General features: G+C 41.7%; 7 protein-coding genes across 10 annotated transcripts in view; 2 read left to right on the forward strand and 5 right to left on the reverse strand.

The window, feature by feature from the left end:
- Positions 1–2,042, reverse strand: part of lmo2 (LIM domain only 2 (rhombotin-like 1)) — a 4,313-nt gene extending 2,271 nt beyond the window's left edge. The window contains exons 1-2 of the mRNA XM_086108804.1: positions 1,709–2,042; positions 701–916 (exon numbers count right to left, since the gene is read on the reverse strand). Coding sequence (XP_085964930.1) covers positions 701–916; positions 1,709–1,749 — 257 coding nt within the window. The 5' untranslated portion in view covers positions 1,750–2,042. The remainder of the gene's footprint in view (positions 1–700; positions 917–1,708) is intronic.
- Positions 2,043–8,135: 6,093 nt separating this feature from the next.
- On the forward strand, positions 8,136–17,254 carry caprin1b (cell cycle associated protein 1b). Its single transcript, XM_086108803.1, has 18 exons — positions 8,136–8,300; positions 9,004–9,168; positions 9,828–9,890; positions 9,968–10,054; positions 10,167–10,396; positions 10,482–10,564; positions 12,782–12,997; positions 13,091–13,143; positions 13,231–13,314; positions 13,906–14,073; positions 14,337–14,445; positions 14,527–14,588; positions 14,670–14,759; positions 15,223–15,369; positions 15,870–16,023; positions 16,118–16,294; positions 16,522–16,625; positions 16,724–17,254. Exons 2-18 carry the CDS (start codon positions 9,004–9,006, stop codon positions 16,808–16,810), a joined length of 2,079 nt encoding a protein of 692 aa, XP_085964929.1. The 5' UTR covers positions 8,136–8,300; the 3' UTR covers positions 16,811–17,254.
- A 900-nt stretch (positions 17,255–18,154) lies between these two features.
- On the forward strand, positions 18,155–27,806 carry nat10 (N-acetyltransferase 10). The gene is made up of 29 exons (XM_086108320.1): positions 18,155–18,254; positions 18,430–18,550; positions 18,630–18,721; positions 18,797–18,968; positions 19,057–19,179; positions 19,342–19,403; positions 19,470–19,584; positions 19,670–19,777; positions 20,461–20,594; positions 20,742–20,835; positions 20,905–21,003; positions 21,081–21,217; positions 21,811–21,935; positions 22,004–22,154; positions 22,285–22,381; positions 22,459–22,575; positions 22,845–22,946; positions 23,014–23,088; positions 23,237–23,353; positions 23,429–23,562; positions 23,659–23,707; positions 24,533–24,623; positions 24,701–24,808; positions 24,882–25,054; positions 25,198–25,317; positions 26,163–26,261; positions 27,076–27,149; positions 27,228–27,308; positions 27,624–27,806. Exons 2-29 carry the CDS (start codon positions 18,437–18,439, stop codon positions 27,763–27,765), a joined length of 3,105 nt encoding a protein of 1,034 aa, XP_085964446.1. The 5' UTR covers positions 18,155–18,254; positions 18,430–18,436; the 3' UTR covers positions 27,766–27,806.
- Positions 27,807–27,811: 5 nt separating this feature from the next.
- Positions 27,812–39,971, reverse strand: mapda (N6-Methyl-AMP deaminase). Of its 3 annotated transcripts, XM_086108325.1 has the most exons (13): positions 39,611–39,971; positions 39,013–39,067; positions 38,631–38,777; positions 37,710–38,520; positions 37,475–37,605; positions 37,336–37,396; positions 37,175–37,262; positions 37,015–37,096; positions 36,822–36,948; positions 36,255–36,335; positions 35,813–35,951; positions 28,808–28,908; positions 27,812–28,250 (listed from the first exon to the last, which is right to left on the reverse strand). In XM_086108325.1, exons 4-13 carry the CDS (start codon positions 37,755–37,757, stop codon positions 28,059–28,061), a joined length of 1,050 nt encoding a protein of 349 aa, XP_085964451.1. In that variant the 5' UTR covers positions 37,758–38,520; positions 38,631–38,777; positions 39,013–39,067; positions 39,611–39,971; the 3' UTR covers positions 27,812–28,058. The 3 variants fall into 3 exon arrangements, with proteins under 3 accessions (XP_085964451.1, XP_085964450.1, XP_085964452.1); XM_086108324.1 differs by having other exon boundaries at positions 38,631–39,067; XM_086108326.1 differs by having other exon boundaries at positions 38,353–38,520; positions 38,631–39,067; positions 39,611–39,969.
- Positions 39,972–40,638: 667 nt separating this feature from the next.
- Positions 40,639–51,818, reverse strand: LOC147206253 (tyrosine-protein kinase CSK-like). Of its 2 annotated transcripts, none has more exons than XM_086108323.1 (13): positions 51,502–51,818; positions 46,913–46,989; positions 46,642–46,755; positions 46,401–46,525; positions 45,805–46,024; positions 44,415–44,508; positions 44,260–44,325; positions 44,058–44,157; positions 43,347–43,437; positions 43,208–43,281; positions 42,281–42,492; positions 42,116–42,202; positions 40,639–41,592 (listed from the first exon to the last, which is right to left on the reverse strand). In XM_086108323.1, exons 2-13 carry the CDS (start codon positions 46,919–46,921, stop codon positions 41,525–41,527), a joined length of 1,260 nt encoding a protein of 419 aa, XP_085964449.1. In that variant the 5' UTR covers positions 46,922–46,989; positions 51,502–51,818; the 3' UTR covers positions 40,639–41,524. The 2 variants fall into 2 exon arrangements, with proteins under 2 accessions (XP_085964449.1, XP_085964448.1); XM_086108322.1 differs by having other exon boundaries at positions 42,297–42,492; positions 51,502–51,816.
- Positions 51,819–52,958: 1,140 nt separating this feature from the next.
- On the reverse strand, positions 52,959–58,703 carry edc3 (enhancer of mRNA decapping 3 homolog (S. cerevisiae)). The gene is made up of 7 exons (XM_086110106.1): positions 58,564–58,703; positions 58,113–58,300; positions 57,181–57,398; positions 56,758–57,102; positions 56,533–56,686; positions 55,499–55,716; positions 52,959–54,612 (listed from the first exon to the last, which is right to left on the reverse strand). Exons 2-7 carry the CDS (start codon positions 58,274–58,276, stop codon positions 54,278–54,280), a joined length of 1,434 nt encoding a protein of 477 aa, XP_085966232.1. The 5' UTR covers positions 58,277–58,300; positions 58,564–58,703; the 3' UTR covers positions 52,959–54,277.
- A 2,500-nt stretch (positions 58,704–61,203) lies between these two features.
- Positions 61,204–61,262, reverse strand: part of LOC147206255 (uncharacterized) — a 4,900-nt gene continuing 4,841 nt past the window's right edge. The window contains exon 5 of the mRNA XM_086109343.1: positions 61,204–61,262. This exon is cut by the window's right edge and continues 631 nt beyond it. The gene's annotated coding sequence lies outside the window, so the exon portion shown is untranslated.

The raw sequence follows: 61,262 nt of genomic DNA on the forward strand, positions 1-61,262 counted from the left end.
TTAAAATGAAAATATGAAAAATAATCTGAGAAGATGCGAAACAGCGAGTGCCGAACCCCAAGTGTGCGGGGGTCCACTGCACACCTCTCGTCAGATGCCTTTTTTCTCCCCACAATCAGCATCTGTGAGCCAGCTATTCAGAATGCTAATCACAACAAGGCAAATTTACATCATATCCACCCCACACTGAATTTCTCCACCCTTGATACGCCACTTTGAAGGGGGAGGCGATCTCTGAAGCACAATGTCAAAACCAAAGGTAAAAAGAGCTGGATTGGGTTTAGGGTGGGAAATGCACATATTAGCATTAGCTAATCTTGTTTTTGAATGAAGAGCATTTACTAGATTGCTTGGTGAAGTTATTGAAGCGGGACTATTTTCTTTGCCGATAGGTGCGCTGCATGTGCCACATGCACTGATCTCCACACTAATTGTGGGGTATAATCAGTACTGCATCCACAAGTGAAAACACAAAAACACATTGAAATTGTCTTGATGGCTGTCTTCATGGATGCCTGTTTTTCTTTTTCTTCCAGATTCTCCACTCTGCTATCGTTCATCCTGCATAAACATTTAGCACCGCCCCTGTTGTTATGGTAAATACAACCTAACTCACCATTGGCCCAGTATGAAATAAGGCGGGGCAACACGTCATGTTATTTAGGCAAATCAAAACAGTTTCAAATAAAAGCAGTCTAACCTTAGGTAGTCTCGACGACACAGTTTCCTTCCCAACTTGTAGTAGAGGCGGCGGCCAACCTCTCCGAGGCGGCAGCCACACAAGTCGCAGCTGAGGCAGTCCTCGTGCCAGTACTGCTCGATGGCCTTTAGGAAAAAGCGGTCGCCGATGCTCTGCTGGCAGCCGCCACACATCAGCAGAGAAGGAGGCATCTGCAGGACCTCGTCCACTGGCTCCCTGCGCCCGATAATCACAGCACACATAAGTCAGAATATTGACGTGTTGGTTATGTGACGGCTTCCTAATCAAATGTTCATGAAATAGTAACTCACTTTAAACCACGGTAGACAATATGGAAATTTCGAATGCATTTAGATTCAGATGTATTTATTCAGTGATTTTAAATTTGAAATATAGTCATCATAATGTTATAGTAATTACAATCAGGGCATTGAGAGCAAGACTCAAATGTAAAATGTCAACTTCTTTCATGACAGGGTGCGCGTGAGCAAGGCAGTGTGAGTGTGAGCCGAATTCCCCTTTGACGATGAGTAAAATTCCAAAATTAAAATCGTGCACAATGTAGTTTTAATACCGTCCACAGCAGGGAGCTATTTCTCATTTGGCTTTTACCACAGCGGTTATGTAGAGTAAATATATGTATGGAAAAACACTTCTTGGTCATGAGGAAAAAAAAGCAATTACAGTACATTAAAAAACCGAGCGCGTCTTCTCGTGCTGCATGACGACAAATTCAAGCGCATACACTCGTCGTTCGTAACATCAAACGGCCTTCTGTTATAAACCGAACACAAAGAGGAACACTGTACTTTTCAGTACATTACCATTTGCGAAAGTAAAAGTTAGACGTATTTTTATATTTCACCCTTCCCACTTTTGCTATTGCAAAGTGAATTTCAGCGCCACATTAAACTTGGTCAGCTCTGCAAAGCTAACCAAGAATGTATTATTGTACCGTACGGGAATATTTCTCATTTGAAGGCTCGTCTTGAAATGTGTCACACTCACTCGTTGGCTTCCAGCGTCTTCCTTTCGATGGTGGACGACATTCCTCCACAAATGACTGGATCCGGGTAGGGGGCGAAGCACCTGCTCCCCCAGCCTCCCCCCCGCCCAAAAAAAAAAAAAAACTCGACGAGCCTTCGTTTATGTTTTCAGTTGCTTTTAGACGACAGAGAAGCGACACTGTAGACCGCGGTCATCAATTTCCGAAGGGGCATCAAACGCGTTTCTGCACAGCTTCAGTAACACAAGGTCAGCTTGCTCGACGGATCTTTGTGAACGTGCCGTACGCCCTCTTCCAGAGCATCTTGTTTAAATACGAGGTGGGCAGCATACATAAGCGCATCCCGCCCCCCCCCTCCCCGAAAAACCCCGCAGGTCTGCCTCTTCCTGCTCACGACTATGTGACAATGGCAGGAAATGAGCATTAAAACGGCGGTTTGAGCCTTGTCCTGTCCTGTCAGGCGAGGAGCTGCGTCGTGACTGACACTAATGAGTCCCCACTCGGTGCCAACGTGTGCGTGAGTGTCAATGTGAGTGCGTGCTTTCAGTAATTAGATTTTGCCCCTCACTTTTCATAATGAGACATGGAAATGGGCTTGCATGAAACATGCGGTGAACCCGAGACAACCCAGTACAGTACAGTACAGGCCTTCTCGGTTTACGACGATCCGACCTGACATACGACATCGTGTGATTAATGGTGTGCGCTGTCACGAGGTCCGTACGGTCAATTACGGCCGTAGTTATTATTTTTCGTTTATTTCATGTTTATAGTGTTTAAAGTTTTTTTTTCACACAAGTATTTGGGTCAAGGGTCGGCAACATGGCACCAGGTACCCCCAAAGAGCAAATAAGTTCCCTGTGGACCTGTTCTAAAATTAGGTCATCGTGGGACATTGTGATTTACTCGGAATGTTGTTCAAGTGATGATTTGAAAATGTAATCCCTTGCAGAGACTATAGAAGTCGTGGAGCATGTTGATATTTATCTTTTTCACGCTGTTGGTAAATATTGTGAGTACCTCTTAAAGGGTACTTACATGCACTACATACAGAAGAGCCAGGTAATTGCTTAGGTTAAAAAAACTATTTAAAATATGCAAGATAGTTAATTGTATTGGTAAAATAATATTATATATTATAATAATTCTATGTTAAAAAACAAAAATAATTGAGTTAAGTGAATGCAAATATACTGCGATCTGCTGAAAACCAGTTCAGAGTGTACCCCACCTACTACCCCAAAATGGCTAGGATAGGCTCCAGCACGCCCGCGACCCTCGTGAGGATAAACAGTTCACATAACGAATGAATTAATGAGTACATAGATAAATGTAAACCCAAAAAAAGTACATTTTGACTCAACAATTTTAGAAAAAAGGGACAGTAAAATTAAATTAGTAAATATATACTGCAGCGGGGATAATATATAAATGCTCAGTGGGCCGGAAGTAAGAAAGGAGCAGGCCGTGTGGTCAGCTATGCCATACTTTGCTCACTTTTGTTCAGTATATAAATTGTAGTTTTGTTTTGTTTTTGTACTCCACCGCAGTGACGTGCGTATCTTCACAGTTGTTGTCTTAGCTGATGGCTGCTCTTATCTGCTGCCAACAGGACGAGGGTGCCTGCAGGAGGGATGGACGTGCACAGCAGTTGGACTGGACCACCAGATAAAGTACCTCAGAACGGCAGCCGGCCAGAGTCAGCCCCAATGTAGGCTGAATGTATCCTTGGGCTTGACAGTTGTTGGACACCATACTGTAGACTTTCTGGATAAAGCTGTACACCAGGCAGGGAAAGCCCAGCGGGAATGCGACACTCGCAGAGCTTCTTGATGGAGATAAAATGGCACTTTTCAAATGAAAAACAATCTTGGTCTTCACTCACTTGCATCACAATTCTGAGGTTCGAATCTTGGCTCTTGGCTTCCTGATGTTTGGACTTTGCATGTTCTCCCTCTGTCAGGTTATAAGACTAAACTTGTCCATCGATGAGAATGTGAGTGCAAGCGGTTGTCTGTCTTGACATAGTGGGCCACATTCAGTTTGGATAGGTTTCAGCTCACCTGTGACCCAAATGAGGACAAGAATAAAAGATGGAAGGATGGCTCTAACTCGGATGTAAGAATTATTAACTATGACCGACAGTGGTTCTCAAACCTTTGAAGAAAGTACCATCATACTGACCCACATTAAACTATAGTAGCGTACCCCGGTCTTCTTCAAATATAAGAGAGATAGTTTTATTCTTAAAAGTTATCCATCCATTCATCCTTTTTCCGATCCGCTTATCCTCACAAGGGCCGCGAGGGGTGCAGGAGCCTATCCCAGCTTTCTTTGGGCAGTAGGCAGGGGACACCCTGAACCGGTTGCCAGCCAATCGCAGGGCACACACAGATGAACAACCATCCATGCCGACACTCACACCTAAGGACAATTTAGACTGTTCAATCAGCCTGCCTCCCAGCCTTTTTGGAACGTGAGAGGAAACCAGAGTATCCGGAGAAAACACATGCAGGCCCGGGGAGAACATGCAAACTCCACACAGGAAGGCCGGAGTTGGAATTGAAGCCGGAAACGCTGCACTGTGAGGTTTATGAGCTAACCACTCGCCCACCGGGCCGCCCTCTTAAAAGTTATACTGAATGAAATCTTATCACCATGTTGAGCTAATTGACAGCTAATGACAAATTGAAAAATGTATACCTTGTTTCTCGACGAAATGACATGACACCGCTCAGCTTTTAATTTTCATTTGCGAAAATAATGATAGTTTTGAGATAAATGAGCAGTTTCTGTCCATGGAATCTCTTAAGCTTACCCTGTCATTCAGGGGAGAAGACCTGTATGATAGCGTGTCGTGGGTCATAAGAAGGCGTAAGCTCAGGTCTGTTCTGACAATTGCCACAACAAATTTAACACCTTTGACATAAATAAGGGCGAGCAACAACACTGTTCCTACTAAAAGTGCATGCACGTATTAACAAAGACGTCTGCATATGGTATTGCTGCCCCGGCTCCCTTGTCAAATTTTGAAAATTGTATTTGTTTTCATGAAGGAACAAGAAAAAAAAATACAAGTAAATGTCAACTACTTCCTGTGAAGCCAGGCCAGAAAAGCCAGAGGATGTGCAAGTGGCACATAAAGCCTTCCCGGGGGGTGTTAACTTCCTCCCTTCCACATGCATGATGGCTTCTTCCCATTTAGGACACTTCAAGTCCAGATGCAAGTGCATGATAGCAAGATGAGGCCCCCCAGCATAGTAATAAAACTAGCTCGTTGGCACTGGATTACTTAGCAACACTTCCCATATGGTGAAAAAGCAAATGCTGCTCTTTTTTTTCCACTGAGGCCATTTTTACAAATACTGTACATTTTTAAGTGTAAATGGAGCTGAAGGGGACATATGATTGAAAATATACTTTTTAATTTCTCATATCCTAATAGCTGGGTTTCTGGTGCTGGTGTGCCTGCCCACCTATCAAAAAAAAAAGGAGAACCAAGTACAGATTGACATTGGCAAATAGCGTTAGCTTCTGATAAACTAATGTGAAATTACCAACAGGGTGGAGGTGGGCTTTTGTGTTGAGTGATCTGCCTATGTGCCACGTGCTCTCTAACAAAAAATTGGCAGTAAAACGGGAAGGAACGGTCAGTTGGTGGGCATTATTTTCTTTGCAAATTTTGAAAAAAATGCAACCAAAAAAAGCATGTTCCTGTTTTTATTAGGTCATTCTTACGGAAACGTATCATGTCGATCGTTCTTCACAACACAAATACAAATTAATGTTGTGCATCACCCTGATGTCACTCTTCCTTGTTACAATGTGACTTGTAATGTTGGGGACTAACAAATAGTTAAGACAAGCTTTCGGAAAGCCATGTTCATCATGTCAAGAAGAGAGGATTGAAAAAGATGAGGAACAAATGATGCTGAAACACTCCATTCCCCCACCCACCCATTCCACCCGAAATGAAACCAGGAGATTTTTTTGTAATAATTTCCTGTTGCTGAAGGATGTGTTACTGCCACTGCAACATACCTCTTGTAATAACATTGCTGTAAATGTCCTTGATTAGTGGAGAATTAAAGATGGTTGGGACAAAGTACACTCTGGTCAAAGTGTTAATGCGTAATAATGAAAACAACCACTTCCTGCTTCATCAAGAGCAGTCACAATGGCTTTTGTGCTTACGCAGTGTATGTTGTGGAAGTCTAAAGTGGTTTCATTTCAAACCTCAAGAGCTAAAACGTCCAAGGGAATGTGAGGTGCCACCCTCGGGCCCCTTTAAAAATGTTCACTGAGGTGTGGTATAGTCTGATTGAAATACAACAGGCTGCGGAAATGAGTCATTGGATGAAATGGAATCTTTACTTACACTCACAATCCTCCAATAATCAGCATTTTCCCCGAAAAGGAAACACTGTCAGTGGAACATTGCAATCAAAAGGCTGTACAGCCATGCTAACTGCTTCCTGTGTTTGGGCAAAACAAAAGAAAGACCACTTGCAACATTCTTTGCTCACCTCATAGATTTTGGTTTGTTGCAAAAATGGATTCTTGTGAGAGAACAGTTTACTGTGAGTATTGTGGACTTTGTGGACTGGTGCCAGCAGAATCTCCTCCAGATCAACCCTAGGAAAACTAAGGAGTTGGTTGTGGATTTCTGCAGGAAACAGTCCTCACCGGCACCGATGAACATCCAGGGTATGGACATAGAGAGGGTGACCTCCTACAAGTACCTAGGTGTTCTTCTGAACAACAAACTGGACTGGTCTACAAACACGGACAACCTGATTAGGAAAGGACAGAGCCGACTCTTCCTACTCAGGAAACTGAGGTCTTTTGGGGTTCAGGGGTCGCTCCTTAAGACTTTCTATAACTCGGTGGTGGCCTCGGCCATCCATTATGGCATTGTCTGCTGGTCAGGCAGCATCTCAGCCCGGGACAGAAAGAGACTGGAGCGACTGGTCAGGAAGGCCAGTTCTGTCCTGGGTTGCTCCCTTGACACTCTGGAGGAGGTGGGCAACAGAAGGATGCTAACTAAGCTAAAAGCTATGATGGACAGTCCCTCCCACCCTCTCCAGCCCGCCCTGACAGCACTAGGTAGCTCCTTCAGCCAGAGACTGTTACACCCGCGCTGCAAGAAGGAGAGATACAGACGCTCGTTCCTACCAACTGCTGTCAGGCTGCTGAATAAAAAATAGCAACAATAATATTTAATAATTGAATGATGTGGAAAAAAACTGTAAATAGCACTGCGATTTATCCATTTTGTATTTATATTGCACTTAATTGGACGGTGTTTGTTTGTTTTTTCTTCTTTCTGCCTACATTCTTGCTGCTGGAGGCTGTAAATTTCCCCAGTGTGGGACTAATAAAGGATATCTTATCTTATCTTATCTTATCTTATTGATGATGGTGATTAAGTCCAAATCTCTGAAGTGCATGCACCTGTAGTGTATTTTCTATCACTTTAAAATGTACAGTATCAGTAACGTATTACCAGTACAGTAGTTTGCTGCCAAGAACAGTGCTGAGCTTGACTGCCCTCTATTGGTATAACTAAGGGCCCAATGTGGGACAACAAGCTGTCAGTCTTTTTATAACGCATTATTATTATTATAAGATACATACATGCACCCTCGTCACGTCTGTCAATTTGTGCATGGCACAAGAAATTTGTGGAGACAAGGTGCTGGATAAAGGGAGGATTGGACGATGAAAAAATTGACCAAACCAATATTTATTTTTCATTTTGTAATAATATTCCACTCACTATTTTAAATAAATGATTTTAATTGTAGACACTTCAAGGAAAGTCTGTGTTTACTTGTAATATTGGCAAAATAGACATCCATAACTACTGCAAATCACAATTATTGCACTCTACCTTTGGCGATGTCTTCCAAATGAATGTTCGCAGAACAGCGAGATATAAATTTGGGTTGGTTTAATGACAAATGACATGAAAGCAATAATGCTTTACAATGTGATTGATTGATGGTATTTGCATTTCAATGGAAAGTGCATATCCATTCTTCAAAAATAATGTATTTTATTGCGGAGAAATATCCATCCATTGTCGTCACGAGGTATTATAGACATATAGTCTCACGAAGAAATAAGTAATGTCTAGCATTTATTTGGATTCAAGCATACAGCTCCATCAAAGCTAATGATTGTGCAGATTTTCCTCCGGGAGGCCTGGGCTTAATTGCCTGATTAAAGTCAACAACAAGAACGTGTTTATTGTGACTAACATTATAATAAATGCGTGTGATTTATTTTTAGATTATATAGTTAGTGCTTTTGTTTTACAAATAATTACCATGTCAGTTTTAAATGCATATTTTCAAATTTACTTCGACAGGCATTTGTTGGACAGCACAAAACGGACATTCGCCTTCATAAAGCGTTTCTCCCATCTTCTAGCGGTCTCAGTTGTCGGTGAGGCCGACGGGGCGGATCCCACAAGGAGTCAAAAATAAACTAAAAGCAACAAAGAACACCCGGAACAGCTTGGACGTATTGTGCCTATTGCCATAAATCTCCCCGGTGGATATATATCTATACTTAAAAAAAAAAATAAAGGTGGGTAAAATTGCGTACTGAGGTTCGTGGAGGCAGCAAGCCCCCCGACCGGCTTGCTAAGCTAACACGCGCCGCGAGGCGTGTAAGCGGTGGGCGACGAGGCTAATGGCTAACGGGCTAGGCTAACGGTGGTGCGGACATTTTGGCAAACCTCACCGTTCACCGGGCAACTCGCCACAGTGGGGCAAAGATCCGAATAAACCCATTTTATTTTTATATATTCTTGTTCAAACAGCCAGTATAAACCCAATCTATAAGAGTGCACGTTTTTTTCAGCAATACTTGACTCTTTTTAGCGGTTAAGGTAACGGTGGCTTATGTTAAAAGCTTGCCTGCTTGGTTGGTTAAGTTGATCACATTAAGAGTAGAACCCGATGTGTATTGCTCTGCCATTGAGAGCATTTTGCACACCAAAGCGCTTGACGACGGCAACACAAGCCCACTGTAACCTTCTCGTGACAGCAGTCTTCCCCATCAATATGAAGTATCTTCTTCCATCCCTTCATTAATAAACGATAAAAGGCAAATATACACCTATTGTTAGTGTAACAACGTCAACAATCAATTTCTGGCATTGTTTTCAGTTTGTAACTTCTTTAACGTTTCGCAGTCGTGTTGCTTTTTCAATTTGGAAGGTTTCTTGGAAGTGTGAAGTCAGTGACGCATTTATTTATTTATTTTTTTAATTTCTGAACTTGGTTAGATGCCCTCTGCGATGAAGGCCAATGGTACAGCTCAATCTGCCAGCCCGGATGTGGGATCCGCTCCAGGAGTCGTGGGCAGCCACGCGCTCAGCGGGCCATCTGAAGTCCTGAAGCAAGTGCTTCAAGTCATTGATAAGAAAGCACGCAACATGGAGAAGAAAAAGGTAAATGACGTGTGATGAGGCAGACACCCATTCTGGGTGGTAGAGTGGTCGTCTCCTTAAGCAGAGGTTTTGGGTTCGATCCCTCTGCACTTGTGACTATGTCAAAGTTTCCTAGAGCAAAATACTGAACCTCCACTTGCTCCTGATGCTGTGCCTTCAGTTGTCAATGCATAGTCAGTGTGAACCGCTTGTAGTGCTTTAATAAGTGGGGAGGCACTACAAAAGTGAAAGATCCTTTACTTGTGATCCTGTGATTTAGGGTGGATCATAAGGAGGTATACATGTCTCTTCAGTTTATTACTTTAACAGGGTTTGATCCTGTGATCCTTTCCTTCCTGATCTCCTTCCTTTTTCCCTCAGTTTTTTTTCTTGTATCCTTACTTAAATCTTTCCTTCATTGACACCTGTTTCCCCCCTCCCTTTTGTTTCCTTTTCACCTCCCTTCTCCTCAGACTTGCTTTTCCCCTGGCATTTTTTCTCGACTGAATGCTTTCCTTTAAACCTACTTTTTCCCCTTCTTTCAGTAACACCTGGACACATTCATGCATTCATACATCCTTTGTTCTTTGCTTCCCTCTTTCGGTACCCGTGCAACGTAGCTTTAGAATCCACTTTGTTTTTGTCTTGACTTAATAAATTCGATTTTCTGACTTTCACAGACCAAACTGGATGATTATAGAGTCCGAAAGGATAAAGGCGAGAGCCTTAACCAGGACCAGCTGGTGAGAACATCAACATTCATACGCGTGTATAACATAACAGTAAGAATGACTCCTTTTTCTGTCCTTTCCCACATCAGGAGGCCCTATGCAAATACCAGGAAGTCGTCAATAACTTGGAATTTGCCCGAGAGCTGCAGAAGACGTTCGTTGCTCTTGGTCAAGATGTGAGTATGGGGTTACGGGTTCTAAGCATCCCAGGGTCTTTCTTCATCCCAGGAGTATGTTTTGTAGAGTAAATCCCCATGTTTCTTGTGAATTTGTCATTGTCGTCATCAGATCCAGAAGGCGGTGAAGAAATCTGCCCGGCGAGAGCAGCTCCAACGGGAGGAGGCGGGGCAGAGGAGGCTGAAGACGGTTCTGGAGCTGCAATTCCTCCTGGACCGGCTGGGAGATGATTTGGCGCGGGAGGACCTGAAGAAAGGCACCATGCCGCTCACAGATGTGGACCTGGCGGCCTTCGATGAGTTCTACAAGTTGGTGGGGCCAGACCGTGACCAAAAAATCAGGTCGGTAAACGTCTTACGACGATAGCATTCATTTTAGTTTTTTTTAACAAACTATTTCTTGAACCTAGTATTCTCATCCACTCAGGTTGGTTGACCAGTATGAGGAGGCGTCTGTCCACCTTTGGGACTTGCTGGAAGGCAAGGACAAGGCTGTGGTTGGCACAACATGTGAGTCCTCACTGCAAATTGAAAGCTGGGACAAAACGTAATCGTAAATAGTCATAATAGCACTTTTGTAAGATTTTAAATGAGCAACAACTGATGTATCTTGTTGGCAGGGGATACTGCATTATCAGGGGAGTTTAGTCCAGATTAGATTGGATAGAGTGTCTTGCAACAGCTGCTGCCACCATTGTGGTGGATTTTATGTCTGCGTTTACAACGTACAAATGAGCACCATGTCTTTGACAAATATCAGCGTGGTTGACTCCATACCTGCTTTCTTCCGGGCTCCTTTCTTATACACAAAACAATGTGATTATGATTGTGCACATGTACTCTGTTGCTTCGCAATCGTTTTCCATTCCTTTGTTGCTGTGAGTCTTCATTTCAACTTTATTTATATGTATACACACACGTATTAGCTACCTGCTAATATTTCCCACGATTCGAGGCGACGGTGGCTTGTTCAGCCCAAAAAGTCCCTTGTATCGTATAATTTGCCGCGGATCGGCAGTGGTTTGTATTCACACCTGCATAAAAGGTCCAGACCAGGGTGGGAAACACACCATGGTCCGTTTCAAGCGGACCAAACAGTGTAGGTGTGAATACACCTTAAGACCGAAGTGATCACCGTTTTTGTATTTTGATGTTAACACTGACGTTTTCAATGTTAGTGTTAACGTGTTACCGAAAATGTGCTTGCAGGGTTAATAACATTGTATGATGGTGCCACTTGGATTGACTTTTCTGTGTAGTGGGAAAAGTTGTTTTGCAAGGGACGTGCTCACCCGCAAAGGTTCCACTATTCTTGGAAGAGTAAGGGAAGTTGTTTACACCGTGATGTCATGTATGATAACTATTTGTCCTCTCGAGTCGCAATGTGGAGGGAACAGTTTGTCTTGACTAGTATGCGCTGTACCATGCCGTGAAATGATGAGGCGGGCTTTGGTATATTGGTGTCCTGCATTTTCAGGTCGCATTTTACTCGGGAGCGAGGGGACTATGAGCTCTGACTCAGCAGTGGAGCATTTCGCCAGCGGCCTTATCACCTGTGGTTTCATTTTACTGGTTAGACCAGTGGCCGTACAATGGGGATGCAACGCAGGTCAATCAGTACTCCGTAGGCAGTCATGACAAACATTTCACCTCGGAGAGTGATGTGGGCTGATGGCTTTATGGCACCCTTCTCATGATCGATTCTAGTGGGAAAGATTGGAGGTTCTCCAGCTACATTAGTGGCATTGCTTGTTCTGCAGTCCGTAACAGTCAGCCTTTGTATTCCAGTTTATATGGCTTGCTGAAATGAGTCTGCAGTCAAGTGAAAATCTACTCAGGCCAGCTGCTGCTTGGAATTGGATATTCAAATAGTCCGCGCATGATGATCTCTTTGCTATCTGGGGAATACTTTGGATTCATAGTCATTCGTCAGCTGCCATTGCAGACGTTTTTGCAAGTGTGCGGAACGCAGGCCGCGGGGTTTGGCTCACCTTCCGACCCGGTACTCTCATCTTTTTTTTTTTTTCCACCACCAGAAATATTTCAAAACTTTGTTCCGTGTTACTTTATTTGGAACCAGAAATGCTCATTCATGCCTTTCTCGCCTTCTGTTTTCACTTGTGCAATTCCCTTCTCGACTGTCTCAACATTTTTTTTTTTTATTAGGCAGTGTCCAGTCGGTTTAGAATGCCACTGCGAGGCTTTTTTAAGATCCCTCAGGACTTCATTCATTTTAAGTGTTTTACGGAGCCTCTACTGGTCAGGCAGCGGCATACTTCTCTTGGATTTGGTGTCATTTTATTGTCCTGTTAGATCCCCATGGTCTGCTGACTGACTTTTACAATCTTTCGCACCAGATTAAAAACGAAAGGTGAGACAGCCTTGCAGTACATTGGCCCTAAATTGTAGACTGTACTTGTTTTCAAGCCATAGTGCTGTGTCTGTTTTTTGTTTTTGTTTTTATTTGAATGCGGGTGGGTTTTTTTTTGTTTGTTTGTTTTTCACTGTGAAATGTTGGCATTCAGTATTTCATCTTTATGGCTGTATTTTCACTATGTGATAAAGCATTGGTGAGTCTTCTCAGAAAGCGAATGCTGTAGTTGTATTACAGTTCTGATACCATGAATACAGTTTTGAATACTCGTTGCACTTGAAGTCGAAAGTTGCAAAATAATTTCTGGGGGTTTTCAGTGGCTTTGATTTTCTTACTTTTTGTCATTTGCATAGACAAGGCTCTGAAGGAGAAGCTGGAGGAGCTTTTGTTGAGCGGATACTTCGACCAGGTTCCAAGTCAGCAAAATGGAGTGTGTGGGGAAGAGGAGGAAGGGGGAGAGGCTGAGGGTGGCAAGCAGGAGGAAGTCCAAGTTGAAGTGCCAGCAGCAACCCTGGGAAGAGAAACGGCGGCTCAGTCGTCAGAAGCTGAAGAGCAGCCTGTTGATGCAGGTAGTGTCCGAACTGCTCTGAAGCGACCGAACAAAATGGGGATCACATTTGGACATCTAGTGTGCACTGAGCAAGAAGTTTCTCTCCTTCCAGAAACTGAGATCATCGAAGAGTACATCGAGCCCATTGCGGTGGAAACAAAAGAGGTTCGTCGTTAACGTTTCTCCTGCCACTGGAGCTTTTTCCGGCTGACTTTAGAACTGATGTTTGCTTTTTCTTCATTTTGCCTCCAGTTTGTAAACAGACAGTTCATTCCAGATGGCACATACAGCAGCGGTGAGCAGGAGCAAGGGGACGAGTGGACCACAGAAACGGAGGTGCACTGCAAAACGTTTGACCTAGTTGTCGAATTTTTCTTTGATCGCAATGGAAAACATCTGGTTGAAACAAAACAAACATCTTTTAGGGAAGCTGGTTGACATGTGATTTGTCGTGATTTTAAAAGGTTTCTGAGTCACCGTTTTTTCCATTTAGGTTCAATTCCAAATTTTACAAGCTTGGGGGTATTTTAATTATGAAGTTGCACTGTAATTGAACATGTGCATTTTGAACATAAACGTAGAGTTTGACAAATGTGTGGGCAATTAATTTTCCAAAGGGGCCATGTTAGAAACTGCCACAGTTGTCGAGGGCCATGCCAATATGCTAACTTGTTGGCGTTACACGATCAGGATTTTGGAGCCGATCATGATCAGCGAGTTAAAAAGATCACTGAGCACCAATCCCATCAGATGATGGACCAACCGATTTTAAGTAACGTGTTTATTTACTGTACAGTCAAGGCCCATGAATGTTACTAACATGACTACTGGAGGCACTTGGACTTGTCACTTTTTTTTTTTTTTTTTTTTAAGCACTTGTTTGAGGGGTCGGGGAAATGTCACAAGTCAACTGTGCGCCCCTCACAGGTGATCGCTGCCATGCAGCAGCCGGTGCAGCAGGCCCCTCCCCTTATTGCCATGGAGACCCTCCCGTTGAGCGTGGTGGCTCCTGTGCCACCGACTGACCCCATGGTCAGGAAGCAGGTGGTGCAGGACCTGATGGCTCAGATGCAGGGAACGTACAACTTCATGCAGGTAGGATTGGATTGACGGCAGGTGGACCATTGCTCAGCACATCTGTGATAGAGAAATATAGACAATCTGCCTGCCCGCATTCCAAAAATTTGCATGCTTGGTTATTTGGAGACTCTAAATGGTCCATAGGCGTGAGCGTGAATGGGTGTTTGTCTGTATGTGCCCTACAGTTTGCTGGTAAGAAGTTGTACCCTGTCCCACTGTAGAAAATGGCATGAAGGGTGGCATGTTTGGCACAATGCTAATTGGAGCTCTGGTTCTAGGACTCCATGCTGGAGTTTGATGGACAACCGATCGACCCCGCCATTGTTTCGGCCCAGCCCATGAAGCCTGGTCAGACCATGGACCTGCCACAGATGATGTGTCCTCCAGGTAATCCGGAAGACAACAAATGTCATTGGCGAAGCCTTCTTGCCGAGGTGTCTTTTTGATGTCGCCACAAATGTCTTTTAGTTCATCCCGACTCACGACTTTCGCAACCCAACACTGTTCCTGTCCAAACTGAGCCCACACATGTAAGTGACGCGACCGTTATTGACATTTTTTTGGTCGGTTCACTCTGAACAAGAGATGTTTGACTTTTGATCTGTTTGCAGGTACCCATCGTCTCCCCAACACCACCACCCATGTATCAGACCTCTCATACACCAGATTCCCGACCAACAGAAACCATCGACCCCATCCAGGTAAAGTAGCAAAAAGTGTGCCGAGGACTTAATTGAGAGAACACAATACAATGCCGTTAGTACCAGGCATCCTAACAATTTTGTGACATGATTTTGTTGCCAATGATTTGGATATAAACAATAAAAAGTATTTTTCTATGGTATGTCCCCTTAAACACTGTGCAGTAAAAATGTTTTGAATGTTGTTGGATAATGATCATACAGTCATCTTTTTGTGGGAAAATATTTACAGAGAAAAATGACAACAATCTAATTCCTTTTTTTTGTTCCCAAAATGATTTAGGGCAAAGGGAACCTGACCACATGTTTACTAGATTATTTGGATTGCTGTTAAACTACCAATGAAGGTTAATGCAGATGTGTTTTGTCAAATATGTTGGCCTAATTGAAAGTGCTCCATGGAAGTTTAATTTCGTTGTGAGCGGAAGAAAAACAGTTGATAGAATTTCTTTATTTTGAATAGACGTCCATGTCTTTGCCGCCGGAGCAGCCTCCCCCCTCCGCGTCGCTCCCACCTGCCTCACAGACACCCGTCTACCAGCCTGTCCCCAAAGCTCCTCACAGCGGCGGAATCAATGTCAACGCAGCACCATTCCAGTCCATGCAGACGGTAAGACCATTTGTGTCTGTGCTTCATCGCAATCACAGTCTTTGTTGGCTTGCCTTCCTTATTGTGGTGCACCTGCAGGATGGGATGTGGTGGCGCCTTGCTGACTGCACTCTGCAGGAGAGCTGTTAGTCATCCTCCACATCTGTTCGTCTGTGTGCCGGTTGTTAATGTCTGCTTGTTGGGTTGTTGTTGTTGTTTTCTTTACATCTGCAAAAACGGGGTGCTGTTAAAGGTTGACCCATTTTGTCATTGTTTTTCTGTTTCTCGTATAAATTGTCTATTCCATTTCATTGCACCCTGTGGTACAATGACAAAGCTACTCTATTCACTCCTGTCAGCAGATTGTTGCATTTATTGGAGCCCAAATAGTTTTACCTTGTAATGAGTTCCCCAGGGTGCTTTTTTTTTCTAATTTGGAATTGTGTTTGAGTTTAAAACATAACACTGAACATGTTCTCTGGTTTTGCCTTCACCAAAACGCTGCCGATATGTCCTGGTAGGTGTTCAATCTCAACGCGCCAGTCCCGCCTGCGAGTGAGACGGAGGCTTTGAGCCAGCCCGGCCAGTACCAGAACAGCTTCAACCAAGCCTTCAACAGCCAGCCTCCGCATCCTGTGGAACCAGCAGAGATGCAGCCAGAACAACTGCAACCTGGTGGGCACACCCCCATCCCATCCTGCCCTTACTTATTTAGTACTTTAAACCAATAATGATTTTTTTTTTTTACCCTTATTTTGTCTGAAAATAGTTGGTGCCTTCCATTCCCAAGACCAGTCTGGAGGCCATCAGCAGCCTTCGCAGCAGGGCCCAGGTTTCAACAGGCAGCCTCAGTCCTTCTACAACAGCAGAGGGATGTCACGTGGTGGACCCCGCAACGCCAGAGGCATGATCAATGGCTACAGAGGCTCATCCAATGGTTTTAGAGGTTAGCTTTTGCCTTCAGTCGACTTTGGATTCATCATTGTTTGTGTGCCACTACAGAAAAAGTCTGAACATTGATGATAATGATAATACATGGTGTATGTAGAGTTACAAACATTGTGTTTTTGTTGAATGTTTATTTATGTAAAACATACAAATATACGTTTACATTGGGGGTGGGGGTGTCGCATTTTGTTGCTGGAAATAATTGTACCAAGTTTTAATTTCTAGGCGGCTATGACGGTTATCGCCCTCCTTTTGCCAACACTCCCAACTCTGGTTATGGACAGACTCAGTTCAGCACACCCCGGGATTACTCAAATGGGTATCAGAGGGTATGAAACACTTCTTCAATCGTTAATTATTATTTGGGATGTGAGGGTTTTGTCCCCTAATAAAAATCTGTGTTTTTCTTTTCACTGATTTGCTCAAGGATGGTTACCAACAGAACTACAAGCGTGGAGCCGGCCAGGGCCCCAGAGGTACTTCGAGAGGCAGCAGTCAGGCGATGAGAACCTGAAAGGCCTCTCATAATGACTGAACAAGTGCACCACACTGAAAATTCCAAATTCAAAAATTCATTTCCCCAAGTTCACTCTTGCTCTCTTCAGTATGTTCATCAGTGGTATTGTTGCTGTCTCCTCCAATCAAAGTAGCGGCTGCTTTGATAATTGAAATATAAAATCATTTAGTCTGGACACAAGTAAAGCTGTAAATGCAATCAGCGATTTACAGAGGCCATGTGTTAACAATATTCCTGGAAACTTGAAAGATTTCATAAGTTATTTTTTGTATTAAAATGCACCTGCCACTGCTGGTCCAATCCATGGGATTTGATTCCCTTTCTGTTAATGTCATTTTGGTTCTGGAAAAACAAACCTTTTTATGTTCAACAAGCTCCCTCTCCTTGTTTGTAAATTGATGTTGCTTAAAGGGTTTCAATAAAGTTGTGTTGCATACCCAATATTCAGCTTTGCATTTGCTCTTGAGTAAAACGTTCCAGTATGTTATTTTATTGGGCGATTTAATATTAGAGTCACTGTTATGACATTCCATCCAGTTTACTCACATGCCATACTTTTGGGTGAGGATGACAGGATGAGCTGAAGCCTGTCCCAGTTGACTGTGTGCAGGAGATGGGGTTTGCACTGGACTTGGTGTCGGTCAGTCACAGAGCACACAACCAATCAACCCGTTTTGCTTGCAGTGTGGGAAGATGTTGGCGAAAACCCATGCAATATTAGAAGGCCCAAGGCAAGATTTGAACCCAAGAGCTGTGAGACAGGCTTGGGAACCACCAACACTTATGTACCCAAGAGCTGTGAGACAGGCTTGGGAACCACCAACACTTATGTGCCCCACATGATTTTGTATTGCATAACTTTATATTATTATGAGTACAGCTCCAGAACTATTGACATTTCAATGAACTAACGAGGCAAGCCGCTATTGTGATAAGTAACGTACTGCATTTTTTCTGCGGTAATAGCGCCCCTGGTGGCATATTGTGACAAATGTGATTTTTATTTATTTATTTATTGTCAAGCAAGATACAAAAATGTAATTCCATTTGTACATATTTGACCCAAAAAGCTAATGATCAGGCTTTTGTCACATCGTTCAAGTTGTAAATCAATTTCAAGCGCTAATAACGGTCTCGGGGCTTTAAAACCTTTCTCAAAATATATTAACAAAAGGTGCCGGCATCGGATAATATAACTGGTATTATCCGTGAGACACCAAAAATCATAAGTTAGCAATTTAACTAGTTGGGAAAAAAATCTTGGACTGCGCGTGCGGTGAAAAAAAGTAATTTTCGGATTGGGAAGACCCGCGTCGCAGGATAATGACGTCGGTAAAGGGTCCTTTATGAAACGTGTCGCTCCATGTGAGTTTAACACTCGCGTGATAGCAGCATACATCTAAACGAAAATTTCGAATTTGGAAAATTTTGGAGATACAAGGTAACATTGGAATTATGCGTGCTTTCAAATATTGCTAGGTCTTATTATTTCATAGACACTTATTCATACATGAATATATGAATGAACAATCATGTTGACGCTTGTGATGTTGTGGTGCAGCTCAATGCAGTGCTAAGGTAACAAAGTGAGTGATTCCGTTGTGTTTTCCCCCCAGTAAAAGAATGGCAACTGTCCGCAAGAAAGTTGACAACCGCATTCGTGTCCAGATCGATAATGGAGTTGCTCTGCAGCATCGCACCATGTTTGTCGTGGTGGGCGATCGCGGAAGAGATCAGGTAACTTCCCGATTCTATTACTGGATTTGGGTTTGTTGGCACTCAGCAGGATGGCCATTAATTTGTGTTTATGGTCCAGGTGGTGATTCTGCATCACATGCTCTCCAAAGCAAGCGTTCGAGCTCGACCATCCGTTCTGTGGTGCTACAAAAAAGAACTTGGCTTCAGCAGGTGACAATGCACGTCCTCTCGTATTCCCTCCTTGTTTGGAGTTTTTAACAGTTGATCTCACGTGTGTCCATGCAGCAATCGCAAGAAACGTATGAAGCAGCTGCAGAAGAAAATAAAAACGGGCACATTGAATCTGAATCAGGATGACCCTTTTGAGCTTTTTGTTGCTGCCACGAACATTCGCTACTGTTACTACAATGAGACTCACAAGATATTGGGTAACACCTTTGGCATGTGTGTCCTACAGGTGAGTCCATCAATGTTTTCCAGATCCACCATTGCCCAAATGAAAGTGGAGATGAAATTGTGAGCGTTTTGTTGACCTTCTTGCACAGGATTTTGAAGCCCTCACTCCCAACCTACTAGCCAGAACTGTTGAGACAGTTGAAGGTGGCGGTATTGTAGTCATACTGTTACGGACAGTCAACTCCCTCAAGCAACTCTACACAATGACCATGGTAAGTCTTTCGACTTTTCCACAATGCAGGTCCGCATATCTGAATTTATGCAACTTGAGAGCAATAAAATGAAATTGTCTCCCTTCAGCTAAGCTGATCTAGCCATATCGCACCTCTTTCGAAGTTACATGATACAATAATTATTGTGAACTTTTCTTCCAGGATGTGCATGCTCGTTACAGAACTGAGGCTCATCAGGAAGTGGTTGGAAGGTTCAATGAGAGGTAAATTCTGTTTACATGAAGAACACTTCACAGCAATGACTAAGTGTTCCTGTTGTCTTTTCTTAGGTTCATCCTGTCCCTTGCCTCCTGCAAAAACTGTGTCGTCATCGACGACCAACTCAACATCCTGCCCATCTCCAGCCACATGGCCAACATTAAGCCTGTTCCGCCAAAGACGCAGGTGCCCGTACATAAAACCGCGGCTTCTTTTTTGTTGACTCGGCGCTCTGGAACTAATCATCCCCCCCACCCCCCTCGTGACTCAGGAGGATGGTTTGTCTCCAAAAGAACAGGAGCTGAAAGACCTCAAAGAGACTCTCCAGGACACTCAGCCAGTGGGTGTGTTGGTAGATAACTGCAGGACCATGGACCAGGTGAAAATCCTTTTGTATTGAACGTCCTGAAATTAAACACTGAATCAGGGTTGGAATCATTTGGGATTTTTCATCACCAAGACAAATTCCTTGTGTGTTCTCCATACTAGGCCAATAAAGATGATTCTGATTATAGTTCACTTATGTTTTGGTTTTACTTTTTTAAATTAATTTAGCTTTTAAAGAGAGCTTGTTGGTTTTTATTAGTTTCTATTTTAGTTGCGTTTGTGTATTAGTTTTATGATTAGCTTTTGATTTATTTTTTAATATGGGATATTTCTTGTGTGCAACATTTAAAAACATGGACATACTTAAAAAGGTAGTTGGATTGCTAGATAGACATCGACATGTAGCTTTGGGTGGATACTTGTTCTTTGCCTCTTAACTCATTCACTCCCAACGACGTTTATAAACGTCTTTTCAGACTTGGTCCAGAATTGGCTGGTACTGAATGAGTTAAGAGTGCTTCTTATAACAAGTGTTACCAAAAAGCGCCACAAAAACCAAAAAGTTTGCGGCGATGTCTCTCATGAAAGATAGACGTCGTCTTGATTCAAGTCAAGTTTTGTACGTTATTTGGGGCATATTAATCCTGAAGATTGTGGTTCAACTCTGATTTGTCAGGAGAACGTCTGCCATGTCGGAATTTGTAGCTCTATCTAATGACGCGTGTTCTTCGTCAGGCCAAAGCTGTGCTGAAGTTCATCGAAGCCATCTCGGAGAAGACCCTGAGGAGTACCGTGGCTCTTACGGCTGCTCGTGGCCGAGGCAAATCCGCCGCGCTGGGGCTGGCTGTCGCTGGAGCTGTGGCCTTTGGGTAGGAATAAGTCCACAAGAGTATGAAGAGTGGCCAATACACGAATGAATAACAAGCAATGTGTCTCATTGAAGTGCTGCCCCAACAACATGATAGACTAAACATAATTTACGGCCCTCTCTAACAGTGTTCTTATGTCATTTCCAGCTACTCCAACATTTTTGTAACCTCCCCGAGCCCAGACAACCTCCACACCATGTTTGAGTTCATCTTTAAAGGCTTCGATGCGCTTCAGTATCAGGTAATGCGTGTGCGCATCATGTCAACTGTTGATCACCCCCGCGCTTCACGTCGTCTTGGTTTCTTGTAGGAGCATCTGGACTATGAGATCATCCAATCGCTGAATCCAGAGTTCAACAAAGCGGTCGTGAGGGTGAACGTCTTTAAAGAGCACAGGCAGACCATTCAGGTAAACACACGGTCCCCGATCAGTTTTCAGTGTGTGCGTCGCTTCCATCTAGACACACAGAACCTTTTTGTCTGCAGTATATCCATCCGGGTGACGCTGTCAAATTAGGCCAGGCTGAACTTTTGGTGATTGATGAGGCTGCTGCCATCCCCTTACCGCTGGTCAAGAAGCTGCTGGGACCATATCTGGTTTTCATGGCCTCCACTATCAACGGGTGAGTACGTTTTCACTGAATATGTTGATCCTATCTTTGGTCCATGTACAGGGAATATAAAAGTCCACACACCCGTGTTAAAATGTCCGCTTCCTGTCATGTAAATGATTTAAAAAATGCCCCAAAAATCATTTCAAAAATTTTTGGGGGGAGCAGAATAAAACAAAAATAACACATCTCATGTGTACAAGAAGCCAAATCATAGCGCAAATGCATTCGTAAACAAAAATGAACAAGGCAAAAGACTCAACCTTGACGCAGGCCTCAATTTCAGTTGTCATGCTTGCATGCTTCGCCATAGTTATGGTGTTCTATCAGCAATGTTGTGTTTGCGCCAATTTTGTAACGAGAGTATGCAATTTCTCAATATCCTGCGTGTGAAGGCTGAAATGCTAATTGAAAAAGTTGGGAATGATGTGGACTGAACAATGACCCGCAATGAACTGCAATAACTTCATTGTTTAATGACTACCTCTCTGACAGGAAGTTGGATTTAAAAAATATACTGTATATATACAACACTTATAATGGATCATATTAAATTTGTGTTGGCCAAATGCATCTTTTTGAGGTACTTCCATTTGACTCTGCAGCTACGAAGGCACCGGTCGCTCGCTCTCCCTCAAACTGATCCAGCAGTTGAGGCAGCAGAGCGCCGACAGCCAACAGAACATGTCAGCCGAGAACAGGACCAGCACCACAGCCAGGCTAGCGGCAGGTGCGCTTGTACTGTACTGTAGGTTTCCCATTCTAGCATCTTACTCGTCTGTCGGCTCCCCCCCGCAGCTCGCACACTTCACGAGGTCGGCTTGCACGAGTCCATTCGATACGCGGCGGGTGACGCAGTGGAGAAGTGGCTCAATGAGCTGCTCTGCCTGGACTGCCTGAACATTCCGAGACTCATCTCCGGTTGTCCTCTTCCACAAACCTGTGACTTGTATCCCTGGACTATTTGATTGGGTAAAGGGGCATGAATCGGGGTTAGCCTCATGTCGCTAGCTTCAACTGGGCTAATGCTTCTTGAACAGAGATGGAACAAGTGTTCCACCTTAACAACCTGCGATTAGATATTACGTCAACAGAGACACACTGTTTTGCTACCACAAGGCGTCCGAGGCCTTCCTGCAGAGGCTGATGGCTCTTTATGTGGCGTCCCACTACAAGGTGAGACCTGAAGCCGCTTTTCCAGTGACTCCATTTCTTCTTCTCTTCACCCACTGACCTCTTCTCTTCCCCTCCAGAATTCGCCCAATGACTTGCAGATGTTGTCCGACGCGCCGGCCCATCACCTCTTCTGTCTTCTGCCGCCCGTCCCCCCGACGCAGAACTCTCTGCCCGAGGTCCTCGCTGTGGTGCAGGTGCTGAACTCATTCACTCCCAAAGACGTTTTTAAACGTCTTTTCAGACTCAGTCTAGAATGGGCCGGTACCGAGTGAGTTAACGTGGAAATGGATCAGAGCAGCGTGCCTTGTGTGCAATGTACGGAGTCAACGATTGTGCTGTGCATGATAACGATGAGGCTCATGTTTAGCATGATGTTTGCTCATGTTTACTTCAACGCTACCATAAAAAGAATATTCCACCATGCGCCTCACTATGCGGTATCTCATTCTCTGGGAATGCGCAGGTGTGTCTGGAAGGCGAAATATCCCGACAGTCCATCCTCAACAGCCTCTCTCGAGGGAAGAAAGCGTCCGGCGACCTCATTCCATGGACCGTGTCTGAACAGGTGCGCACGAACTGGACCGTAAAATTGTCTTTTGTTTGGAATTTCTCATTGAGCCTTTTACCGACAGTTCCAAGATCCGGAGTTTGGCAGCCTGTCTGGAGGCAGGGTGGTGCGAATCGCTGTGAATCCAGACTATCAAGGGGTAAAGGCCATACAAAATTGTTTTAATCCAGTCTTAGCTCCTAGCATAAAAATAATATCTGTACTTTATGTAGCAGAGGCGGGCAAACTTCAGTGCTCAAGGGCAACATTTGATTTTAAAAAGCAACGGTCCTTTTTCTGGCCAACAGATGGGCTACGGCTCGAGAGTGCTCCAGCTGCTGCAGATGTACTACGAGGGCAAGTTCCCCACCATGGATGAGAGCGCGGCGCCCCAGCGCAATGAAATCACTCCCGTCAGCAGTGAGGTAGTTCAATGAAACGGATTCGCGGCAAGTCGTTTGAATGAGACGAGACCCAAACGCTCCCGAATGCGGTCGCAGGCCGTCACGCTCCTCGAGGAGGTCGTGACGCCTCGCAAGGAGCTCCCGCCGCTGCTGCTGAAGCTGAGCGAGAGGCAAGCGGAGCGACTGGACTACCTGGGGGTCTCCTACGGGCTGACGACGCAGCTGCTCAAGTGAGAACACGCTTCAGTGGGGAAGAAGCGCAGCAAGGTCGAAAGATGTTCTTCAGTGAAAAATGTGTTGTTGGGTTTTTTTTTTCGATTTGGCAGATTCTGGAAGAAAGCAGGCTATACGACGGTCTACTTGAGACAAACGCCAGTAAGTATGGAAGATGACTGTCGTCTCAATGTATTTGAATTTGTGCTGCTAAGTTTACACACTTCCAAAAACTCAAGTCCACGTTTTTTCGAGAGCACTTTAAAAAATAATCACAGCTGCCTCCCAAGTACTGCACACAGGGTCAAAATCAGGCGCATGAAAACCAAGACGGCTAAAACAATAAACTACGTAAGAAATTAATAGTCTACAATTTTTTAAAATTTATGACGGTAAGAGACAGAACACATCGTAAATCGAGACAAACTGATGGAAAAACAATTGTGAGCCGCAGTAAAAGAGAACAAATGATTGTAACCGTACAAAATAAAAGTATAATGTTACAAGAAAAAGACATCATACAAAAATAAAATCATATTTTGTTTGGTTTTTGTTTTTGGAAAAATTGTGGGGAGGAAATGTAAGTTATGGAAATAGTAGTCTTCTTTTTTTTTTAAGGCAGAATTTTTTGATTCTTATTTTTAAAGAAAAAAAATACAAATTGGGCAATTTTTTAATCGGGTGCAAGAGTTAATCTTTTTTTTAATACGATGAAAATATATTTTTTCAAGAACAGGGCAGATTTTATTTTATTTTTTACGGAAAACCACTCGACATAAAACAACATTTACTTTGCGACTGTATTGTAAATCACCTCATTTACATTTCGTATTTATTACTTTTAGGGTTTGAGGAGGATCGTTGCGACAAAAAATCAAATTGCGATTTCATTGACTGAATCCAAATTTTCAGCCAAACAAAAAGTGTGAGGCCAGACAGTGTCCACTTTGTCTGCTGCGTGTTCATGCACGTTTGTGCTTTTGGCAGAACGACCTGACGGGCGAGCACTCGTGCGTGATGCTGAAGGAGCTGCACAGTGACGAGCGGCCGAGCCAGTGGTTGTCTGCATTCCGCAAAGGTGAACGTCTACACCACTTCTCTGGTCTTTCATCTCATTCTGTATATCTCCCCACCGAGCCTTGTTGCGTCCTTCAGATTTCCGCAGGCGTTTCCTGTCCCTGCTCTCCTACCAGTTCAGCAGCTTCCCGCCGAGCCTGGCCCTCAGCGTCCTGCAGAACAAGAGCACCAAAGAAGCAGCGAGCGGTAGGTTGGGCGCAGGGGGGGGGCGCTCCTCGCCGGCGTCTCACGGCTCACTCTTCGTCTCTGCTCCTGGCAGCGATGAGTGCCTCAGAGCTGGCGGTCCACTTCAGCCCGTACGACCTCAAGCGTCTGGAATTGTACTCGCGCAGCATGGTGGACTACCACCTCATCATGGACCTGATCCCGACCGTGGCGCGCTTGTTCTTCCTCAATCAGCTGGGTGACGTCTCACTGTCAGTGGCGCAGTGTGTAAGCCACGTTCGCTCTTCAGAAATTCTCCTCTTTGTGTGTGTGTTTTTTTAAGCTAGTCGCTAAAAAGTTCAATAGTTGTTTTTTTTTGGTGCCCTTTCTGTGGCGTCAAAGCCCTGTCTCAATAGGAAACTGTTTTCCAGGCAATGCTGCTGGGCATCGGACTGCAACACAAATCGGTGGACCAGTTGGAGAGGGAGGTGAACCTCCCAAGCTCGCAGCTCATGGGCCTCTTCAACCGCCTCCTGCGCAAATTTGTGCAAGTATGTTCACACCCGTCGCGACTCAAGCCCGACCGACGAAACGAACCGCCAATGTTGGCTGTCGACAAACACTGGCTGGTTATTTGGGAGGGGGCGGGGGGTTCCACACGTTAACATACGACAAAGTCAACACCCTCGCATCCCTTCCAAAAATACCAATTTTGGGCGATTTTTCCCTCTGTTTAAAGTTATACAAAAGGTCAAAATATTGTAAAACTGTCAAATGTAATTCATATCTTATTTGTTGTGAGCGTTAAAGGATCAAAAAATCCATTTTCATTCATTATATCCATCCATCCATCCATTTTCCGAACCGCTTGATCCTCACTAGGGTCGCAGGGGGTGCTGGAGCCTATCCCAGCAGTCTTCAGGCAGTAGGCGGGGGACACCCTGAACTGGTTGCCAGCCAATCGCAGGGCACACAGAGACGAACAACCATCCACGCCCACACTCACACCCAGGGACAATTTAGAACGTCCAAACAGCCTGCCATGCATGTTTTTTGGAATGTGGGAGGAAACCGGAGCACCCGGAGAAAACCCACGCAGGCCCGGGGAGAACATGCAAACTCCACACAGGGAGGCCGGAGCTGGAATCGAACCCGGTACCTCTGCACTGTGAAGCCGACGTGCTAACCACTGGACTACCGGGCCGCCCCATTCATTATATATACTTTTTTAAAAAAAAATATCAATTTATTCATCGATTATGGGAATTTTATTCTGCCAAATATCTGACTTGGCATCTCATGAGTTCAGTTATGTAACCGAGATGGATGCCAGCGTGATGCACCAATGTTCCTACTTTATGATCCTCTCCACTGAGATGCAGCCTGTATGTTGTAGATTTTTACCAGCATCCAAGAAAAGGCCATTGAAGCGGACATGGCAACAACAAAAGACGTCACCATGGAGCCGACAGTCCGAAGCCTCCAGGATGATCTGGTACGGCCGTTCTCACAAAGCCTCACTAACAGATTTACCACGCAGCAAATTGAAACCCAGTGCCTATCACTAAAGTCGTAATTGCCCACAAAATTTGAGATTTATCTCTAACTTACACATTTCTTCTCTGATGCAAATCATTCCAAATATTCAGAATTTTTTGTGGTAATTTTTTTTTTTAAATAGAAGCCCTGAATTTAAATTTCAGGTTTTTGCTTTAATTTCCACATTTCTTGACCAATTCAAACTGTTTCAATGATTCCAATTTTATATATATATATATATATATATATATATATATATAGGGGGGGGGGTTCAAAGTAAAAGACCATAATTTAAAAAAAAAAATTGGGGGTGGTCCACTTTTGGGCCAATTCAAACCATTCCAAGCTTACTCTGTTCAGGTCATTCCTATTCTATAGTCCCCCCCCCCCAAAATCTAAAAGTTAGCATTTTGGGGAGTTAAACCTCTCATTTTAACACTTTTTGACTAATTCAAACTTTTCCAACTTTAACAGCTCTTCCTTTTCCAATGCGCTCAACCCCCAGTCTCCAATTTCAAAAGAAAAGCGGAAAGCTGGGTACCTGTAATTTTCTTCAAACAGTTCCAATTTTAAACTCATTACTATTTTTTTTTCTTTAAAAAAAAATATCAAAAGGACAAAAAATTCACTCACATTCCCACCTGAGGACAATTTAGAGGTCGCAAAAAAGTTTTTTTAAAAAAAGTGAAATTCTCTTTTAAGAAAATAATTTATTTTTCCTATCATTTACAATTGAACAATTATTTGAAGATTGTTTCTTTTTTGCTTAGAATGAGGCGGCAAAAGAGTTTGAGGAGAAACTCAAGCAGGATAAAGAGAAAGTGAAGGAACTCTACCTGGAAGAGTAAGTATGGCGCATCTCAGCACGTGCATCCAATGACAAGTTTGATGTCGATGTGATCTAATCCTTTTGAGGTTCTAGGTACAAGATCCGCGGACATGATGAGGACTGGGACGAAGTGCTGAAGAAAGCTGGGAACACGGCGATGGTCAGCATTAAAAGGTGCCGTAACGACACTCAGGATTCTGACCACATTGAAGCTGATATCAGATCGGACAGAAAAACTAATTAATCTGAGTTATAAATGGATGTCTGTGCTTGGAGGTTCAGGTTAGGCCGGCAGGCTGTACAGCAAAAGTCTTAGCCATTAAATATGTCAGTATGCTTCATTCCGAGCATCCATCATTAAAAGGCGAAAATAATAGCTGACAACAGCCATGGTTACACTGGAAAAAAAATTAAATATGATCAAGGCATTAAATTTGACGCTTGCACCCACTGTAGAAATGTCATTGCTTTTCAACCTGTTCCCAATAGTGACAAGAAGAGGAAAATTGATGCAGGAAAGGACACGGCGAGCAATGGAGGGCCTCAACACGGGAAGCAAAAGAAGGACGTGCAGCAAGGAAAGTTCAAGAAGGACAAGCACGGCAAATTTGGAAAAAAGGTGTTCAAGTGAAATGCGATGTCACTTTAGTTGAATACAAGAAATGGACAGAAGAGCATTTGACTTTTTTTTTTTAATCACAAGAATTTGTGTGCCATATATATAGATACAAATATATCGGTATGTCTACAGTGTCTCATCACTTATTCAAATTGTGCATCTCAAAGCAGGAGGATCGAACACAACGGTATCAAGTGTTTTCACTTTTTATAATGTTCTGATTGTTACAAAAGATTTTAGATGTAAAAAGTTTTCCCTTTTCTATAAAGTGAGGTAAGCTTTTGGCCAACGCCGGGCCGAGGCTGTCATTTGAGCACATGCGGCTGTAGTTGTGCCCACTTGTGCTTCAGCTGTTGCTTGATGCCGTCTGCTGCGAAGATGAAGTCGATGGCCTGCCACGAAAGCGTCCACACGGCCTCGTGATCCAGGCCGAACGTGGACGCTGCCAGCTGGTATTCTTGGGACAAGTCTGTACTGAACACGCCCTTATCATCAGTCTGCCAGAGAACAAAACAGCAAAAGAAATTTACAATGCTCAAATATACTGCGATAATTGCAAAATGAAAAACCCTTTGACCAGGGTTCCCACGGGTCCTTAAAGTTCATAAAAATCCCTGAAAAAAGTTGTAAAATTATGTTCTTAATTGTCCTTAATTTTCAGGGAAAGCTTCTAAAAGCAATAAAAATTCTGAAAAAAAATAACCTGTGGTGCTCATTTGTCATTTTCCCCAAATCTCTGAATTCACTTCAGTTTTTTTTAATGCAAAGTAAATCAATTACATATAAGATGAAAGGGGAAAAGTCTTCACGTTATCAAATCGTTTCAATTGGTCAATCTTAAAATGTCGACATAAGTTGAAACGCACAAAGAATGAAGGGACGATTTTATTTTTTTTCAACAGTACAAAATATTTGTCAAAAATTATGTTTCAAAGGAAATGAATTTTTACATTTAGGGAAAGCCGTATTTACGATAAAGTTGAATTTTTCAAAGACAGAAAAGGCAAGCAGGAGCCCGAGTCATTGCAGCTGTTTCAAAGAGATGGAAACTTACACAAATGACACTCGGGTGGCCCAACTGGTACCAATACTTGAAATGGTGCTTGGAATAACACGGGACAGTTTGTCCTTTGACGTTTGATGTCAAGCAAAGCTCTGGCGGAGGGAAGGGGAAGACACAAGTCAGTTGAGTTTTGATGTCCTACATGTGGGCTGTACTAGGACACATTTGGTCCCCACGAGTAAGGCTGAATGCGCACAACCCAGTCAGCAAAGGCATCTGGCCCGGATTCGGCATGAAGCTAGCACAGCTGGCCTTGAGTCCGCACTGGCATAATGCATGTGGGCCCAGGAGTGGCAAAGGTAAATGGTTTAAAACTTCCTTTCTTTATAAATCTTGTTTAATCATTAAGTGCATTACTATATTTTTCAATACCAATTACTTGTTAAAGTTTGTCCAATCAATGGGATCAGTTGCAATGCATACATGTTAATGATAAAAGTAAATTGCACATTTGTTGAAAGAAATGTAAGGTGCTTCATGAAATGTTTTGTAAAAGATACGTTCATTACATTTCAACATTTTCCAAATGTTCTTGTAATTCTTTATACCAAAACAAAGGAAAGACTTATTGTTTTGGTTGTTTATAGCAAAGTATGTTATCATTTTAATGGTCCGGCCCACTTGACATCTACCGAGGCCGGATGTGGCCCACCATGTGAAATGAGATTGACACCAGTGATGTACTGTATAGTATGGCGTTTTTAGCCGAAAAAAACAACCATGTACAGAAAGGTGTTTTTAGCCGAAAAAAACGACCATGTGTAGTAAGGCGTTTTTAGCCGAAAAAAACGACCATGTATAGTAAGACGTTTTTAGCCAAAAAAAACCCGACCATTTATAGGAAGGCGTTTTTGGACGAAAATTTTAGCCGAAAAAAAACCCGACCATGTACAGTATAGTAAGACGTTTTTAGCCGAAAAAAACGACCATGTATAGTAAGGCGTTTTTAGCCGAAAAAAACGACCATTTATAGGAAGGCGTTTTTAGCCGAAAAAAACGACATGTAGAGTAAGGCGTTTGGAGCCGAAAAAAAACGACCATGTATAGCAAGGCGTTTTTAGACGAAAAAAACGACCATGAATAGTAAGGCGTTTTTGACCGAAAAAAACGACCATGTATAGTAAGGCGTTTTTAGCCGAAAAAAACGACCATGAATAGTAAGGCGTTTTTAGCCGAAAAAAACCGACCATGTATAGTAAGGCGGTTTTAGACGAAAAAAAGGACCATGAATAGTAAGGCGTTTTTAGCCGAAATTTTTCGCCGAAAAAAACGACCATGTATAGTAAAGCGTTTTTAGCCCAAAAAAACGACCATGTATAGTAAGGCGTTTTTGACCGAAAAAAACGACCATGTATAGTAAAGCGTTTTTAGCCCAAAAAAACGACCATGTATAGTAAGGCGTTTTTAGCCGAAAAAAACCGACCATGTATAGTAAGGCGTTTTTGGACGAAAGTTTTAGCCGAAAAAAACGACCATGTATAGTAAGGCGTTTTTAGCCGAAAAAAGACGATAATGTATAATAAGGCGTTTTTGGACGAAATTTTTAGCCGAAAAAAACGACCATGTATAGTAAGGCGTTTTTAGCCGAAAAAAAACGACCATGTATAGCAAGGCGTTTTTAGACGAAAAAAACGACCATGAATAGTAAGGCGTTTTTGACCGAAAAAAACGACCATGTATAGTAAGGCGTTTTTAGCCGAAAAAAACGACCATGAATAGTAAGGCGTTTTTAGCCGAAAAAAACCGACCATGTATAGTAAGGCGGTTTTAGACGAAAAAAAGGACCATGAATAGTAAGGCGTTTTTAGCCGAAATTTTTCGCCGAAAAAAACGACCATGTATAGTAAAGCGTTTTTAGCCCAAAAAAACGACCATGTATAGTAAGGCGTTTTTGACCGAAAAAAACGACCATGTATAGTAAAGCGTTTTTAGCCCAAAAAAACGACCATGTATAGTAAGGCGTTTTTAGCCGAAAAAAACCGACCATGTATAGTAAGGCGTTTTTGGACGAAAGTTTTAGCCGAAAAAAACGACCATGTATAGTAAGGCGTTTTTAGCCGAAAAAAACGACCATGTATAGTAACGCGTTTTTGACCGAAAAAAACGACCATCGAATAAGGCGTTTTTAGTCGAAAAAAAACAACCATGTATAGTAAGGCGTTTTTGACCGAAAAAAAACGATCATGTATAGTAAGGCGTTTTTGGACGAAATTTTTAGCCGAAAAAAAACGACCATGTATAGTAATGCATTTTTGGACGAAATTTTTAGCCGAAAAAAAACGACCATGTATAGTAAGGCGTTTTTAGCCGAAAAAAACGACCATGTATAGTAAGGCGTTTTTAGCTGAAAAAAACGACCATGTATAGAAATGGCGTTTTTGACCGAAAAAAACGACCATCGAGTAAGGCGTTTTTAGCCGAAAAAAACCAACCATTTATAGTAAGGCGTTTTTGACCGAAAAAAAAATGACCATGTATAGTCAGGTGTTTTTGGACGAAATTTTTAGCCGAAAAAAAACGACCATGTATAGTAAGTCGTTTTTAGCCGAAAAAAACCGACCATGTATAGTAAGGCGTTTTTGGACGAAAGTTTTAGCCGAAAAAAACGACCATGTATAGTAAGGCGTTTTTAGCCGAAAAAAGACGATAATGTATAATAAGGCGTTTTTGGACGAAATTTTTAGCCGAAAAAAACGACCATGTATAGTAAGGCGTTTTTAGCCGAAAAAAAACGACCATGTATAGTAAGGCGTTTTTAGCCGAAAAAAAACGACCATGTATAGGAAGGCGTTTTTGACCGAAAAAAAACACCATGTATAGTAAGGCGTTTTTAGCCGAAAAAAAACGACCATGTAGAGTAAGGCGTTTTTAGCCGAAAAAAACGACCATGTATAGTAAGGCGTTTTTGGATGAATTTTTTAGCCGAAAAAAACCGACCATGTATAGTAAGGCGGTTTTAGACGAAAAAAAGGACCATGTATAGTAACGCGTTTTTGACCGAAAAAAAACGACCATGTATAGTAACGCGTTTTTGACCGAAAAAAACGACCATGTATAGTAAGGCGTTTTTGGACGAAATTTTTAGCCGAAAAAAACCGACCAAGTATAGTAAGAAGTTTTTAGCCGAAAAAAACGACCATGTATAGTAATGCGTTTTAGGATGAAATTTTGAGCCGAAAAAAACGACCATGTATAGTAAGGCGTTTTTAGCTAAAAAAAACGACCATGTATAGTAAGGCGTTTTTGGACGAAATTTTTAGCCGAAAAAAACGACCATGTGTAAGGCGTTTTTAGCCGAGAAAAATGACCATGTATAAATAGTAAGGCCTTTTTGACTGAAAAAAACGACCATGTATAGTAAGGCGTTTTTAGCCGAAAAAAACCCCACCATGTATAGTAAGGCGTTTTTGGACGAAATCTTTTAGCCGAAAAAAACGACCATGTATAGTAAGGCGTTTTTGACCGAAAAAAAAAACGACCATCGAGTAAGGCGTTTTTAGCCGAAAAAAACGACCATGTATAGTCAGGCGTTTATAACCGAAAAAAAACCCGACCATTGAGTAAGGCGTTTTTAGCCGAAAAAAACCACCATGTATAGTAAGGCGTTTTTAGCCGGAAAAAAATGACCATGTATAGTAAGGCGTTTTTAGCCGAAAAAAAACGACCATGTATATATAGTAAGGCATTTTGCGCCGAAAAAAAACGGCATGTGTAGTAAGGCGTTTTTAGCTGGGAAAAAAAAAAGACTTAAATAATTCTTACTTATCATGGTGGTCAAAGAAAGAAGGGATATGGTTGAAACCTCTGGGGATTGAACACCCAACTGCTAGTTTGGGACATGGTTTCTGTACCCCCTGAGCCACACCACCACATAACTAGTTTATTTTGTGTTTTCTTCAATAAATCTGAAAAGGTGGTTAAAGAAAGATGTCACCTTGCTGCAAACAATGGGAATCAAACACCCAACCGCTAGATTTGGGACTTCAGCTTTCTACCTCTGAGCTAACTCACCACAATGAACCTTTGGGTTGTTTTGTGTTTATAAGTTGTTTATGGTGGTTAAAGAGTAGACATTGTTGCAACAACCAGGGATCGAACACTCCATCACTCTACCACTGAGCCAAAGCACCACACAGAGCAGTGGAGTTGTGTTTTTTTATTAATCATGGCCTTTGTTTTTCGGCTAAAACCGCCTTACTATACATGGTCGTTTTTTTTCGGCTAAAAACGCCTGACTATATACATGGTCATTTTTTTCATCCAAAAACACCTTACTATTCATGGTCGTTTTTTTCGGCTAAAAACGCCTTACTATATACATGGTCGTTTTTTTCGGCTAAAAACACCTTACTATACAGGGTCGTTTTTTTCGGCTAAAAACGCCTTACTACACATGGTCATTTTTTTCGGCTAAAAACACCTTTCTATACATGGTCGTTCTTTTCGTCGAAAAACGCCTTCCTACACATGGTCTTTTTTTTCGTCTAAAAACGCATTCCTATACAGGGTCGTTTTTTTTCGTCTAAAAACGCCTTACTATACATGGTCGTTTTTTTTCGTCTAAAAACGCCTTACTATATATATGGTCGTTTTTTTCCGGCTAAAAACACCTTCCTACACATGGTCGTTTTTTTCGGCTAAAAACACCTTACTTATACGTGGTCCTTTTTTTTCGGCTCAAAACGCCTTACTATACATGGTCGTTTTTTTCTCGGCTAAAAACACCTTACTATACATGGTCGTTTTTTTCAGCTAAAAACGCCTTACTACACATAGTCGTTTTTTTTCGGCTAAAAACGCCTTTCTATACATGGTCGTTTTTTTCGTCGAAAAACGCATGGTCTTTTTTTTCATCTAAAAACGCATTACTATACAGGGTCGTTTTTTTGGCTAAAAATGATGATCAAATGATCAGATCATCAGCAAGCTCTGCGGAAGCCTGACATTGAACCAGTTCATTCAAATCAGGTGTGTTGCAACAGGGAGACTTGGAAAACATGCAGGACAGCGGCCCTCCAGGACCTGAGTTTGACACCTATGCTCTACGTGGTCGTTTTTTTCGGCTCATAATGCCTTACTATACGTGGTCGTTTTTTTCAGCAAAAAACGCCTCACTATACATGGTCGTTTTTTTCAGCTAAAAACACCTTACTATACATGGTTGTTGTTGTTTTTTTTGTTAAAACGCCTTACTCTTCATGGTCGTTTTTTTCGTCGAAAAACGTCTTACTATACATGGTCGTTTTTTTTGCCTAAAAACGCCTTACTATACATGGTAGTTTTTTTCGGCTTATCGTTCACTCTTTGTACCGGCTCGTTCGCGACCGACACATCACTTGTGAAAATGTTGGTGATTGAACAGTCAGAGGTGCTGCCAAAAAGAACCCTTTCTGCACTGAAATACAATGAAATTAATTTTGATTCCGTTTGCTGCAATACAAACCGGATACTTCATACTTGACCATAAAGTTAATTTAAAACTTAGTACCTCAATTCAAAAACAAAGTCTGACGTTGAAAAAAACGTTGTTTTGTATTTGTAAGACTGAATATGAAAATAAACAATTTAATTTTCAGTGAGGATGGAATCCAGTTTCAAAGAAAAAAAAGTCTATCGTTTCAAATTCAGATTGTACAATTCAGATTGAGTTATTCATTATTATTCAGAGTAAAATATACAACTCCATCCATTATCCGAGACACTGACCTTCAATTCACGTAATTCAAATTCAGTATAAACTATTTAAAAGTTATTCACGTTTAGTTTTTGGTGGCAAATATTCCGCCCCACAGCGTCACGCCTAGTTTAGTTTTGGTTGTAAAGTGTCCTAGAGTGTCTTGAAAGACGCTTATAAATGAAATGTATTATTATTATTATTATAAGAAATTTCAGGGGTTATTTTTACTGACCATTCATTGTTCATGACATGTACAAATGTTTGTTTTCCTAACACACTGTCCATTCTTGTTTTCTTACAGTTCTTACAGCCGCTGTGAGACCTAACAGCCTAACATCTTGGGCCTCAGACCAGGAAATTCATGTCACAATCAAAAGATGGCTTCATCTGGCTCCTGATCGGGGTGGTGACAGGAAGGAGAGCATGAGAAGAAAAGAGGACATGGAGAGCGCAACAATTTGATGGACAGAAAAATACCGTTCAAGAGTAAGGTGCATCCCAATTTGGACTTTGTGTTCACTGTTAAATAAAGAAAAGTGCATTTTTACAGTGTATGTGGAGTTATATGTGAGGTTCACAAATTATGACAAACATTTTTATAACAGTCGTTTTTGAGACTTTTTTTTTTTTTAATGTGGGTCAAATATGGCTCATGAAAGATGTGGCTTAGTTGAGGTTGAATTCTGGCTGATATCAGGAACCTGTTCTGGCCCAGCGTCGGGCCGGAGTAGGGCCAGATATGGTTTTACAATGCGGCTCAGATCTGGGCCGAATGCGGCCCACATCATGGATGCCAGACGTGGGCCACTGCAGGACCGTCATTCGTTGAGGTATGTGGGCCGAGTGTACTGCCGTGTCTGCCCCAGAGCTGGGCCAGACCAATTTTGCTGACTGGGAAGTTGAACGGCTCTCTCACTTCGTTTTTTCCACGACTGTATGACATTTCTCAGCCTTCATAGAATGACGACTTAGCAAAACTGTGCACTTGAAAATTGCAGGCAACTAGTTAATATGAATGATAAAAAATGTTCTACTAGTTATCATGTAGCGCTCACGAGCGAGACAGTCATTGCACTCAGGTGACTTCTTCGAGTGCAGTGATTCCCAACGTTTATTGAGCCAAGGCACATTTTTAAGTTTGAAAAATCACAAAAAACATCACTGCTAAGACAGTTGTTTTTAGAAGTGTGTGGAATTGGCCTACAAGTGAGGACAAAGACACTAATTGGGATATCGGGAAAAAAACCAAAACACTAGCACACACACACGGTAAGTACACTTCAGTTGTAATAAATATTCACTGGTCACCTCGGCCTTACCCAAAGGGATGTTATTCTTCACCACTTTGTCAACGAGGCTCTGCGATCCGCCGACGTCAGGGTGCAGGAAGGTGCCATGCCCGATGCGATCCGGCGGCAGATTGAGCAGCAACTCCGATTCCTCCAACTGAGACGGCACCTGCGACAATTCATCTCCACGCGTCAGCACTTCTCCTCCTCGGAGACCGACGCTAAAGGCACACTTCCTTCGAGACACTGTGCTATTTGTGGCTCCGAGCATAATTGACAAACATTAACACTCGAGCATTGCTTTCAGCTTTAACCAATTCCTGCAGGTCACATACTTACTCAAACCAAAAATGTATGCAGAAATGTACTGCATCACACCGAGACCCCCTTTGTAATATTTCAGTTGCCTTGTATCGCAATAAGCACACGTTCCTAATGTTGTGGCCCATGAGTGCATGTTTCAAAAACTTACTTCGGAGAGGTGCAGTGACAACTTCAGTCCATTGTTCCTGGCTCGCTGTAAGGCGGGAAGCAGGTCTTTACCATGACCCACCTGAAAACGACATCAGGTCGGATCATTTATTGAATGGAGGGACTTGGAATGGGCGTTAGACGCCAACCAGTGTTATAGGTGTTTTTTTTTTTTTTTTTAGATGTTATTTTCAGATTAGATTTGACCAATTCACTTACTGTGTGCTGCTTAGAGATGGTTTTAAAGCCTTTACCTTTAACGTACTTGTCAAAAAAAATACTAATCTCTTTAGACAACTCTCTCCCTCTCTTTCTCTAATAATGGTGTGATACACACCATGTCACCAAACAGTGACTACCTGTCAGTCTTTAAATAGGCCTGCTGACTGATTACAATTAAAAAGCAATGTGTGACTTTCATTGGTTGTTTGTTTTTATTTAATCCATTATTACTTTCGGAAAGTTCAAAATATTTCGACCACTGTGAGTTTTTCTTTTATTGACAGAGAGATACCCATAATTTTGTGTGCATATTAGTCACCATGTATAGAATACATGGCTTGCGTACCCTCGGATCCCCACTGAGATCAAGTCCAACCACCAGCCCATCAGCAGACAGCATGTACTCTTCGGCCAGTTTCACCGTTTCCATGGCAACCTCAGTCCCATTCCTGCGATCAATGGCAACTAGGAACCTGCAAGAGAAATATTGACCTCTGTCAGCATCTTTCTTCACTTTAGGATATTCATCTTGGGCCTACCTGACATCAATGTCCACCTCCTCCTCTTTACACTGCTGGATGGCTTTTATGATGGTGTCCACGTAACTCTTTTTGGTCAACCCTGAAGAATGACGAGACACGAGAAACATCTTAACTGTCAGCAATTGGTGTATAAAAAGATGCATTTCATGTCTCAAACCTGTTTTCTTCTCCTCTCTCGGTGTACTCCTAAGTTCTAAATACTTGACACCGTCGGCAGCAAACTCCTTGATGACATCTTTAGCCACCTAGAATGAAAAGATCTAACATTGCCATGATGCTTGCCGAAACCATAAAAAAAATCACACTTTTTATTATCACCATCAGGATGTCCTCCTCCGTGTCCACCAATTGATGAATGACCTTGAACACCTGAAAGCACCTGCAGCGCGCCATATTGAGACATTAACAGGCGCTGCGATCATGTGTTGATTGCAGAGCACACGAGTGGTATACGTACTCATTCAACGTTCTCTGCTGACCTTTCTCGATGGCCGTCATGTGGTGTTCAATGTTAAGATGTGGCTTTCGCTTAATGAGCTTCTCCATGGTTTGGAAGCTCACCGAGCCGTTGAGATGAGCGTGCAGCTCCTGGCGGGGGTGGGGGGGGGGGGGGGGTTCATTTGAATTGGCATATTTCCCAAAGGCTTTCAAATGCTCTATTTCAAAATAACTGGCCGATAAATTTGACTTACCACTTTTGGGAGCTCCCGATAAAAGACATCGTCGTTCTTGTCCATCATCAAAACAACATAAATATCGACGAGTTTTGGAGATAAGAGTTTAGCGTCTACAAGACGAGAGGCTTGCCTGTGTTTTCAGGAAACATTTGGCCGTGACACACAATGATGTGCAGCAAACTAATAAGTCCGCGTGGGATGAGCAAATGGTTCCGCATCGCGACACGTTTGTTTGTTACACAGCCAAGTGAAAAAAAAAGGGTTTTTTTCTCGTCACATGACAATAAGCCTAAAATATGGAAGATTTAGTATATAGAAAATACTGTATTTATCCATAACAGAACATAATGTTATGTTGAGGTTTGTAACAAAAAAAATCAACATTTAATGGAATATTTATGTACTTTATACAATACAGCAGGGGTGGCCAACCAGTCAGAGACTAAGAGCCATTTTTTTACCGTGTTCCTGCAAAGAGCCACATCATACACATGGGCATCCCTTCCTCGCACGCGCGCACACACACGCACACCATTTTGCCCAAAGATCGGCTTTTGAAGCAACCAACTTCCCACAATCGACCCGATCGCGCACATGAAAGCACGCAATCTCTGAATTGTCTTTTAACAAAGGCATGATATCTGATTTGGCTTTGTACCTCCACCAGCTGGATCAGGTTGTCAAAGTAGTTTTCCCCGTCAATGGTAAGATGGCCATTGCCGTATTTAATGCAGTAGTGCTTCCACCTTGTCGTCGGTGCTCAAACACAGTGTGTGGGGAGAGCAAGCGCTCGCCCTGGAGCCGAGTTATTTTGCCATGAAACCATCTGTAATGACAAGTACGGATGAACCCCTGCTACTTTCAGATGCAGACACAACAATGTTTCCTGATGCCTGGTTCTTAAAATCATGTTGCACTAGGAGCAAATGAACAAACCTAATTTGGGCACTCACGGCATAAGATTCAGCTCACTGCATTTTTCCACCGGTGCCACATTACGGCGCCATTTCTGATTCTTCCAGATGGGAACTGCCCCTTCACAACCTGCTTCATTTTTAGCTATACAGTACACCATTCAGGATCCTGCAAGACAACGAGTCAGTAATAAAAACGCACAAGCAAGCCTTATCTCCTTAGCCGAACTATTGGTCAACAGTTCTCCTTCATTAAAGGAGGGGTGATATTCGACTGAGCATTTAAAACTGAATCTGGCCGCCCACTTTGTACCTAAGGAATCATGCACATCAAAATGTAGGATCATTTTTGTGTGTGTGCTCATCAGACATGATGAGCACACATCATGTCTGATGTTTTTCACCTTTTCCATGGTAAGGCAGCAGAGATGCCCTCACATGTGAAGCGATGTGTCCTGCCTACAAACAGTACATATAAACAACAATCAGTCATGAAGAAAAAGCATCATTTTGAAATGAGACGTTCACTCAAGATGAACGTTTGACTACACCCCATCCAGACTGGTCGCCAGCCAATCGCAGAGGTACAGGAATGTCACAGCCTGAGTTGGAACACCAAACCTCAGAGTTGTGAGACGGATAAGATATCTGCTAGGTAAAATTTGCAATAACGTAGTCAATTATTGTGGTGTAGCAAACCATCAGAGCACATGCAAGTGGCATTTAATTCCGGCACAGTGCCCTGTTAGTCTAGAATTTAACATGACTTCTCAGTCTTCTCCGGTTATCTGTTCTTGCTTGCTATGTGGAATGAATAGCTACTTCTCATTTAATGCTAACAAAACTCATGACAATTTTCCACCTTGGAATGCCAAGATTTGTGACTAAGAGGAGTTAACAGAGTGTTAACAGAAAGAAAATCCTGGTTTTTTTCGAAACTAACAATCTCACAATATACATCAATGATCGTGTCTAAAGACGTACATTGTAAAATGAACTTACAGTCGTTGCTCTCTGTAGGAGTAAAAAGCAGGATTGAAGAGGATTTCTTTCAATAATCCTCATCAAAAACTAGGTTTATCTGAAATACTCTGAAATACTTTTCATTAACTGTAAATCTACTTGCAAACATTTCATGTCAGATTGCCACCGAATAACATACTGTACTTGAGAGTTAACTATTACAATCATGGTAAACCTCTAATAGTATACGGATATTTGTGACCAAAGACTGCAAACATCTACCTCTTTGTGTAGCCACATTATTTAAGTCACTAACAACTTTTTTCTTGTCGTTTCAAGATTATATCTGTAACCTAGCGCTGCTGACATCACACAGATGCCGAGTGCACAGGAAGCAGGAAGGAAGACCAACCTAAAATAAATAAATAAATAAAAAAGTAAAAGATAACACCCTCCTAATAAAAAAACAAAACATCTTAATGCTTCAAAATACTCTAAAGTATGATTTACCGTACCTGGATGCGAGTCAAGCAGTATGAGAGGGAAATGTCACAGTTGTCAACGAAAGTCAACAAAACTGGTTAAACATGTACAAACACATTGGAGTTATGAAGTGAAACTAAAATTACTCCGGTATGAGGAAAATTTTGTTGACAAAAAGTAGGAACAGCACTCTGTGGATAGATTAACGCATGCACGGCTATGGATACACAACACGAAGTGGACCGCCTGCTAATCTATCTTCGTTTAAGAGCTCTGAACTGGATGGATGCACAGATATCTGTAATTCCGTTTTGGCAACTCATAAAGAACATTTCAGATATTCACAACCGCTCAGGTTCGTCAAACTCAGAATATCTTGGACAATGGAAAATGCCCTCTTTCCCTGTAATCCAAATCAGAACACGATGATTGCTTGAGCCTTACCTGCGCATCTTGGTGTGTATGTTCATTCATAAATAATTTGAGTCTCACTACATTGAAAAAAAAATAGAGCTCAATCTTTTGTTGTAAATTTTCTGAGTGGAAAAACTAAAGAGTGTTTGCGTAGCACAAATGAGGATCCATTTACTGTTTTTGTATTTTATTAAAACTTGCAAAAACAATACTGTCAACTTCAAAACACACACACCTTCCGTTCGTTTTACACCTGCAGTAAGATTACAAAAACAATATTATAGATTTGCACTTTCACATTCATTCTACGTACACTTATCATGGGTATAAAGATCATATTCATTCATTTGGGGCTCGAAATCATTAAAAAGCCCCACATTAAAATGACATTCATGCCCACAGCGGGCGCAACTATAACTTAAAAACAAAGAACATGTAGAAAATATAAACGCTTCTCCAAAAACATAATGGAACAAACTTGACTCACGGTAAACCCTAAACGGTGTTGTGTACAGCAACTCCACCATCTTTGCGAGGTCCAAAGCCAAGAAAATCTCCACGGCGTGTTCACATTCATCCTGAAAGGCTTCGCTGCACTTGAGAATGAGGCAATGAATGACGCATGAGCAACATGTCACTGATTCATCACTTGTTCGGTGCACGCGGAGCGCTGCACTGCTCCGTGTACTCTTCGGCTCGTGCGTTCAGGATATAATAAAGCAGTCTTGTGGGTGAACTTGCATCGTGTGGCACAAAACAGACTCAAACATTCAGACAGCAACACAGGAAGTGTGGAATAGATGAAATTTCTCAAATCAGAAAATAAACAAGGCTCATTGGGGCTTAAGAGACGTGTCTCAACTGGTGTAAATGTTGTGAAGATTGTCAAATGATAAGATGAAAGTAGAAGGCGCAGTACATGGGTCTTGTCAGAGCTGCGTGCCTATTTGTCGGAGTTCCTTTCTGACGACGAACAGCCGCTCTTTCAACAATTTAAAAGTTGGCCGAGATTCAGGGTTCAAGTGCCAGCAGTCCTTCATGGTGATATAGAGCGCTTCAGGACACCCGTCGGGAGAAGGCATCCGGTAGCCGCTCTCCAATTGAGGCACCACAAATTTGGACTGCTACACAGTGGGAACAAAGTTGAGACTGTAACATGTTTTCAACACACGCAAATAAAACTGGATTTAAAATTGAAGTGTTTCATCTGAATTTTGTTGGGGGTAAAATTTTGAAACAATTCTGAAGATTTTTATAAGTAGCATACACATCTGCGCCTTAATTTGTCACTCCACCAGGTGCCTCTGCGAGACACTTTTTCTGCTGCGCCCGCCCGGCCGTCTCGGCACAGGCCGGTCTGCCATATTGGCAAATGCGCAGCTAGCCTTACGCTGACACAAAAATACGGATCTGAAGGCATTGGTGCCACAGCGCAGATGCACTGTCGATGAAAAGAGTGTGTATGTGTGTTCCGACATCAGGTTAAATCCATGGGAATGGAAATCCGTTGTAAATCGAGGACTCCCTATACTTCAAATAAGCTGTTCACTACTACACCTGCAAACATTATTAACTCTCACTTCCAGTTGTACTTCAATATACATGATTTTATAGAATGCTTTCTGTCCTTATATCCTGCATACTTACCATTTTTGGGTAAGGCATTCGACCAAATGAGTAAATCTCCCAAAGCAAAACACCAAAGCTCCAAACATCTGATTTGGTGGAGAATTTCTTTTGAGGGAGAGACAAAAAAAATACTGCTGAAGATGACTTTAGGCATTTGCTTAGTACAAAAAAAAACATCCTCACCACTTAACAAGGCTACCTTTTCTTTGAGGGCCTCTGGTGACGTCCACTTGACTGGCAGCTTGTTCGTATCCTCAAGGGAAGACACCTTCTTGGTCAAACCAAAGTCACTGACTTTAGCGACGAGGTCCTCTGATAACAGGACGTTACGGGCTGCAAGGTCTCGGTGGACAAAGTGATTGGTCTCCAAATATACCATGGCCTCACAGACATGCCTGCAAAAAGACCAACAATTAGCCAAGCGTGCAAAAAAAAAGAATAAATAGTTAATTGAATATTTTGTTTTGTTGATTCATTTTGTTCTACATTGTACATTCTGGATAATTATCATATTGTGAAGCTATTACTCATAATCATAGTCCCAGCCTGTAGAAATTGACATTCATCTTGGCATATTGAAAACTAGAAGTCATGCCTTCCACCAGGGGTGTGTCAAACTCATTTTTGTCGCGGGCCGAATAGGAGTTACGGGTTCCCTTTGGAGAACCGTTATGACTGTGAAACCTCCACATATTACATATACAGAGAGCAACAAATAGATGGCTAACTAGTTTTGACATCAGAAGTCAAGAATAATGGATTGTTCAAACATTGTAATGATTACATCATATAGGACAATTTTAAATTTTGATTCTTATGCAAGAATCACGGAAGTTGACATGCTTGAATTGCTTTCGCGGGCCCCATAAAGTGTTGTGGCGGGCCAGATCTGGCCCCCGGGCCTTGAATTTGACACCCGTGCCTTACACACTAGGACCGAATAATGAATCAAATTCAAATTGACATGGTAATGTAGTAGAATGCAAATTTCAAATCGTAAAGGCTGCAATTAAAAAAACTAAAATAATAATGATTTTGCTCATTATAGTCTAATAATTTGCCCTAAACACTGTTCAGTGGTGGTCAACTGTTGATGTGCAATGTACACACATTGCAAAATTAAGTAGAGAAACACGAGTGAGTACTGTCCGTCCTCTGGAACGTAGGTAGTCCACCAAGGTACCCTGAAAAATACCCACATATAAGTCATGCGTTCAGAATCTTGACGATGGATGAGACAGACACTCACCTTTCTCATGTATTCAGTAATAATGAGCAAGTTGCCGTTCGTCTCTGAAATCACTCCAAGCAGCTTCACCAAGTTATTGTGGCTTAATTTCCTTTGAGAAGAGAATAGAAAGCAGGTGAGTTTGGAGTTTCTTCATTTTTATCCAGGAATACTTAAGAGATTTGAACTCAAAGCAGAGATGGGAATTTCACATTTTGTGATTTGGATTCCATTATCCGACTGCGAATCGATCCAATTCAACCCAATGATTCAAAGATCCAGATCCATTTTGGTGGGAGGCAAAGCCGTGAGCCACCACAAATCTTTAAAAAATAATAATAATTGCCTTGAACCTAAAAAATACACAATCCCGTGTTACGTGCTACCTCTCGGTGATGACGTCAACTACACAAAAATGGCCAAGATGTTGCTGCGCTGGGTATCTCATTGTTTTGATACTTGATCGGCTTGAACTTTTTTTTTTCAAGGAACCAGATGCCATCGATATGGGCGCGTTTAATGTTGACACACACACACACACACGCACGCACACTGCCTAATAAAATGAAGGAAAATTAATTTTCTGTGTTGTTGCTTCAAAATAATCTGGCATGAAGTTCTTTGAATTGGTTAAAAATGAGAAGAAGAGTGATGGAAACTGCACACAAAACAAATAGTTGAGACACACAGGAGCAGGAATGTGAACGCTTTCATTTTTTCTGGATGACTTACATCATGACAGAGGCCTCTGCAATAAAGGCCTGTGCAGTAGTATTATTTTTAAGGCACTTCACGGCTACTTGAGTCTTTTTGTACTCAGCCAACAAGACCTCTGCAAACACAACACTCTCAATTAACATTGACCGTGCCCTAATATGTCACAACGAATCAACCATAATGTTGAATCGGGGGGACAATTCAAATGGCTACATGCCTCCAAACTCTCCCCGGCCAATGATCTTCAGTAACTTGAGTTCCTTTCTGTTCATCACCCAACCACCTGTAGGTGAGCCAAAGGCGGGAGATATGCAACAATCACACACTACTAGCAGTCTGCATGTAAATATCAATGCACTCCAATGAACTCACCGCTCAAAAATTCATTTTGGACAGCGACCGTCTCCTTCTCCAGTTTTGGATTGATTAGAATAGTGCACAGCCCATCAGCTTTGCTTTTGTAGTGCTTTGGAAAGGAAAGAAAAAAAAAGGGAAAGTGGGTTGAGGGAATAACTCAAACGGAAGTAAATTGCTCTAATAAGAGTGTGTGTGTGGGGTGGGGGGGTAACATTAGGTGGGCTCCAGATTATTATAATTTTTTTTTTGTTTTTACACCGTGTACTCTCTGGTTTATGTCAAATGGCAAAAACCTAAATCTTTATCCAGACGAGCACAAACATTTTATGGGTCATGTGGAAATCAATGTAATTTTTGGATCCTGATTAAAAATAAAAATAATAAAAATGAAAATTTCTGAATATTTGCCCCCCCCCCCCGGGAAGAGCTTTAATTGACACGGTCAAGGAAAGCAATTTAACAATATATTTATGGTTGTGGTCGTAATTTTCTGTGGAGTAAGATTCAATTCGTTGCTGTGTATGTTGCAGCGCAGTACTAGACCACTGGAGGGCACAACTGAGCATTGTCCTTTTGGCATGAGTTGACTTGCACTCCTTTGGTAAACTCAAGGGCATCAATTTTGATGGAAGAACGTTGATTGCACCAGCATGCTGCTTTCATGCGACAAGTCTCATTGATGACAATGTCGCAGAATGCAGTCGATAAATATTTAAACCTTCTGATCCCCCCTGCTGTAATTATTAGATACGTGGGACCTAAGGTGAAAGTTCTATCAAGAATTAATATCATGATCAATGACTACTGTATATTAGTAAATGTATATCAGCTTCTGTAAAGGGAAAAACATCAGAGGTGAATAAAAAGAAGAGCAGTCATGGTTTTGGTGTGCTGGCCCTTTAAAAAAGAAGTCAAGTCAACCACTTGGTCGTGACCTGTGGCCTGAGCAACTGCAATGTCATTTTCAGTTGACGGCATGTGGCAAAAAGGCCGACAGCTCAGATGGGTAAAACCGGGTGGATTTAACCACTTAATTCATATTCTACAAGCGCAATATTAAATAGAATATTATGTTTGGACTCATGCGAACGTATGGGACGTATTATTGGAAAGAACATTTTCGACTTGACGAAGGTGACTCTTTCAGTTAGTGAGAGGTTTGCATTTTCTGTTGACAAAGTTAACGCCAACTTATTCATCTCCTGATAGACTTTATGTTGTAGTGCAGCAAAATGGAATAGAGGCCATGCACTCTTTGAATTATCTTCCACCAAAGGCGTGTGATCTGATTTGGCTTTTTTTTTTTTTTTTTGGTGTATCCTGCAGCTGGCGTAACCAACATGCTGAACATAAAATACGACTAGGGAAGATGATTGCACAATAAAAGGCTCCTTTCAGGTTGTACCTCCACCAGCTGGATCAGGTTGTCAAAGTACACTTCCTGGTCAATGGTAAGCTGGCCATTGCCGTATTTTATGTGGTAGTGCTCCACCTTGTCGTCGGTGCTCAAACACAGTGTGTAGTCCCCTGGAAAGTTGGTGCTCTCTCTCACCAAGAAGAGGCCCATCTCTGGTGGGGAGAGCAAGCGCTCGGCCTGGAGCCGGGTTATTTTGCCGTGAAACCATCTGCAATGACAACCGCGGAGGTACCATTATTTTACAGCCACAGTACACGTGTGTATATTTGTATAGGAAGAAGGCAACGTTATAGCACATATTGTTCAGCCACAGCTGCTTTCGGATGCAGAATCAACAAATGTTGTTAAGAATAAGAAAACCTTTATTCGTCTCACAATGGAGAAAGCAGCAAAGTTATGAAAGGAAGAAGTAGAAGAACAAAAAGTATAGGAGCTGCTGTAAAGGCAGCCGCTCTCATGGCGCCATTTTGAAGTCATCAGAACAACAAAATAATACAACAAAACACATTAAGACACAGACCGTTTACTGTACTTAAACTTTGCTGCACCAGGAACAAATGAACAAACTTAATTTGGACACTCACGGCATAAGATTAAGCTCGCTGCCATTTTCAACAGCTGCCACATTGCGACAGAATCTCTGAATACGTCCTGTGGGAACCGCCCCTTCACGGCCTGCTTCATTTTTAGCTATACACCATTCTGGATCCTGCAAGACAATGAGTCGGCAATGAAAACCAGGAAATAGTGTATGCTAACCGATGAGCATTAAAGAAAAAACACACACACGCATACGCACGCACACACACAAAAAACAAGTCTTACCTCTGTAGCCGCAATGATAGTCAACAGATCTCCTTCGTTAAAGGGGAGGTGGTGTTCTAAAGAGCCTTTGAAGCTGAATCTTGCCACACACACTGTGCCTTTGGGCCAGGCAGTCTATTGGAAATCATACACATCAAAATGTAGGGTCATTTTTCTTTTGGGGGGGGGGGGTGTCTGCGCTCATCAGGCATATTGTGAACGAACTTGGAATATTTCGCTCTTTTAGGGAAATCGGAGACAACCACAAATTCAACAAACAAGAAGAGTTCACCTTTGCCATGCTGAGCCGGTGCAAATTCCCTCACAGATGACGCCTTCTGCCGGCAAACATTTCATCTGGTGCACACACTGAAAGAAATGATGGTCAAATGTAAAATCTTTGAAAGGCAAAACAGACTCAATTCTCAATAATTCACAGCAATGTCATTTTATTCCAGGAAAAAAAAACTTTAACTTTTTCATTTTTTATCATATCTTCACCCTCAAAAAATAATGGCCGAAGTGATTTTTTTCTCTCCAGAAAACAGGAAAAACGGAACCAAATACTGATTCTAATCTTTTTATTAATCATTTAATTTCAGGGGTAGAATCAAATATATTTCACTAAGAATGGAGCCGACTTAAGCAGAGGTGGCAAGCATTTGGATGAGATGTTTATAGAAAAAAGTAATTATATGTTGCTGTTTTTGGGTCAAGCTATGACGTAGGTCATTATTTTAAGAGTGTGACAACATGATTCTTAGGCTAATTGAATTCCGGAAAGTGGCACGAATGATTGACAAGCAAGTAGAGCGGGCTACACCTCACCTCGCCTCGCCTCGCCTCTCACCTAAAGTCGGTTGCTATGGACACATCTGTGATGCTAAACAGTCTATAACGTGTTGGTTCAATTCCCAGAAGAAAATCACAGCTTTTTCCTCCCCCCAAAAATAAACTCTGTTCTTCTAGCTTGTCCGGGTTGACAGTGGAGGAAAGAATTTTGACAGCAACTCTGGAATCAAAGATTGTGCTTTATATTTCCATGACACGCAGTTACAGTGAGGCAGTCAGAATTAAATCATGTTTACTTCCTCTTTTGTCATGTCCTTTGAGGGAGGGGTCACCATGGAGATGACAGATGACAAAATCATGAACGCACCCGTTAATCCACCGCATTATGACGTTTCAAAGCCGACCACATTAAAGGATTTCAAATTGTTTTTTCCAAATAATTATTTGAACTACAGCACAACCCGAATGCATTCAACTAATTAACGATCTAAAATTTGTTAATTTCCGCTTACTAGGAAACAATTTTGGCGTTGACTTTTAATTGGTTGGCAGATTTAAACGGGCCTTATCAGCCCTTTTCAAATAGTCTAAAAGCTGCTGATTCTGATTGCTTTTTTCCCCTTACACATTAATTCATTACAACATTAAAAAAAGACAATGACATTCAAACATTTATTTATTTGAAGCGACTGCTTTTTCGCTCTGCTGTAAAGTTAAACAACTATTAAAGGACCAAGTATTCTAAATCAGTCAAATGTTTTGCTTGAGATTCATAAATTTCTTTTTGTGAGTGTTAAGGTAGCCAAAAAAAGCATTTATTCAATTAATTATATATTTTCTAAATTCATTGGGCCATACATCGGTTATTGTAATTTTATCCTTCCAAATATCACAATTCATATCTGCCTCCCAAAAAAAAATCCATAATTGGTTGGATGCCACTTTAAAAACTGGCACGGAACCATAGTGAATGTCGAACATTCAGAGAGAGATTTTAGAGGTTGAATTTAGAGTCTGTCATTAACCTACCATGCATGTTATTTGGAACATGCAAAGAAATCGGGGCTACGCGGCGAAAACCCCCCGCAAACTCCACACAGGAAGGCCCGAGGCCGGATTCAAACCCTGAACCTCTGGACTTTTTTTCCACCATTTTCTGTGTGTTTGTGTGTGTGTGTGTGTGTTTTTAAAATATATTTTTAATTGCATATTTGAATGACATGTACCAATTGATTTAAATGCAAATTCTAAAATAACCTGTGGAAAGCAAAGAAGATTCCAATTTTACTGTCAATTTCGATGAAGCCTTTCAGGGACAGCGGTTACCACAGTGGACAGCTTCTCATTTTGTGAAAGCGCTATATAAATCAGCATGTATAGTATTGTATTGTATTATCAGGTTACAGGGTGCAGGAAAGGGTTAAAATCATTCCTGTCACACCACAGCACGCAAACAAAACAATATGGCAGGCAGATGAATAATTGTCATCATACCTTCCACAGGCAAGGTTCCATGACATAAAATGCATACTAATAACAATAACAACATATTAATCTTACACGCACACAGACTCATAACAACCCTAAGCAAAAACAAACATTGAGAATTGTTAAGAATGAAGAGACTTTTGTATCATTGTGATTTGTATTTATTTATGTATTTTTAAATCAGATTTGAATCAATCTGCCATTGATGGCAGTTTGGAAAACGGCATCTGCCATCTGTGACAATTGATCACCCTGGTTAGCTGTTAGCTAGCAAATCAGTCCAAGAGACAATCAGAAAGTACACAAAAGCAAAGCCACTTCAAAAGGAAATTGTATTGTCTGGAAAATAAAGCTCAGCAAATTATTGCTTTTTAACTTTGTTCCTGTTTGATTATGAGTGTGATGGGCATTGTTCTGGATACGTGTCATTTTTATGTCACCACACACTGACTGCCGGCGGTAGGATAAAGAATGACGGACCCCGCCTGGCCACCGCTCGCTGAAATGTTTTGTCACCCTGGCCGCCCTACTGAAACATTTCTGGCTTGGCCCGTGCTGAGGCAAAAATGTCAACATTCACACAAAGAAAGGACCAGTGCAGATTAATTTAAGTCAACTGGTGAAATGTTTTTTTCATATTGCAAAATATATTTCAATTTTTTTCCCAATATCATGGAGCCACAGTACCCGTATGCAAAAGACAAGAGGGATGTCACACCCTCTGGAGTGCAGTGGTCCTCTGTTTTTGCCGTCAAACTGGTTGATCAACATCAAATTCTTATCTTGTACAAGTCAAAAGATGTTGCTACTGCACCAGTCAGACTGCACCCAGAAAGACGGCACAGGAATGCTGACGTTCAAATCTGCCGCTCCCTTGTTTGTTGACATACAGTAATCAGACCTCTGAGTGCCAATCGTGTATATCCAAGGTAATTCAAAAAACATGGTGTGATTTTTTGGAAAGCGGGCTTACATGTATGTCGCTTTTATGTCATCAGTGTACAGCAGCAACACGACTGGAAAATCCTGCCCACGTGTGCAGCTGAGATTCTGTGTCCGTTTGCTTGGAGGTGCACTGAAGTGAGAAGGGATGCACTGTACGCTTGTATGATCAACGTCTGTTTTTGCATTTCTTGCAATGTCAATCTGAAAGAGTTTCTTGTATTTGAATAAAAGGATAGCGCTTTCAGAATGTTTTATTGAAAATGAAACGATTGTACGGATAATTATTTTAATTATGGCGATATTAAAATTGACACAATATCTTTGTCGTTTTGTTGTGATATTAAAAGCAATACATCTGTCCAAAAAAAAAAAAAAACATTACTGCTCGCTCGCTTCAGACAAACACTGTGAAACTACATGCAAGCCATGATTGTTTGCACCCCTGAGCCAATAGAAACATAAAATGACAGGACCAGCCTATTTCTTTGTCACTGCTGTCATTATGCAAAAAAACACAAAACTGTACTTTTTGTTAATATCACGAGTTATTTTTTTTTTTTTTTACAATATCACAAGTTTGCATACAGTATTGCAAGATGTTTTTCTTTTAAACGTTGCAAACCTCCCCACAATAGTGTGCCCAATAAACCCATTCATCCAGAAGAAGGTTTTTGAGTTGTGTTGTCACTCAGGTTAGACTTGAAAATTGGTTTCAAACTCACTTTGCTTTGTAAAGGGCCTTACCACAACCATCACCACAAAATCTGAAGCATTTAACTGTCCAAATTTGCTTTGATAAGACGATTATCATTACGAGAACTTTCCTTTCCTCTTCGTGACGTAAAAAGTGTCATATATTAATGTTGACTTTATATTTCAATGGGCCCCTCTTTCCCTAAGCATTCCCAACTCATAAAATTCTTTATGTCTGAATAATACTGCATAGTATTATTCAGACATAAAGACACATCTAAAATAAAATCTATCCGAGAACAATTCAATGTCCTATTTCCACCTATTGAAATGTGATTCATGGCAGTGGCATCACTTGGCCTATTTTAGGCGAGCAGAATCCCTCAAAAATAGCCATAAGATTGATTGCCATTGATGAAGTTTAGCTTTAGTCATTTTATTATTGGTTAACCTGCATTTTACATGGAGCTTTCTCAACACTGGGTTTACCTACTACTGTACTGCAAAGTTATGAAAGGTGACATTGGTTACATACACAAAGGCATGCATGCATGCATGCATGTGCGCGCACACACAACTGTAGCAGCATTTTGTATTTGTTATATCTGTCGAAAAACATTGAAAAAATACTTTACATTCTTAGTCTGGTGTTTGTCAAATTTTTTGCTGTCGCAGTATGTTCACTCACATTTTGTGCTTCTCCGAGGGACTATTTACCCCCAAATCCAGAAAACCTAGAGACGTCCCCTTAATCATGGTACACTTCTAATACTGTGAATGATTGTTTTTATCATTTGGCTTTTTACATGAGACCATATCAGCACATGCTCGTGAGGTGACAGGAATCAGGGCAGCGTTATTAAATTAATAAAATTAATTGAAAACAATTAAGTACTTAATTAAAAACTGACAGTCCCAAAACCTCGGTACCACGAAAGGCTCTAAAATAAACATTTACTATACCTGATTATGGGTCAACGTGACTCCAGGCAGCACTAATACCCCAAATTCGTTTTCATCTGGGCAACGTACAGAAATTCTCACGCAGGAAAAAGAAACAAGCGTCAGTAAAAGTCAAAGCCCAGTATCAATCCAAATGCTGACAGGGGGAGTGTCACAGGTGTCCCGAAACTTCCTCAAAACCGCCCGGGAGTTCAGAGCTATACGCGTAAAAGCAAAAAAATAAGTGACACAAAAATTGACTCCAATATGAGGAGCAAAGATAGACAACAAAACGGAAACTAACGACACTTCACCGATTAAAATACTTGTTTGGTTAGATCAGAATCTCGGTTGGCGTCACACAATTACACACGGACACACCTTTCATATTTTTGGTCACGCCTAAATTTGTCACTTACGCACGGTCAGTCAAAGTGGCCGCCATTTTGGAACGAGTGTACTAAACACAAATACAGTATAGTATTCGGCAATATATTGAGCGTTTTTTAACATCAATTTTTGTCTCCAGTGAAGTATTCAGTCATACTATGCAGATAACTATCAATTAAATATTTTCAGAATCATTTTCATTATAGATAAAATAACAGTTAAAAAGTGCAGAGGCTCAAAACACCTAAACATCATTAGGATCATTAACATGTGTTAAAAATAGCATCAATTCCCAATAGTTTATTCTCATTATGTGTTTCTCTTGGCTCAGGCCGCATTACTTCCAGTATGTGTCAGTAATTTATTTTAAATTCTAGGCATTGTGATTGTTTATATAGCCTATCACATTTCAAATCTCTTACACGGTAGTTGGTAATGTCAACATTTTTCTGTCTTCTGGTTGGTTGGTCAGAATAATACTTGATTGGTGAAACACATCTGAAAGGATCTGTCCTCTTATATCGATTTAGCAATCAGCATCTCTGATAAGACAACATTGAATCTGAACTGCTCAAGAGGAAGTACATGGCAGTTGCATTGCTATATTACATTTTTTGGTGTTGCTTTCTATGATTGCAACGTGATGATGGCATTAATATAAGAGGTGGTGAGTCCCTGTTAAACGTCCAAGAACCAAGTGCACAGCTCGCACCTGTAAAATACCTAATTTAATGCCAAATATTCATAAATATCGACATATCTATGTGTTTCCGCAGGCTCATAAGGGAATTGGAGGTTGAATCTCCCCAGTGTTTAAGAGGGTACTGGTTGCTGGCCAGTTGAAGGGCAGAAAAAACAAAACTTTCAAACCTATGGACAATTTAAAGGCCTCACTAAAACTAAAATGTATGTTTTTGACTGTGTGAAGAAGATGGAGTACTGTTACAAAGTACTATACAGGGACATTCACATATGGAGAATAAGCATATGAATGTTTGCATGACCAATTACAGCCATGAAGAAGGTCAAATGTTACGTGTATAGGCGCTTCATTGTCAGTCTATCATTTCAGAAAGTCGAACAAAAAGTTACACAAAACAGGCCAACACGTTTAATTCTTTCAGTCTGCAGACATGACACTTTAGAAGAGTGACAAAAAGGTACTTGAGTCGAGGAAATGCAATCTCTTCTTGAACAAAAAACCACAGTCAAAGGCCGAGTGAAAAACAAGTACAAACATTTCTGAACAGCTTCAACAAAGAAAAAAAATGAGGCAAAAACAACGGAATAAATGTGAGAATCCCAGCTCCAGTAAGGGGGGGGATCATTCACAATCATTAATGCTGGCTGATGCATCATGCTAGTCTTGCCACATGTAACACATTGGGCCTCTGGAATGTTGAAAAGAAAAATGACAATGCTGATGCTTCTTAATGTTCCTGTATTACTACACTCAAGTATTATTAAAATGAAGTCAAAATTATACATTTATGCAAAAGTGTAAATGCGCACGTGTTTTAACAGTTTAGACACAAATGAACGTGGTCCCATCCCATAATAGAATAAGCCCATTTCCCTGTCTCTGAAAAGGCCTCAAGCACGAACACAAACCTGAATTCTATTTCACAGCAGGATGCTCGAGCGCCAACTTCAAAATCACACATCCTGAGTCTCAATCAACCGTCTTCAATGTGGGTTAAATCATACTTTCATTGTCATACAGCACTGTCTCAGCTTTCTTGTCGTTTAACTTTTACAAAGTACTTTTTGTAAGCTTTAAGTTTTGTTATGCAAACAATGGTTCAAAAAGAGTGACCGACCAACTATGGGGGAAAAAAAACGATTGAAATTGGCAAATTAAACATGTAACCCGTCTTCGGATGATACAAGAAAACACATGCTATGCGGTGTCATGGAACTGAAGCCTTTTGTATCACAGTCCAACTCAGCACAAAAAAAAAAAAATCACATCAAGATTATCATCCTTTGAAGTCGGTAGCTGCCAGTTTCATTAAACTAATGTCTGTGACTAAGATGTAAGAAATATTGTTCAATTACTCGATGGCTTTGGATGGCATTTATATGACAATGTTCAAGTCCAAGATTGTCCGACAAAACACTACACTGTATCGATGACAAATTCACTTTTAAATAAGCTTCTTCCCAATATGACATAGAAACAGTTGTATCGAACAGAATTACTGCAGCCTCTAATGCTGTTAATATTTTCGCGTAATAATCTCCAATTGAACAGTGAATGAACTTAAACGATGGTCCTCCGGAACAACTGAGAGGTCACATTCACGTGTTGAAACGTCAGCAACTATGAGTAAACTGCACAACACTTGAAGCTCGGGGAATACAAAGCTCTCACAATGGTGAAAGCTTCCAGAAGTGGTCCGTCCCATTAAGCCGAGTGCAGCGGGATGACAAATTTGCATCCAAACGGAGAGAGGTATTTGATGTCCACTTCCTGGAATACCTGGCGGGGGACGCCGATGTCGCACAGGTACACCCTGCCAGCCCCCTCCGCCAAGGGAAGGGGGAGGCAAAGGGAGAGGGACCACTTGGCCTCCACTGCCTGTAACTGTCCACTAACAGGAGGATCCAAGCTGAGCACCGGTGCCCGGTTCTGGTTGGCCCATTCTGCAGCTGCTCGGTACCAAGGCTGATCCATCAGGAATGTGTTCTCATGGCAGTCGAGGCTGTTGATGATTAGATCCACGGGGGTATCTGGCAGGTCTGTGCGATTGGACAACAAGACGGTGATGGTGGACTGAGTCGCATAAGTCAACAACAAAACTTTGCAGATTTTCATTTTTGCCAAGGAAATTTTCTTTATCGTATCCGGGTGAAATGACCCACAAGTACCTGGAGGTCAGGATTGTTCAAATTTTACAAATGCTTAGGAAAAGGTGCCTGGTACACCACCTTCAGCAAAAGTTACTCCTGGCCAACCTGACGAAAGTATATAACCCAGTACACGCACAATTCTTTGCAGCCACAATATTTAAAACAACAGACTATGCAAACAAGCTCAAGTTTCACACTCCAGTGCTAAGCCCAAATGTACTTTCTTGCCATAAATTAACATCATACGTGAGCTTTGAGGATCCATTATAAATGTTTTTATTTCGTATTTCAAGTCTGTACAGAAGAAGCACGCTCAACAGTAGTTTCAGAATTGCAGCTGACTTCATTCCATAACAGTGACTTTTTTGTTTTGTTTTCCCATGCACTTGACAAACTATTTTTTAAAATTAAAACTAATAGAAACTCGACTAAAACCAAGCATTTTATTTTAAAAAAAAAAAGGAAAAAGCTCTAAAAAATTTTTTTTAAAGAAAGTGATTAAAAAAAGTTAAAATAATAATAATAAATGAAAAACCCCAAACGATTGTAACTCTGGTTCATAGGGCAGTCAAGCAATTAAATAATTCAGTGAGCGTCTCCATAGTTGTGGTCGCCATAGCAATGACATGTTTGGCACAATTTTAACACCAGAAGCCCTTTCTGACACAACCCACAATGGATTCTAAAAAGATTTGATCGTGAAAATGTCTTACAATAAAGTTCAAACCACAGCTGGCACTACTGAAGCAGAGACAAAAAAAATAATGATGCTCACCTTTGACATTTGACACTAGCTTGCCGCTGGTCTTACTGAAGAGAGTGCGCTCACTGGTGACTGAGTCGAGCATCATGACAAAGTTCGGAAGGTACAGGATGACCTCAACTTCGTGATTGGCCAGGTGACGACCGCAGCTGATGCCCTGTGCCCCCTGCACATGTGGACCACACAGTAGCGCCACTGTTGGACGCTGGTGGAGATTCTTTGGCGTGAACCTGGAAGAACAGAAATTCAAACCAAGATTATACTCCCTATTTTTCTGCGTGGAATTTATTCATGGGCAAGTGACTACTACCGAACCGGTAAGGTACCCATCAAAATTTGTAACAAAAACAACGTGAGCTTAATACAACTCCATATAATTGAGTCTTGTAGTGCCGTTCGTTAATTTCAGAGGTTCAATTAAAATCGAAACTCATAAAAGTTAAACGCTTTTGAAAACACTACAGAAAATGTATTCCTTCCAAATTTTTGGAAGTCATTTTCATGGTTTATGTAATTTGATATCCTAATTTCTTAAATTGGCAAATGTGGGATTTTTATTTGCTGTAACCGCAAAAAAAAATTTAAACAATCAAAAACATCAAATCAGGATATATTTCGTTGTTTCACACATTTACTCTTTCCCCCACCCCCACCATGAGGCAATCTAGAGCAGCCAAGCAATCCTGATGGCTGTCATGGTCTTTTTTCAAAATTTTTATTCTTTCCCTGCTCTTACTCAAAGCCAACAATGAGGCACACTAAAGCAGCACTCAAGGCGCAAAGGCTCAGTCCACATGTTGCTGTCAAGTCAGGCTTTTTCCAAAATATTGTCTCCAATCATTTTCCCCTTCTTGTTCTTCCGCCTTTCTCACTATGACGGGTGGTCATCCACTGCCAACAATGGGGCGCTCTAAAATGGCCCTGCCAGCGGAATATCCAAAGGATGTTGGATTATGCTGGATAACGGCTGATGTGAACAAAGGCACTGCAGTTCTTATATAGGGGGCAACTCATGCCAGAAAAAAATAGCTTTGCATTCTGTTTACCTGTTTGGCCCACCGAGCAGCGTGAGCGCCATCTGACTCGCGCACACACCGGTCATCTCAAGCCGCCGCTCCAAGGTGAGGCCGTAGCGCTCTGCAACTGACAGCAGACGCTTGCGCAGTTCATAAGCGATGCTGGGTACAACCAGTCCAGAGTCTATATGGAAATAAAAGCAGGAATTAAAAAAAAAAATCTGCTTCCATTTTGTGGCATTGTGAAAAACATACCAGTGCAGTATTCTTTGGCCCCAGGTTGTGGTACTGTTATCTGTCTGTACACGATAGGTTTGCCTTCAATAATGTTCTCGTCATGGCGGTATCGCGAGGGAGTGTGCTCCTGAGGTGTTCCACCTGACCTCGCCCCATTGCGACGCTCTGACGTGTCAATCTCTGAAAAAACGGCTGCTTTGTCGAAAAGGGCCAAGTTTCCCTCAAAATCAAAGTCTGTGTCCAGGCCGTCGTCCATGCCGTCCCCGAAGCACTCGTCGTCCCTTTGCTTCATCTGGCTGCTACCGTTTTTCACCCCATTCTTTTTGGGTGTGGCTTGGTTTGCACCTCGACTGCTTGATGACCCTGCGACAGTGAGCATATATAGATCAGACAATGCATCAACAAACAATAAAGTCATTTTCGAGGAAAGTCAGAATTTACAGGAGTTGTGTCTTCGCCTAAAGCCCTTGGGCACATCTAGATGGCGGTCTCCATAGCTTTTGGAGCAGTGCTGGACAGAGTTGACGAGCTCTGCGGTCCGAGGATCACCTTTCGGTACTGCAACCGGGGCGCTGCTTGCATTAGTGGACACTGAAGAGCTGTTCTGGGTATTGCCATTCCTGATTTCTAATATCTTGAGGTCCTTTATGTCAATGGCACTGTAACAGAAAGGTAAGAAATTTGGAGATTATATTGGTATGTGTGTGTCTGCCACTGAATGGTTGGTGGGAATGGTCACTGAACAAGCCACATTCTTGAGTTGCACCGGAACCGTCATTTTGTGTGTTCCACTGTGTTCCCATTTTCATCTTACCACTATTAACCACAGATAATGGACATAGAACATATGTCCTAGTTGTAATTATGACTTCTAAATTTCTCAAAAAAGCAATCACATATTAGAAGACTCAGGACAATTTTTTCCGAGTTTAAATTATTATTATTCTGACCTATCATTGTAACTCATATTTTCTATCCCAAACAACACTAATTTCCTGAATTACTATTTCTATAAATGTCTTTTAACTGTGCTATATTCATTCCACACAATATATATTAACAACAGATGAAGTGTTTGACCACTTTCAGCTCAAATGCATATCAAAAATTTCTGTATCAATACCTGCCTTTTGTAAATTGAAAGGTTTGATGCTTGCAATTAACAAACGGTCAAAATAATATCTTGATCTTGATGGCCATAAATAAAGGTAATTTCACCAGTTTTTAAAGAGGCATAACTTTGATATCTGTCACAGGAAAATTATATCACTGGAATGTTTTTTTTGTAATCAGTCTGCTAATTCTGGTCTAGTTGAAAATTGTACGCACATTCCTAGATCATGCCCAGTCTTTTTAGTCATCGCAAGCTTTACCTGAATGTGACCTCTGGAACTGGGCACTTGACTCCATTGTGAAAAGGTTGTCTGAGCGAGATGGTTTGACAGGACTGGTCAACTGATGACACCTCTCCTTGATAGACTCCCAATGTTGGTCCGCAATTGATTGACACCAAACTACCCAGCCAATCCGCAGCCATGCCGATTAAAACTTACGTATAACCCTTTTAAAAAACGGCACAAAAGAACAGCAAAGGAATAAATCAGCGCAGTACGATAATGTAATCCAATACACGAGATTAAATTGAAATACGTGCTTAAAGTCCAACACGTCAACGGGAGAACTACAATTGGAGTGTTTCGATTACAGCTAAGATGCTAAGAGCTAAAGTTAGCACGAGCTACTATTTTTCTCATTAGCGCGGCGGCGAGTGTCTAGCTTGACTAAACCGTACGGTCAAGTAACAAACTTTCTTTTTAATTGTACCTGAACGCGTTCTTTGTCAAACAATTGCACGAGTGAACACCAAAGTTGAGTACTTCAAGTGAATGAAATGTGTTTGAAAATTGTTGGTAGAGCGCGCTTGTTGAATGGTTCGCTTAAGCTGCTACTTGCATCTGGGCGACTGCTTCCGGCTTCGTCTTCTTCTTCTAGTGTTTGATGACGGTTAACAATAAACGTTTCGGTGCATTACCGCTACCTGTTGGTATGAAGTGTGAACCATACTCCTCACCGACAGAATTTGATGCCATGCATGTTTTTGGAATGTGGAAGCAAACCGGAGTACCAGAGAAAACCCACGCAGGCACAGAGAGAACACGCAAACACCACACAGAAAGCCGGAGCCGTTATTTTTTATATAACTATGTATTAGTTATATAAAAGGAGACTTCGGAGTGGTGAGAAATAAAGCCTTTCTCTCCACTCTCAAATGTTGTGGGCTTGTCCACTGAATGTGCTGAAACCACGGTCGAACCAGTCAACTAGTCCTAGAAAATAAATGGGACTTTAGCCAGCACCTTTTTATGCTTATAAATAACTATGTTTGAAAATATATGTGGTTTAAGCCAATGGTCATGGCTGAAATATTTATCCCTTTGAGAAACCCCACGACACCAACTCTCGGCCTTCTATTGGTGACATGCACACACTCAAGGCAGAGAACGAGGCGCTCTAAAGTGGCGACACCAGTGCGAATCTACATGCTACCTTTTAAAAGAAAAAAATCCCCCCTCCTTGCTCTTCCATCTTTCTCTATGTGACACAGCTCCACTCATCGCTGGCAACCAAGTGCTCTAAAGTGCCCATGCTCAGGGACAATCCCAACCGAAGATTAATTTTTTCTGCATAGCTAGTAAGGAAGTGCACGTCACAATTGCTCCGGGTACTCAAAGATGCAAGCAAAGGCATTGAAATTGTTCTATAGTGGGCGAGGAGTGATTCATGTTGGACCACAGAGTGCGTCAAGCGGCGTCGTTTTAGCCACGCCCCAAAAATCTGGAAAAGAAAATGTCACACTATAGCTCCACAACTATGGTGGACTGTTTCCCATCATTTTGCAACTTTATTGCTAATTGCCACTCTTGTGTATGTTTCCTTTCAGATTGCAGTTGACAGGAGGAGCTTGCATCAGGGCTCAGCCTTGATGTCAGTTTACGAGGAAGATGACGAAAATATGGAGTCCGCAGACGACCCACCTGTTGGGATAAACCTCCATAACAAGGTTTTAAAGGTATTAAGAACCCTCCCTTTTTCACTGAATGGATGTAATGTCAACAAGCGATTTTTTTTTACCCATGTTACAGTCCACCGTATCAACTGAAAGACAAAAATATTAACGTACCGGTATTATAAATCCTCTGCCTCGTATGACTCCATCCTGGGATTATTCAGATGAACTGGCTGCAAACTAGGATATTTAATCAATTTGGTATTAGCATCTGTAACAGATGCAAATTAATATCATTAATGGCACAATCCCAGCACACAGATGATACCACGTGGGGCAGCCACCGCTCATCCATTCTGCTCACACATATGGGCACTAATCCCAGCTCCTGCATGAATCGACAAGGCGTACACTGATTTCGCAGGGGTGCCCGCATTAACATGGATATTCTATCATCTCACAGGTAACCGTCTCTCTGTTGGATAAATAATCAAATTGGAGGGAAACCGCTGGAACACTGGCCTTAAGGAAGCTCGCAGTGAGCACGCCTTTTCCTCTCTCTTGGCCTATACTCCAGTTTGTTCAAATTTTATGTGCAACATATTTAACGCAATCATTATTTAACTGCGCTTGTTTTATTTTCCCAATTTTATTATATTATTACATTGGATTGGATTGGATAAACTTCATTGTCAAATGTACTGTATGTGTAACATACAGCACAGATGAAATTTCTTCCCTCTCAACATAAAACAAGAGGAGCCGCTGCGGGTGTCCGCGCCGCTATCAAAAGAAAAGTTAACAAAAATATGACAAAATAATAGAAAACAACACATGAGACACATAACCTGCATAAGTGGAGGCCTGCTGTCTCCCTCACGCCTGATGACGTTTGTCGAGCTTGACGTGTAAATGTCTGCACCACTAATGAAGAAGACGGGCGAGAATGAACTTCAATGTGTTTGACTATTTATAACGACAGTACGACCTGTATTTATAAGTACAGACTATACACTTCAAATGGGCCTTTTCATTGTGATAATCTTGCATAACCAATGTGAGGGCCCTGTACTTTCGAAAGAACGGATAGTATACGCTGCATGTAAAACTTCCATACATCCCCGTTTAAATGCCAGGTTTATGTGATACAAAAAAAATTAGACCAAGATAAATAATTTCAAAAGTGACATATACAAGCTGTTCAACTCAAGATATATATTTTTTCCTTTTCACGAGTAAATACAAACAAACAACTGAAATAATGTGGTTGCACAAGTGTGCACACCCTCATAACTGCAATGTGGTTGTGTTGAGAATTAACCAATCACATGCAAATTCTTGCTAACTGGGAGTCAGCATACACGTGCCACCGTATTAAGTGTTTCTGATTAACCTCGATTAAAGTTCATATGTTCTAGTAGGCTTTTATGATCATTTAGAAATTTATTTGGGGTCACTCAGATAAGAGGCATTTTAAACGGTGCAAGTCATGTACTGGTTTCCATTTAACACGAAT

The sequence above is a fragment of the Hippocampus guttulatus genome, chromosome 4 (genome assembly GCF_054856545.1).
Source record: "Hippocampus guttulatus isolate MCC_2025c chromosome 4, RoL_Hgut_1.0, whole genome shotgun sequence".
NCBI classification, from domain to species: Eukaryota; Metazoa; Chordata; class Actinopteri; order Syngnathiformes; family Syngnathidae; genus Hippocampus; species Hippocampus guttulatus.

Excerpts from the sequence above, each read along its gene's own strand:
- caprin1b (XM_086108803.1), top strand. The coding sequence starts at position 9,004 with ATGCCCTCTGCGATGAAGGCCAATGGTACAGCTCAATCTGCCAGCCCG. Across the intron at positions 10,397-10,481 it reads GACCGTGACCAAAAAATCAG|GTTGGTTGACCAGTATGAGG; the intron begins GTCGGTAAACGT and ends TCATCCACTCAG. Across the intron at positions 13,315-13,905 it reads AGTGGACCACAGAAACGGAG|GTGATCGCTGCCATGCAGCA; the intron begins GTGCACTGCAAA and ends CGCCCCTCACAG.
- edc3 (XM_086110106.1), bottom strand. The coding sequence starts at position 58,276 with ATGGCTGCGGATTGGCTGGGTAGTTTGGTGTCAATCAATTGCGGACCA. Across the intron at positions 57,399-58,112 it reads GTTCCAGAGGTCACATTCAG|TGCCATTGACATAAAGGACC; the intron begins GTAAAGCTTGCG and ends TTTCTGTTACAG. Across the intron at positions 55,717-56,532 it reads CTGCTCGGTGGGCCAAACAG|GTTCACGCCAAAGAATCTCC; the intron begins GTAAACAGAATG and ends CTGTTCTTCCAG.
- LOC147206253 (XM_086108322.1), bottom strand. Across the intron at positions 46,526-46,641 it reads CTATCATTGCGGCTACAGAG|GATCCAGAATGGTGTATAGC; the intron begins GTAAGACTTGTT and ends ATTGTCTTGCAG. Across the intron at positions 43,282-43,346 it reads TTACTGAATACATGAGAAAG|GGTACCTTGGTGGACTACCT; the intron begins GTGAGTGTCTGT and ends GGTATTTTTCAG.
- mapda (XM_086108325.1), bottom strand. The coding sequence starts at position 37,757 with ATGATGGACAAGAACGACGATGTCTTTTATCGGGAGCTCCCAAAAGTG. Across the intron at positions 37,263-37,335 it reads CGGAGGAGGACATCCTGATG|GTGGCTAAAGATGTCATCAA; the intron begins GTGATAATAAAA and ends TTTTCATTCTAG. Across the intron at positions 36,336-36,821 it reads ATCTCAGTGGGGATCCGAGG|GTGGGTCATGGTAAAGACCT; the intron begins GTACGCAAGCCA and ends TGTCGTTTTCAG.
- nat10 (XM_086108320.1), top strand. The coding sequence starts at position 18,437 with ATGGCAACTGTCCGCAAGAAAGTTGACAACCGCATTCGTGTCCAGATC. Across the intron at positions 23,563-23,658 it reads CTGACGACGCAGCTGCTCAA|ATTCTGGAAGAAAGCAGGCT; the intron begins GTGAGAACACGC and ends TCGATTTGGCAG. Across the intron at positions 26,262-27,075 it reads GAAGCCTCCAGGATGATCTG|AATGAGGCGGCAAAAGAGTT; the intron begins GTACGGCCGTTC and ends TTTTTTGCTTAG.